At 39.1% G+C, this 72,089-nt stretch overlaps 4 protein-coding genes across 7 annotated transcripts in view; 3 read left to right on the top strand and 1 right to left on the bottom strand.

Moving 5' to 3' along the window:
• The window catches only part of kdrl (kinase insert domain receptor like), a 69,126-nt gene extending 54,023 nt beyond the window's left edge, over nt 1–15,103 (top strand). Inside the window, exons 26-30 of the mRNA XM_042492779.1 lie at nt 1,644–1,749; nt 3,798–3,922; nt 6,142–6,220; nt 7,870–7,973; nt 12,158–15,103. Of these exons, the coding sequence (XP_042348713.1) occupies nt 1,644–1,749; nt 3,798–3,922; nt 6,142–6,220; nt 7,870–7,973; nt 12,158–12,341 (598 nt within the window). The 3' untranslated portion in view covers nt 12,342–15,103. The remainder of the gene's footprint in view (nt 1–1,643; nt 1,750–3,797; nt 3,923–6,141; nt 6,221–7,869; nt 7,974–12,157) is intronic.
• A 15,914-nt stretch (nt 15,104–31,017) lies between these two features.
• cdx4 (caudal type homeobox 4) lies at nt 31,018–34,324 on the top strand. Its single transcript, XM_042493898.1, has 3 exons — nt 31,018–31,450; nt 32,811–32,956; nt 33,920–34,324. Exons 1-3 carry the CDS (start codon nt 31,018–31,020, stop codon nt 34,151–34,153), a joined length of 813 nt encoding a protein of 270 aa, XP_042349832.1. The 3' UTR covers nt 34,154–34,324.
• A 1,506-nt stretch (nt 34,325–35,830) lies between these two features.
• Nucleotides 35,831–42,810, top strand: chic1 (cysteine-rich hydrophobic domain 1). The gene is made up of 6 exons (XM_042493950.1): nt 35,831–35,976; nt 37,556–37,610; nt 38,590–38,745; nt 39,116–39,172; nt 39,679–39,738; nt 41,414–42,810. Exons 1-6 carry the CDS (start codon nt 35,831–35,833, stop codon nt 41,462–41,464), a joined length of 525 nt encoding a protein of 174 aa, XP_042349884.1. The 3' UTR covers nt 41,465–42,810.
• Nucleotides 42,811–45,535: 2,725 nt separating this feature from the next.
• On the bottom strand, nt 45,536–70,409 carry lnx2b (ligand of numb-protein X 2b). Of its 4 annotated transcripts, XM_042493301.1 has the most exons (11): nt 70,260–70,409; nt 70,117–70,159; nt 62,733–63,321; nt 58,381–58,574; nt 55,850–56,049; nt 53,401–53,826; nt 52,730–52,876; nt 50,949–51,123; nt 49,340–49,583; nt 49,096–49,254; nt 45,536–48,238 (listed from the first exon to the last, which is right to left on the bottom strand). In XM_042493301.1, the coding sequence occupies exons 3-11, from the start codon at nt 63,137–63,139 to the stop codon at nt 48,103–48,105; spliced, it is 2,088 nt and encodes a 695-aa protein (XP_042349235.1). In that variant the 5' UTR covers nt 63,140–63,321; nt 70,117–70,159; nt 70,260–70,409; the 3' UTR covers nt 45,536–48,102. The 4 variants fall into 4 exon arrangements, with proteins under 4 accessions (XP_042349235.1, XP_042349234.1, XP_042349236.1 ...); XM_042493300.1 differs by having other exon boundaries at nt 70,117–70,409; XM_042493302.1 differs by lacking the exon at nt 70,117–70,159.
• Between the last annotated feature and the right edge of the window lie 1,680 nt (nt 70,410–72,089).

Raw genomic sequence — 72,089 nt, 5'->3', positions numbered from 1 at the left:
AATCTCAGCTGCTCGGCTTCTTTCCGCCGGGTCTAATAATACTGAGTAGAGCAGAGAGTTCAGATCTCCTGCACACAAACACAGATGAAGGAGGGCGAGTCAGTAAAGCAGCAACAAACCATCTGCTTTTTCAAGTCTGCAAACTTCAGATGGACTAAATATGATGCCAAAAGAAAATCAAAATAGTTATATTTACAGAACACTTAAAGGGATAATTCAAATCTCTTGAAGTGGGGTTGTATGGAGTACTTATCCCCAAATGACGGCCGGCACACCCCCAGTTTGGAGAAGCAAGCAGGAGAACCAACACAGAAATTAAGCGATATACTGCTGTGGAGTGCTCAGCAACAAAATATTTTTTAGGTGCTGTGTTTAAAATACTTTCATTGCTTTACATTTCCATCAGACAGTGATTTCCAAGTGGAAAATGAAGCCAATATATTGCTCTGTTTAAAGCCAGACTCCACTGAGAAATACAGTGATTTAACATTGCTGAACACAGAAGCTGCTGTTCTACCGCTGCCTCACACAGTTATTTTGTCTGTGTTATTGTGTGACGTTTGTGTTTAAAAGGGTTAGTTCAGAAGTCACACAATAACACAAACGAACTAAAAGACCAAAGCAGCAGTAGACCAGCAGCTCCTGTGTTCTCACTAACTAACTGTTTTTGTCAATGGAGTCTGGTGGCTTTGAAGAGAGCATAAAAGGGCACTATAGCATAGACTTTAACTGTTATAGATTTTTTCAGGTGTGACTTTCTTAGGTGGCTAAAATCCGTTTTGCTGCAGCCTTCATTGTACAATACAGTCAGTGTTTCCCACAGAATGAAAGTGTATGTATGGCAGTGGCTCATTCTGTGTCCTCTAAAATCTGACATTTTTTTGGTCCGTGATCACAGCACAGCAGGTGCAATTTCACTTTCAATGCTCCTGACACTCTGCTGCATTGTCTCTGCCCCAAGTGCGTTCTAAGTAACCGAATAGTATATATTCATATTCCAGTAGCACTCCTAATTAACAGTCCTGCTCCAAAATCTATTCATGGTGGCAGATGATTTTGTTGTGGCAGCCAACCACAAATAAATGAATGTGTGTGAAACTCTGACATGCAGTCTGACGTCTACTGTATACAATTCACTGACTGTGGATAAGTACCCAATATGATATGACCACTCTTCAAAAATTCAGAAGTATTCCTTTAAGGTATACATATGTAGGGAAAGTGGTAGTCTCCAGAAACTGGAGAGAGATCATCACACCCATCAATCCCACTCAAGCTGTGAACGTAATTTAAACAGCAGCCGTTATGCTGTGTTTCTAAATTCGTCCACAAACTGAGACGGCACACCGGGATGGAAACTCACATTAAGGCTCGGAGTCTTGCCATATGGGCAGATCCGCTGACAGCTTGTCAGAGGCCTGAGCGAGGCTGTGTGCTATCACACCCAAGAGAGAATCAGATGCGGCCCCAGAGGTTCAGGATCACCTGAGAGTAAAAAACAGAGTATGTTTGAATATTCTTGATGATTTAGAGGTGGACCAGATGTGGTCACTCAATGCACTGAGGTTTGTTTATTACCGAACCTGAAGATAGTTATTTTCATTTTCATTTTTTATGTTCAAAGTTTCATTCTTTGCTCCTAGATATCAGACCATGTTGGACTGCTGGCAGGGAGAGCCACAGGATCGACCGACCTTCACTGAGCTGGTGGAAACACTTGGAGATCTGCTTCAGGCCAGCGTGCAACAGGTACGATAGACAAGAAAGAGTGTGTGCTGCCTGAACGGTGTGTATGATGTGTCATCGATTTGTTTCAACAGTAGCAGGATTTAACAGTTTCTGATCAGCAGCTGTTGAGTTCTGGTGTGAACAAACTAAAAGCTGATGTTGACACAAAAGAGATTTATCGAACGGTTTTCTCTACAAATAACAAATACAGGAACCGAATCTGTAAGTTCAAATTCCTTCATAATTCCAGTTCTGGACCATTCTGTGAGCCATTCTGACCTCACAGGACACTTTACAATATTAGTCACCCGCTCTGCCAAATGAGTCACAAACGCTGCAAATATTCAGGAAGCAGTGTTGCTGATCAGACTTCTGCAGCCTAAAGACGATTCGGCGTCTCGCCCAAGGGGGTGCTCAGAGTAACTGAGAGAGGAAGTAACACTCAACACAAACATTTGGCTCCCTTTGAAATGGCACCATCAGTCTTGTAAGAGGAACCACACTTCAAAACACATGGAAAAACAATGCAATTATTAGTGTGACGCAAGATAACATTGTCTGGTAGGAATGCTGTGAAATGTTGCAAACTGTTGGAAGTTTGTAGATTTTATGGGGCTGTTTAACAGCTGTTTGTTTCAATCAGATCAACACATATGAACTAGAGGAATAATCTGTATTTGACTATTATGCAAACACATTAGACTGAAAAGAAATGACACCTGTACCAACAGGCCTTTATCACAGCAGACATTTTGACTTGTCTTAGTAGGAAAAGCAGTTATTAGCAATGATACAAGATGGCACTCATTAGTCACGACATGTCATGTCAAAACATGATAGCTAGGTTTACATTTTTCGTGTGTGAGATATTTGCATTGCAGCGACTCCCAATCTGTTTTCCTCCGTCTTGAACACCTTATACTGGTGTTACAGTTCCACCTCGTTGTTGGTACAAGAAAAGAAACCTCTGATCTGCTTTTCACCATCTTTATAGAATTTTCTGTAACTGCGTAACCAACTGCTTCATGTTATAGTGGTACATTTATTACTAATTCTGAACTGGTGCTAAAACGCGGGTGTGTACAGAGATCGTTTTAGTTTTAAAACACAGTTTTAAAATGAAAATTTATCACTGTGTGTTGTCTGAAGCCGACAATGTATTAAACCACTATTAATTTCATTGATTTTCCTGTGCTTTTCAAAAAAAATCAGGCTTGGTTAGGTTTTCCACAAGTTGGTTTCAGATCAGATGGTCCCTTGAAGACCTCTACTCTATTCACATTAGTATGGATAATGTATTTAAAGCTCTCACCATCACCTCCCTAAAGCACAAATAAGTTATGATCAAAGACAGTATAACTCCATGACTCACTGAAATTTAAAAACAAAAGTGGTGAAAAAAATAAAATGTTTTGAATAAAACATGGATGGAAATTGAAGGAACTCAGAAATAACTATTGCTGATGACAGGAAACTCACCAGAGCCCTGACAAGAGATGGATTATTTTCAGTCATCAGGATCTACAAGATGCCCACAGTCATGTTTCTGCTTTCAGCCAGTAAAGAGAACAGGCTTCTCAGCCAGAATGCACATTACTGCAGACAAATAGGCGAACAAAGAACATGGGTTATATTTCATTATATATTTCCTGTATAGTCTTTTACAGGACTGTAGCTTGTACAGTAGAGAAATAAGAGATAAAGACAAGGCCTCATGACATCACATGAAAACTTCAGCATGTTGCATTTTAAATGAGTCTGTGAAAACTATCATCATGAGAAAAGTTTAGACTGGACACAGAGAACAGTGGAGGGGTTTGAATCTTATTAATAAAGCTATTGTTACAGTGCAGGAAGGCTGGTCATGGACTCTGCTGCCTCCACCAACCTCATGAACATTGTACTGGATTTATTAGGCATGACCTCAGTTTTTTTGGCTGCTCGCCACGACCCACGGACGTGTGTGTTTGTATAGCCTGCACACTGCATCGACCCACAAACCTCTCGTCTCTTCCATCATTTTCATCATGGAAGCTGCACTCTGAGATATTATGTGTGTTTGGTTTTAGGAGGGGAAGCACTACATACCCATCAACACAGCCCTGCTGGCCAAGGTGGGAGACCCGTCCACCACAGTGCCATCAGACGAGACGCCCACACGACCTGTCTCCCACCGCAACTCAGGGAGCACCTGGTGAGAACATGGATCATTTATTCACTAGCTGGTTTACATAAAACCACCATCTTAAACTCTAATGGACTTAGACAGATGTTTTTATTTTATCTTCTCTTCATAGTGTTGAGTTGTTATTTAGTCATACTAGCGATGTGACTTTGTTGTTCAGTCCACCACTTTGTTCCTGACTGAAATATTTCCAAAACTACTGGAGGGATTACCATGAAATTTAATACAGGTATTTGTAGGTTTTGGTGTATGGATCCTGCTGATCTCAGGGCTCCCCTGACTTTTCCTTTAGCACCACCGGCAGGTTGACATTTGTGGTATTGAGTGAAGTATCTCAACTATTGGATGGGCCACCATGACATTTAGTACCAACGCTCATGTGGCTCTGAATTGTAGTAACTTGCAGCTGCAGGGTTCTCACGGTCATGGAAAACCTAGAAAAGTCAAAAAATTACACAACCACATTTCTAGTCCTGGAGAAGTTGTGAAATTAGTAAAAATCATTGCAAGTTTTGGAAAAATCATGGAATTTTGTTGTTTGTAATAAAGTTGTTACAGTAATCTTCCGTCAATAACATTCTATGTAATGCAAGATAATTGCAAATTTTCAGTAGCTGACGATGTAATTTTGCTCTAACATGCATCGATGTGTGACATTTTGTTCACTATTCCATGTTACTTCATTTTCTCCCTGCATTCAATCTCCTCCATCCTGTATTCTAGCCCGCTGAAATTATATTTGAATAGTGTTCAAATCTGATATGTTTGAAAAACCCCAGGCAAGTGGAGCAAGAAAAATAAAATTATTAAAGATCCTTGAAAAGTCATGGAAAAGTTTTTAAATTTTGTCAATGAAAATATGTGGGAATCCTGGTTCTCCATCCAGCACCATATTCAGCTCAAACCTAATTTACCTAATTACCTGAATTACCTGCTGAATTAATATCATTACCATTTGCCTCAACTGTCACACACTACATAACCAATATATGTACTATCATTAAGCATACTCCTGTGTAAATAAACAGTGCAACGTATGTTTCCGAATGTACTATGCTGTAATTACCATGTCATTTCTTGAGAGCCTCCTTGCTGGCTGGAGACACCCAACCATGGTAACCTGTGCCATACATAGGCTGAACTCATTTAAAAATATAATAGGCATAGCAAAATCTTACACTCAACACTTAAAGTGAAGTGTTATTGACTATGCTGCATAGGTTGAGTGAATAGTTCAAGTTTAATTTAATTATTCTGAGAACTGTAGTGAATTGTCACATATTAATTATAGATAATATGTTAAATATCTGCTGAATATAGTGGAACAGTTCAATTGCTGAATCTCAACTAATAAGATGTTGAAATATAACAAATCCTCTATAAACTGTAGGTGGGGTATCCTAATAAATTGTTTTCTTGCATTGTCATTGTGAGCATGGAAGCATTCCAGTGTTGGCATTTTGCTCAAAGCACCCACGGTTTCCTGACAGAGCTGTTTGCATGACCGTGACGGTTCGACTAGTTGGCTCAAATCTGTTACTTTCCTCTATGAACTTGTTAAGAAGTTAAAAGAAATAAATCACTACATTGTAAAGACGTATAAACCTATCCTCGGACTGTTGAAAGCAAACAGACTCTGTTTTACAAAGGAAATGCCCAAATCATTTCCCCACTTTGCACTGAATATTATTCAAAACAATTATTGTTCCTGAGATTTAGACTAAACTCAACCAGGAGAACATTTAGGTCTGACCCAAAGACAATAGGAGACCTGATTGGCACATGATAAGAAAAGTACACACGGTAGCTTGATGGCCCAAGAGCTTTCAGTATTGTGGCTCCTGTGAGGAATTTCCCCCAAAACGATAGAGCCAGCTTCAAGATTTATGTCCACTTAAAATAATATTTGTTGAGCTCTTGGGTTTTCACAGCTCCTCCAAGTGTTTTTATTGAGTAGGTGTTGAAAAGCAGTAACGACAGTTAGCCTTTAAGCTGAATTAAGCAGGCGTTTTAGCCTCTGAGTGTTGAAATGCAAAGTAAACAAGGTGTGTTTTTAAAGTACAACGTCGTTGATGCTACATGTTGTTGATACAAGTGATTAAGTTCCTGCAGTTTTGTTGCTGAACTTTGCTTCTTGGACTCAGTAATGTCATGAAAGGATTCTTTAAACACACAGAGAACATTTTAGGGTATTTTGGAGACTTACCCTGGAAATATTTTCTTGCCAGGAACATCAAGATCCGTCCTGCTAGTGTGAAAACCTTTGACGAGGTGACCATGGAGGACGGTACTAATGAGAACCACGAGGTGAGCTATTCATTCTAGACCTAAACCAGAAACAGTCACAACATCTGTGCTCTGACAGTAAACTAGAAATTTCATCCTGGAACATATATGTTATCATTTAAAGTGGTCCAATTGAATTGTGTGAGAGTATATGGCTTTGTTTTGTTATTTAAGTTGAATTTTAAAATGGGTTCTACATACCTAAAAGAGTGTTATACCTTTGTTTCATCCCTGCCTGTCATGTGATGTGGAGTCCCACAAGGCTCTATACTTGGCCCGACTTCAACAATGTGAGAGTATTTTTATGCTATGTCTCACTCAGTCATGAAAATCTTAACAATCTGGATGGCGTCTAACTTTTTACAACCGAATACAGATAAAACTGAAGTTCTGATGATCAATACTGATAATATTTCCAACATAACTGACCCCAAACTTGGACCACTGACAGCTAACATTCAGACAGAAATCTAGGAGCTGTTTTCTAATGATACTTCAACTTCAGCCATCACACTTAAGAGTGTTCAATCGTTCTATCTACGAGAAAATACAGAAATGTTTAGTGAAAGTTAGTGATGCATTAATTGCTGCAAAATATGTCAGCAAGGATTCTGATAAACACTAGACTGCAGCCCTGACTGAAATATTTTGGCTCCATACTTGTCTTAGTTGTCTTAGAGTTTGATTTAAGATTTTGTTGATTACTCTTAAAGCCCTCAGTGGTTTGGCTTCACTACGTTTCTGATCTTTAACTCCTTTTTCTGCACCAAGACTGTTAAGAGCCCAGGGGATCTGGCTTTTACCGTTTTAGCTCCCACATTATCACCATCAGCTGGAGTCTCTGTCTCATGATAGCTTAATGGTGAAGTTATGAAATTAAAGGCAAAACTTTCCCGGAAAAGATAATCCTAAAACATAGGAGATTGTTTGACAATTTCCTGATCTTAGAGCTTTAAACAACTCATAATTGTCAACTAAATATGATTTGGCTATTCAATACAAATCTTCAACTTCTTGATTCTTTTTATGTCGTATAGAGTGAGTGAGTGGGATGTTCAGGGCGACACTGATGTTTACGAAATGAAGTAAACAAGCCAGGTTACCCTGCAAGCTTATCCATGCTAATGATGACAGATTTGAAATGTACATTTTTGCTGACACTAGATATCACACAAAAGCTAGATACTGTATTATTTTAATTTGCTGTGAGCCGTAAATTCATAATTTCTAAACAGAGGACAGAAGATACCGTTTTCTCAGAGCCTGATTGGGCAAAACCTCTTTTCCTCTTCCGGGGAAGCTGGGTCCATTTCACTCAGATTCACTCCGGGTCTGGGTCTGCAGCTTCCTGTCCTGGAGAGCAACATCCAAGCAAGGAGCGCTCATACATACACTACACACGGAAACCAAAACATCCCCAGAAGTACACTGAAGATTAGAAGAAAAACATTAAAATGACTTGACCTAAATATCTCAGTCGACTGAGGGGTTAGGATCTTAATCATCAACTCTCAGGGGCCAGCCCTACCTGAGATTCTTTTTGTATTTTATACTCTTGTATTTTTGTGCACCTGTGAAGCACTTTGTAAATCTTTATTGTTTGTTCACCTCAGACAGCAATGAAGGGGTTTTAACTATCTTCTTTCCGTCTGTGTCTTTATCATCATCAGGGCGGTCACTCAGACAGCGGGATGGGCCTGTCGTCTGACAATATGGAGACTCTAAAGCGCCTCGAATCTCTGGCAGGCAGACCTCTGAGCATCATGGCTCTGGCGTAAGTACACTACACCACACAGCACACCACACAGTAATCCTTCAACATTTCCTGAAGTGACAAATCAGCACACACAAGAAGAGGCTGCAAAATACCTGCCTGGAAACCTCCCCGCTGTGCTGGAATGTAGACGCTATAACTGTCATACACACACTCACTCACACACACACACACAAGTTTCTGCTGCCTTAAGAAGTCAGCAGCTAGTTTTCCCTTTTGTCTGGAGTAGCCATGCAGGAGGGACTGCAGCACAAAGGAGAAGCAGGAGGGAAAAAGCTTGAAGGTGAAAAACTGAAGGACTGAGCACAAAAGCAGAGTGGATGCGTCACTTGAGGTTTGGCTGTTTTAAGAGCGCACACTAAAACCTCTTTGTTTTTACTAAAAGAATCCTGAATGAGATACCTCCCAGTCTGATTTAACTTATGAGTCATGGCTATTAGGCGTCATGCAATGTTGTAATGACATTGGCCTAAAGTCTATACCCCAAAATCCTTTGGATTGTTTAATGACTTTAAGATCTGGATCCTGCCAGGACAAGTATATAAAACTGTCATAAAGGGGAAAAAAACAGAGTCAATGTGTTCTCACTTTATGGGTTATATGGGGATAAAGTCAAATCAGAGTCAAATTTCTGTACATGTTTTTTTTTTGTTATGAGGGTCTCTGAAGGTGTCTTAAGGCCAACATGTGAGGTTTACAGCAGCTCACTGGCAGGGTTAATTTACAGGGTCAAACCTCTGAACTCAGTAATTACATGTTAAACCTTGCGGTATTATTCTGCTGTCCCCTGCACAGGAGCAACTATTAATACTCCTTCAAAGTACTGCAGCCTCCAATTAAAAGATTTAAAGGAGGAAAAGTGGTAAAGTAAACTGTCACGTTTCCCAAATCTCTATTAAGCTGAAGAGGAAAGAGTGTAAATGACATTAAAGCTCTTATAAACGTATCTTAAGAGAGAGACATGTAAACAACTGCTGGGGAAGTTACTTATGAGACACAATTAGCAGAGTTAATGACACTCTCTGAAGCACTTAGATTAATTTACAGCTCACCAATCTCTCTTTTACAAACACCCACACCCATTCACAGTGACCACTTTTGCATGCACAAAATGTTCCCTTATTGCCTTTATTCCAAAAAAGACAATATTTCTACTGAGCTGTTTACATGGCTAATGAAAATGAATATACCAATTATATTACAATTTACATGCAGCTGTGCAAACTTAAACATACCCTAATGTGTTGTTTACCATGTCAACATATGGAAAAATGAAATGGCTGTCGCTTGTCCCAGGATTTTTTAAAAAGTTTTCACCGGTTGCAGACTTGTTTGACCTTGCAACATCCCTTTAACCATCTTGTTGAAAAGGTCACCATTGCAATATTTGTGCATGGCCAAAATCTATGGAAGTTTTTATATGTTTGTATTAGTTGTAACCCAAAGAAGACAATCTCCAAATGTACCATGATCCACAAATATTTCACTATCTACACACGCTTTTTATATTTGTTTTGTGTAAAGTCATATCCACAAAAATATTGAGTGACTTGCCAATATGCATAACTTACTCTGTAACAGGTTATTTAATTTTACATAGAAATGTTATAGCTTTCACAAATGCAAACCGTTTCACCACAATAAATACATGTGAGGACGTATGTACACAACACAAATATAAAAAGACAGGTTTGGGAACAGTGAGATATTTGTGGATCATGGGACACATTTGTAGATTTCTGTGTCTGCAAACCCTCTTGAGACACATATTCTGATGCCCTGTATACATGCCCAAAGAATGCCATTAAAACCTGAATGATATCAGCATATCTCACGTCTCAATCGGAAAATACTTTTTTAGGAATAAGGCCTAATTGGAAATAGCCCAACAGAATATGCTGTTTACATGTCCCTCATCAATTTCAGAATATTGTTAAATCCTGAATAATTGCAGAATATTAGGTGTCTAAATTTATTCATCTAAAAATAACACCTTTATTGGTATTAAAATGTCTTGAATCAGTCTTCAAAAGTCTTAAATATGCCAAGAAGGTGGGATTTTATCACTCGTTTTGTTTGTTTTGGGGTTTTTTAAATCATCATTTATTCATTTAACCATATAAGGAAGACAGCTATCCCCACACATGACTATTACTGTGGCACACTGTGCTTACACTGATGGCACCCAGCGTAAAGAAGACACTTCAAAATCATACATTCATGCTCAAAATAGAAGATGTGATTTGAGTGGGATACACAAAATCGCCTTAAAAAACTTGTCAACAAATGCCAGGTATTTCCTAGTTCTGCTCCCCCCCTTGTCTCCACTCCGAGACAAAAAGGTCATGTTTTATGTAACAATAAACATTTGCACAGATTTTTCCCAACCCTAAGTAATTGATTTCAGTTTATTTCAGTTTCTTCTTCAATTTTGGTTGGTGTAAAATTAATCCCACATTTTTTCCAAGTGGCTTGCTTTAAGTTGTAGGAACCCTGAATAAACCCGTGAGGCATGCAGAGAATGATGCACATTTTAGGGCAGGACTCCCTCGCTTGGCAACCGCTCAGTCACTGCCACCTTTGAACTTAGGAGGGTTTACAAGGGCCGACCCTGTTCGCTAGAGCGATGTGCTCCTTTTGTTAAGCTGGAGTCCACCTGTTGCTCCTTTGGCCTCCAGCCTGACTTCTTTTTTAACAGGAGCACACAAAACAACTTTTAACTGATTGAACTATGTTGCCAAGAGAGTAAACATTAAAATCCAAACAGCTTCAACAGTCTAAACCCCAAAGATTCATCTTTTTACTATCATAGAAGACGACTATGACAATTAATCTACTGATCATTTCAGCTCGGTGTTAAGGGGATTTTTGCCCTGACTCATTTTCCTGTTGCTTAATTGCCAGTTGTGCCCCCACCTTGGCATTGGCAAGGCAACACTGTACTGTTGTCAAGTGTTTTTGATGGCTGGTTTATCAGGTAGTTATTCATCAGGACAACATTCCAGCACAGCGGCGTCACTTTACCCCCGCTGGGCGCTGACCCTTTGGCCTCCAGAGAGGAGCTCTGGAAACCCTTAGCAACCTCCAAAGACAATAAGAGGCAATTACTCATATTCTGAGCATCAACTGAAGCAGAAAGCCTCAGGATGATTGATTACATCATATATGAATAAAGAAAGGTTTGTCTGGTCGCACTGCTTCACACAGGGGGCATTTTTTAAATCAAAAAATATCAAAATAGTCCTCTGTTGCATAATAAGTAAGTCAGTGCACATCCCCACTGACTGCTCTAATTTCCACCCCAACTGTCAAGTTTTTCCACAAATAAAAAGTTATGACATAAGAATAATTTGAAAAATGCTGTAATTATATTACAAAAATCTATGCATTGGGATTTGAATGTTTTGTGACACAAATAAGGAGAACAGCTTGGAGAAAAGTATGGGTCCTGTGTCATTTCTTGGACAGAATCAGGGATGGGTGTTTTAAGTAATTGCTATGTTACATTCATGAAATTATGAATGAGTACTACGAGTATTTAACTGCACATTCATTTCATTTATTTACATTATTGAATAAGCTGCAAATTATTGCGTTGCTCAACAGATTAATCTTTTGTTTAAAAAAATGTCGAACGTGACATTTTCAATTGTGCTGCTTTGTCCAACTAGCCCAAAGAATATTCAAATTACGAAAATTCACAGCAGGGAAATAATTAAATCCTTGTTTGCAAAGCTAAAACCTGAGAATATAAAAAATATTTTTTAAAAAAGTCTAAAATGATTAATCGATGGTCAACATAATTGCTGATAAATTTTCTGTAGATTGAATAATTGGTTTAAAGCTACAATTGGTAACTATTATATAAAATAACTTTTTGTCGTATTTGCTGAAACTGTCACTATATCCACACAGTTGTACCTGAGACAATCTGTGAAAAAAATTAAATTCCTCTTCACCTCGTAGTGCTTCTAATGGCATTTGCTAGAATCTACCGTAGCTAAACGAAAACAACCAGTCAGAGCTGAAATTAGGTTTGGGCTTGACTGTTTCCAACATGGCGTTGTTTTTTACAAACCTGCTTGTCTTAAATTATCCCTTAGAAATGATGTATTTTGAGATGAACTGAGTTGTGTTGTAGCAGCTCCAGTTTTATACTTATCTCCATATCTCTGTGTTTTCAGGATGAAGGCAGTGAGTAAGAGTAAAGAGTCTGTGCTGACTGACACAGAGAAGGAGAAGTACCCACCCACAGTTCCCCCTCTGGACTTCAGTCTGGACGACTCGGCCCTGGACGCAGATCTGGAGTGTCACAGCCCGCCGCCTGACTACAACTACGTGGTGCGCTACTCCACCCCACCTGTGTAACCTCCTGCTCCGGCCCTGGAGAATGGGACTGACAGCCTGGAGGCCTTTGCTTTGTTCTCCACTGTTTCGACTCTTATCTCTGGACTGTAGCAAAGTTTGAGGGGAAAACATATGAGATTCCCTCTTAACGTGTTTAGAAAGGACGCTCTGAAACGAAACATGAATCCACGCGACTGCATCTTCCAACTTCCAGGGCTTCTGCTGAGCAACTAAAGGAAACCTGTCGACTGTTGATTTCTTTCCGGTTTTCAGACGCAGGCTGACGTTAATGCTGCTGGTCCGTTCCACATTCACTGTGATGTCAAACAGCTGGAAACAGGCTCAGGTATTTCTTTCATCTACTGTGAAAACGAACCACAATGATTCCCACTTTATCGCAAATCTGATTAAACTACGACCTTTGACGATGAACAATAACACCCAGAAAAGAAAAGAAAGTTTTTATTGAGAGTTTTTTTTATGTGTACTAATTTTATCTAAAAAGTGAAAACTGGACAGTAATTTGTGAAAAGAAGTTAAAGGTATACTATGCAGGAATTTTTGGTTGCTATTTGGAAACGCAACATTGGCCCCTCCTCCCTACACTGCTCGTGCATGCAGTGCAAGCTACTGTACTATTGTAGGAACGTTACATTTGTTGTCATGGACAGTCAATACGTCAGCAAGCGAACTAAGCTAACTGCCAGCACCTACCTGTCCAACAGAAAACAGGTCAACTACATCCTCATCTTCATTCTCACCTTCAGTGCACACGAGCAATAATGGAGGTGGATCGTTTTGGAACGATCTTTGTCCCCTTGGCATTTCATCTTGCTATATTTGCTTTTTTTCTGCCGTGTGTTCGTGATTTTTCATAGCGTCCCCAGAATTTGTGCTGCTTACAGTCTGGCACTGGGTAGCTGCCTTTTTATAAAGTCCCGACCTCACCCGTGCACTGTGCCCAGGAACATCCCAAACACAGCAAAAAATAGAAATAAGACTATGGACCATCACTTCAGCCACAATGCAGCAATCAGCTACGTAAAATTAATGTGAGCCAGCAATGTAAAGTCGCAATGGTCCCTCCTCTATTTCCTACCCCTCTACCACCATCCACCTTGCGTAGACCACACCCATCTTCGAACTCGGCCTTCAATTCCACACACGTAAAGTTTCTTGACTACACTTTGCACGGTTGCGATGTTATCATTGTTGACATCTGTTCACAGCCAGGTAGATAAACAATATCAGCTGTCCTGATGTTGCTGCTGGTAAAAATATCTCTGCAGATATATACACCCTCACACACTTCTAGTGGGTCATAAGTGAGGATTAGGAGGGATCACTTCTGTGTGAGTCTATACATTGTTATTTAGGAAAATCCTACATAGTATACCTTTAATTAGGAGATATTTTTATAATGTGGCTACAAGCTAAGACTTGCTCAAAGCAGAAGTAAGATGGACCACAATATAACTTTTATTATGAAAAAGACTTATATTTGTGGTTTCATTGCTCCTTTAATTCCATAAAAATCAACTCAACTAACTCAGGTTGGCTCTGTTATGCAGTAGTAGATGTTTTTTAAGCTCTCCAGTTTATGGAAAATCACAGGTTAAAGGAGGTTAATGGAGGAAACAGGGTAGAGCTGAGAGACACCGAACGGCTTCAGATTTAACATCATGGCATTTGAATGAAGATTCCTCCTCCTGTGTTATTTTTCTTTGATAAAGAAAGTTTTTTTTTTCTTGTGTACAAATTGAGCTACAACAAACTTCATAGGAATTTGTTTAGAGAGCCCTAGTAAAAAAGTATTTATTTAGATTGTAAACACTGTCACTTAGTAACCAGTTCTGTTCATTGATTTAGATTCAGAATTAAGAGTTAACCAAAGGACTTTACAGCTCAGTCTTCCTCATATGTAATATCTGAACGCTTCACTCCAGACGTATATGCTGTTTGTGCTGCTGTATTCACTCATTGTAAAGCTGAGGGAAACATGTATGTGGACATTCTCCTCCGTCCTTCGTCTTGTGCTACGTGTTAGTAAAGCTTGCAGGGCAGGCTACAAAAACTCTACATGTGTATGAATCTGGTTCACTGTTGTAGTATTTGTTATCATGTAAAATCTTATTTGTAATACCAGATGTATTAAAAGTACAGTGGGCCAAACTTAGCAGACACACACCCCTGTAGAAATGTAGCTAGCTTGTGCTCGTTGACCACTAAAGAAATCAGTATTTGTCAGTGAGTAAACTGCAGTGTAAAGTGGATATTTTGAACCCCTGTGTATTTCCAAATGATGTTTTGATTGTGACCAATTTGTTGTTTTCATGTGGAGAGGAAGTGATTATGCACTGATACTTTATATCAAGTATAATTTTTGTATTCTAAAGGTATATTATTAAGAAACAGTGTTGAGGGTCACATGTTGCAAAGATTTCTGTTTTATTTTGTGTTATTATTTAACTCCTAACTCTAGTACATACTGTAGTAGGAAATTAACATTTGCAGTATTTGTTATAGTATTTCTTTCAGCCGTCAATGTCATGTAGGTTTATTCACTTCTTATAATTCTGTCATTTTAATTACTGATATCACAATAACATACAATGGATTTTATTGCATTTCTTTACACATAACCATGAGTAAGACCTCCTTGCTTATTCTGTTTTGTTCATGTAGTGTAACAAGTTAGTTTTGATGAAAGTAATGTTCCCCGACACTGTTAACTGAGCATATGAAGTAAATAAATGAATAAAGATCTATATATTTATACATGACTTGCGGCCTCGACTGGAATGCTTAAATGAGGAAAACATATTTATTATAGTACAGTAGGCTGACATCAATAATATCTAGAGGATGAATCCTCCTGATGTTCATGATCCCCTGACTGCTTTTCCTCCTGCGCCACCATGAGGTTGATATTTGCGGTTCAAAGATACATGACAGTGGCATGTATAAAAGATATGATTGTGGAACAGGGAAGTTTTAATAGCATGTTTTGCACGTGGGAGGTTTAAAGGGGACAACTGATGGATGACCTCCGTTGCAGTCATTCATGGTCATGGTAAACTTTTTATTCCCTGACTCAGTTTAAAATTTAAATGTATCCAACACCTGAGTTTATTTGTGTTACAGTTAGCATTACAACTCTCTTTGACTCTGTTTCTACAACAACATAACAAACAAAAAAGCTATTAAGACCTCTCAAATAATAAGAACATTTATATCTAATTAAAACAAATAAGGTGTAACATTTTTGATATCTAATAAAAACAAGGTGTATATGTTTTGGTTTAAATCTCTCTCATATAATATAATGTTAAGAGATTTGTGACAAAAAATGATAGTTTTTCAATGTTTTAAAATGAATTGTATGCCTGTATGGTGCACGGTATAATTTGAAAAAATGGTCAATTAAAAAAAAAAGAGCCTAACAATGCTCCTTGTATTGCGATTAAGATAAAAAATTTTAAGATTAAAATTTTAATTTAATAGAAACATTTTTGGAAAGTTGCTAAAATTCTCCTAAAATCCTCACAGACATGCACACAGCTTTTGTTTGCTTTGGATTAATGTTGTTGAATAACACTCAAGTACTGTATTATCATTTGTTTTTCGTATGCTCTTTCACTAAGATCACGCGAAACGTAGAATGGTCACTGTCCAATCCCACCTTAGCAACCATAATTGACCTCTTGCTAAGCCCCGCCCTAGAATGGCCACTGTCCAATCCCACCTTAGCAACCATAATTGACCTCTCACTAAGCCCCGCCCTAGAACGGCCACTGACCAATCCGACCGTAGCAACTATAACTACGCACGGAAGACCCATACAGGACAAATGCTAAAAACAGTGTGCGTAACCTGCAAGTTCAACAGCAGAGTTTGTCAAAGTTTAGAGAGGAGTGTCGTAAGTTTCGTTTTTCTGAAGCCCAAAAACGTAAGAGGAGAGAGTATTAAATTGCGCGGAAGACCTTACTCACAGTTGAATCCATCGAGAAAACTCTTTTTGTTTGTTTAAGGTAAGATGCTAACTAACGTCAGCTAGTTTAGCACATTAGCAAACAAAAAACGTTTAATATTATTTATGTTACTAGTGTTTTAACTTGAAGTTAGGTAGTTTTTTTTATCATTTGAGGCTGTTAGCGCTTCAAAAATGGAAAAGTTGGATGGTTTAGTCTTGTTAGTAAAAGGTAGAACATTTCCTGCTGGAAAAAAACAGCTCATGCTGGTAGCTGGTTTTACATGTTTTTTGCTGGTCTTTGATGGTTGACAGTTAGTTATGCTGATGTTACCAGTCTGTTAAGCTGTGCGCCTTTTTATCTTTATGCATAATAACACATGACAGTAGACTTAACTGATTTATGTCCTTTGCTTTTCATACTTAACCCTCAAGACACTCTTACTTCTCCATACTCAAGGACAATTGGTTTTAGTCTTATGGGAACTTCAAATCTTTAAATCAGCTGGAGTGACCATCACAAGCTGGTATGACCAGCTAAACCATCAAAAATTATGCAAAAACATGGTTAAGCTGGTCAGCCAGCTTAACCATCTTAAACTGGTCAAACTGTTTTTTTTCAGCAGGGTTGGTAATGAAAGCTACAAAGAGTGTAACTAATGTCAGCTTAATATAAAACATACTGACTGTGCAAGACCATTGTTGCTGCACAGCAGAACATGTTTGTCTTTAACTTGAGTTTTTCCTTTAACTTTAATGTCCTCTTCTTTCATAATACTCCACAAACAAGTTATATTGTAAATGTAGCTCTCAAATGCCTTCAGTGCCTTGCAAAATTATTTATTCCCTTGGTGTCACTTGCTTAGTGGTGCTGCACATTCTGGGGCCTTTTAGAATAGGTGTATATGTACTGAGATCATGTGACAGATTGACCACAGGTGGGCCCTGTCTAACAAGCTATGTGACTTTTGGTAGCACGGAGTCATTTAATGCCAACATAGTAAAGGCAGTGAAATACATATGCAAATAATTGTTATTGGGGTTTTTTTTAATTTTAAAACCATATTCAATCGTTCATTATTTAAAATAATAATAATAATGATAATAAAGAAATGCTGGAAAATTTAACAAAAAAAAAAGTTGCATTGCAAAAAGTTTTTTATTTATTTCCTGTAAATTATCTCATGACCCCAGACCCCTGACGTACAACTTACTGCTTGTTGGGATAGTAAAGATATCTTTGATCCTTGATCCAGATTTATTCCACTACCCCTTACAGGGTCCCAGCCCTCATGTTGAGAACCCCTGGCACAAACAAGTATGACTGGAGGCTTCAGACTATTTTTAACTCACACCAAGTTGATTCACAGAATCACAATCCTCTTTAATTATTCCCATTTGAATTCACAATCCTTAATGAACATGTCTGTTGCTCCTTGGACTGTAAGAGACTCACTTCCTCCTCCAGGACAAGGTGTCGACACTCTGTCTGCTCACCGGGACAATGCCCCTCCGAACAGGAAAGGAAGGAACTCTTCATCATCCTGGTCACGACCGGAGGACGCCGCACACGGCCTTCCTATGGGAGCCCAGTGCCCCTGCTTACCGGCACTGGGTGTGTCCAAGGGGACCACACGCCACTGGACAGGGTGGACCCTTGACTGTCTCCGCTTGCCCTCGTAGGATTTACTATGTTTACTCTAAGGTGAGCACCCAACATTACATCCAACATATCAACAACAACCTCTGACTATTTCCAGTATATGAGAAACAAACAAACAGGGGAAGGATGTTGGAGAGGGAGGGTCTTCTTACAGTTAGGTTTTTGTATCTGCACCTAGTATTTTTCCATGCAGGCACAAGCATGGGTGTTGCCCTTATCGTTTTCTGAAGGTATGAAGACTTCATTAAATCAAACACTACACACACTTCGAAATAAGGGCTCCAGAGGTGTTCTTCCTAAACGGCTGAAGTTCTACCCAGAACCTTTTTGCTTGAACCCATTTTGGAAAACAGGGTTCTTTAAGGCTAAAAATTTTAACTGTTTTAGAGGAAAGAGTTCTTCAAGGATTGTTGAAACCATCAGTGTTATCCTCAAGCTCAAACATTCAAATGTTTACCCAAAATGATATTTTGAAATGTGTATGTATCTGGTATCTAATTCTAATCATTCATTTTACTTGTGTTCAGCCATAGTTGATATGTTTACTAGTGTTTCGTGCCATTCAATACCTCATGGTCTGCCTTTGAAAAGAGAGAGAATTATGGGTGATGTAGTCAGTTACTATTGATCTAGCTCCCTGAGTGGGTTTCAGATGAAATCCTTCGAATATAGGTAGAGCCCTCTAGATGTTGAGATTCATGTGAGCAGTCTTAAAATGTGTAAAGCTCCTGGATAGAACCCCTTGAGAGGGTTCTAAAGGGAACATTTTTGAAGGGTTCTCTGTATAACCTTTCATAAGAGGTTCTTGGTAGTTGAGTTCTAGGTAGAATCATCCTAAAGGGTTCCGGAATGGAAACTTTATACAAGATTCTACCAGGAACCCAAAAGGGTTCTCTTATGTCGACAAGACGAAGAATGCTTCATAGTTCTGGTCAGCACGTTTATATTGTAAAGTGCAGTTTGAATATCAGTGCTGTTGTATTTTACAGATATTTTCCCTTTTAAGATTCTAAATAAATCTCTGCAGCTGTCTTTGGGTCCCTAAAAGACACAATTTAGGAGTATTATTACTAACAGCAGATGTAAAATAAGACAAACTGTACCCGTGCCTCTCGGGGAAATTATATATTTAAAAAAAAATAACAAAGGAGAATGATATGTTCAAATATTTTATGCCCATCTTAAAAACAGTACTGATGTGTCCATTTGTACATTTAAAGAGGTATTGGTCTTTGTTCTCTGTAGAAATGCGCTCTTAACTTAAAGGTTAATATGAGATTTTAACAGTCCGGGTTCAAGCAGATTTCTTCCAAATTTACACTCTTTTTAGTACGATATCTCTCTGCTTTTGCCCGCAAGGTGTTTCTCTGCTGAGCAAAGTGAATTTCATACAAAAAATTGAAAGATATCAAGTTGACTTGTCTAACTCAGACTTCTGAAGCATATGTAACATGAGAGTATTAATGAAAAAAATAACCTATCCTCTAATTGTGTCAGTGTAGTAAACAAGTCCCCAGGTGGGAAATACTCACTATTGAACGACAAAATAACAAAGGCATGACCTGGATAACTCCTCATTATTGTTCTGTGATCAGAAGTATTACTAAGGAAATGTGCCGTAGCATAAATCTGTCACCAGAACAGGATATGAGTCAAGGCTATAAAAGAAAATGTTTTGGCTCTAACAGGAATGCTACAAGACCTGAAGTGAGGTCAGTTTTTAATCGTATAGACCAAAGTCAAAAAATATGAATTTGCTTTGGTGTGCTTTACAGTGTACACAACTCTATAGACTCTTAATCTGGATAAAAACAAATGCAAAGTAACAAGAAAAAAATGGTTTAAAATAGGAGGGATCCCCTCTTCAGGATCTGATCAGGCAGTCAGCACTCTTGGTGTAAAGATATATTAATCAGAAAGGATCTGTTTGTATCAGGCACCACACCCACTGTGCAGTCTGTTTTTGTTTCCCCTGTTTAACAATTGCATGTATGAAAAAGACCCCTCCCCTCCTTGAATACTTCCCAAAGCAAACAGATCTGCAAAATACTCCATTAATCCTTAAAAAATATGTGTTAATTAATGTCAGGAACTACACCATAAGTAAAAAAAAAACATCTGTGATCCAACTGAATCAGTGCAGCTTGAAATCATATCATACACTCATTTGGGCATCACACAAACAATACAAAGGTTCCCCTTCCCTCTCATTTATAAAAGGATGCACAGTGCAGTTCCCAGACCCCTGCCCAACAAGGTGAATGGTGGGTAGGCCTCTCACTTACATGCAAAACAATGAGCCGGATACTGCCCCCTTTAGACACATAACTTCAGTCCACCTTTAACAAGCAAAGTCTAAGCCAACAGCACATACAGCTAAATACAGACTCTTCTATAATGGGCTTCAGCGCCGCTGTGGTTCAAAGAGCGAAGGGGAAAAAACAAACGGATCAGAAACAGGTTACTATACCGTCATGTGTGGAAGCTAGGTGAATGTCTGAGGCGTATCGGGAAAAGTGTGATTAAAAGACAAAACTACAACAAAAACATAAACCCAGGGTTCCCACAGATCCTTAAAAAGTCTTAAAAGGCATTGAGTTTGTTAATCTAAAAATAAGGCCTTTGTTGGCATTAAAATGCCTTTCTGTATGGGTGGTGCTTTATATATATATATATATATATATATATATAAATTATTTATGCCCTGTTACCTTGAATCTGTGAAGAAAACTTTGTTATTCTTGCAAGAACCAAGGTGTGGTGAACCAAGACTCCAAAAACAATATCAAAACATCAGTTTACAAACTCTCTCACAGCTCATGCAGTATAATCCAAGTCTCATATATCCAGTCGTATGCTCAGGACTAACAGTGATAAGATAAGTTACACTTTTGGCCTCATTCAGAAAGGTTGATGGCAAGGTAATGCAACATGTTTGGGAAAGACTGAGCATACGACTGCAACAATGAGACTAGAAATTATACTGCATGAGTTGTTAGAGTTACCAGATGTTTTGATATAGTTTTGCTGTTATTAAACCTGGTCCCTTTTTACTTCACTTGATCAACAGTGCTTTCCGTTTTTATGCCTCGGCACCAGCCACAGCTGGATGCAATATGTTTTAAGGTTTCCATTTGTCTGACCTGTTCTCCTGAATATCTGAATATCTCAACAACACCTTCAGGGAATTTCTTGAAATTTGGCACAAATGTCCTCTTTGACTTAGGAATGAACTGATGAGATTTTAGTTGTCAAAGGGCAAAGGTCAAGGTAACTGGGACCTTAATCTGTGTTGTCCTCATGAATGCAATATCTCAAGAAGGCCTTTAGGAAGTTCCTCAAATTTGGAGCAAACATTCACTCGGACTCAAGGATGAATTGATTAGATTTTGGTGGTCAAAGGTCATTGCAACTCTTACAAGACTAGTTTTTGGCCAAAACTCAAGAAGTCATAAGTATATATGACAAGTTTTTACACAAATGTCTTATAGGATAAAGTAATGATCACATTTTATATGTGATCATTATAAGGTCAAAGGTCAACTTAGCTGTGACATTATAATGTTCGAAAATACTTTTCTTGCCATTAGTGAATTGTTGACACTGATCTTGGGAGGTGTGTGTTAGGCATCTGTGTTTTCACAGACATGGGTGTCAACTGTAAATGCAACTTAAATGGTGTGCAGAAGCATACAACCATAAGGGAGTAATTCCAGTTTTGGTTCTTTGTTGAAGAAAAACAAAGTTTTCTTCATAAATTCAAGGTAACACTGCATGAAAAATGTATTTATAAATAGTCTTTTTGTGAGTGAAGTATTTTTTAAATGCCTGCCTTCCATCCCTGGTGGCAAGCCAATCCATTACAATTAGCCTTAGTAGATCAACCAGGAAAGAAAATAAAAAAAAAATTGTGAGGGGGGCAGACAAATAAATAAGGAAGGCCAATAAAAACATACAGCCAATGGGTCATCTGATAATCATTAATGTCTGCACAAAATGTATTGCAATACAACCACTACATGTTGAAATATTTCAGTCTAAACAAAAGTAGTTTACCAACACACCAGCATTGCCATCTATTGAGCTAAAAAAATATTCATGAACAACTTCAAGACATCAAGAACCAAACAAACATCTGGTGACTCCACCTGTGCACTATTATGTGGACCCGTGGTGTTGCTGAAGTTTCAAGGACTTTAAACTCACTTCAGGAATCAAAAAGTAGCATTTTTATTCTTTTTGAGCAATTCATGTGTTATGTATTAGAAAGAACAATCAACCGAAAATTAAATACTTTTTACAAGATCTCTTAAAATCTCTTTCGACGAAAACATCAGACAGCCTGTTGTGTTGGTCTGAATTAAAATTTTAAAGGCTGACATGCCAGTGGAGTAAAAAATAGAAATATTGCACAATGTAAATGTTATTCATAGCACGTGTTCCCTTTTGTCATGCCATGTTTGTTTACTGATGAGAAGAGATTTTTATCAGATAAAAGCAGAGCTGCTGATCACCTCCTGCATGCATATGATCCAGTGATTAAACGAGCTGCACAGATCCAGCAGATATCTGATAGTAAGTCAAGTCCGTTTTGTTTTTATTGGAGATCGCAAATTTGCCTCAAGGGGTTTTGAACTTCAAATAGTTTCCAGAGAACCACGACACAACTATGTCAGTCGTGCTGCACCCTCGGGAGCCTTCAGATTCATCAATGCCCATTCAAAGGCAAGCGTGCAGTGAGACCAGTTCACCCACTTGCCCCCATTGTTTACCTCTCTGGCGGGGGGTGAGGGCTGTGTAGAGAGCTCGTGCACCAAGAGGGCCTGGGAAAAAATGCTGCTCACAGTGGCATAATTAATGTGAACATGGTCGGGTTATTTTTGGGCTCCGATGCATGTTTCTTTGTGTTAATCCCTTTCTGTGACATATTTGTCTGGTTCCACTGCTGTCGGCCAGCCTGCTGCTCTGTGAAATGAAATCCCTTTCCATAAGTAGCAACGTTGGACAGCAGAACCTCCTGTTTGTGAATGTGTGGCGGCTGGCACTCTGGCATTATCCCTTCTTTGCATCTCTGCAAACAATGGCAGTGTCATTTTATAGTTTCATTTACCACAAATCACATCTAAAAGAATATGACGTCTGAGATTTGTTTTTTCTCAATATTCAGTTGGTTGTTGTGCAAAGCAGCAGTTGTGGGTATTTTGTTTTTCTTTTCTTTTGAAATGGTTTTAGGCACAAACTTGTAAATCTGTCAGTCGGTCAGTTTGACCAAAACTTTGGTCCAGCCTGAAAAATCTCAACAACTATTGGATGTATTGCTGTGAAATCTAGTGATCTCCTGACGTTTCCTCCAGTGACACCATAGACTGTACAGAAAGATGGACAATATGACAGGTCGCTCAAAGTGAAGCTCAAGCATCTCGATTGCTGCCTGGTGTCTGGCTACAGTAAAGGTCATAACCCCCGCCCCCTCATGTTAGTGAATTGGACATAGGCCAAAATTAAATCTTAAATATAATACATTTATCAGTCAAATCCGATCTTTAGTATTGGTTGAGGTCACATTTTCAAACAGCAATTGTTCAAGATTATCTGTTATTTTATCAGTCTGATTATTCACCTCATAAATCACAAAACACTGCTCTCTCCTACTTGAGCCACTTTTGATGATTAAATAGTTAGCGGTATTGGTATCTAACCTTGTATTAGACCTACTTGGTATCTGATTGAAACCAAATTTTGATACTGCCCACTCCAGCTTCCTGGATGAATATTTATATTTGTTCCTTTATTTCAAATGATTCAAATACACCCAAATTCAGCAAGATAATGTCAAAACAAAACTTAAAAAAGTTACATTCTTCGACACCTCCTACTCCCAGGATGTAGAAAATGTTCTCTCATTTAAAAAAAAAAAATTCTCAGAAACCAAAACATTTTTCACAATCTGGCCAACATCTATTTTTGTCATATCCTGCATGAATCAGTCAACACACTGGAACATGACTTGTGTTTGCAGTATCCTGCTTTACATGTGTTTTACATTAGAAACGACAAACTAAAGATCGGGCCTGTGTGTCAGCTATGCAGGCAGTTTCTCTAAAAATAGTAGCAGATGGTCCTGTTTTACCCCGCTCCCTGCAGAGAGGCGCTGTGGCCACTTTAATAACATCAATGAAGTTATGCAACAAACTGAATTCTTGGGCAGACTGTCACTGATCTACTACACGAACACTGCTGAGCTCGGGCAAAGAAGAGACGTTAGTTTTCTTAGTATCTAAAGATCATTTGATTCAACATAATTCCTTGTTCTTCATTTGTTGAACTTGGCCAATAAACGTGATTCTGATTCTGAGTGCACATCTCTTCATCACCAGCTGTTTTAGCATGCAAGTATGCAAATACAATCACTGGAGTCATTTGAACCTGAAACATAAATCACTTTGTATGAAAGGTTGTTTCGGCCACCCTAGACCAGTCAGAGAATTTATAAAATATAGGCAAGGGTAGGACCAATGGAGAATTTAGTAATAAAAATGTATACAGATATACATGTATGACATTGTGGTGTGAATTAATAGATTTTAAACCACAGCTTTTAAGACAAAATGAATGAGAAGTTCTTGATAAAATGGATATTTTAACATCAACAATGCCAACTGTAATTACAAATGGACAAATTCCTGTGAGATCAGTCTGATGTACAGCTGTTACTCTGTTCTGCTGACAAGATGTTAGCATTGGACTTCTTCAGCGCATGATCAGTTTGTCTAGCTGTCAAATCGGTTTTACAATGCAGTTTGGATTTGAACCAGAAAACTCAGCATGACCCTTCAAAACATCCTGGATCTTCTCATAGTCACCTTGTCTCTCTGTCTTTTACAACACACTCTGTGAGCGTCCAGTATATACTGAGCTGTACATCTGTGCAACTTAACAGACTCTCAGGATGAAATCTTACCTGCTGACTGCGCACATATCGGACATATTTCAGCACTGAGACACATAATCATGTGTCTCATGGGAGTTTACTGAATGTTTGATGTGTGTATGTGTTGCTCTCAGTTGCTGCGTTCTGTCCCACAGAGGACAAATAGTCTTCTGATGATTAACAGCTAATGAATTGGACTCTGCACCTCCATGAGAAGACCACTGGAAATGCATAATTAACTCAATGGCGCCATCTAGTGAACTCATGCATGATGGTTCATTGAGGGCATTTACTGTGATTCATTTAAAGGCACCATACACCTGATTTTAAAACACTGAATTAAAAAACATTATTTAATCAGCCAGTCGTCAATCCTCAGTCAGTTACTGAGAAGTGAAGCATAGCATTCAATGTACAGACGGCACATTTTAGGACCTTATGGGAAAGACTATTACAAGGAAGTAGAGCACAAGTGACACCATAACGTTTGAACCAAGTGGATCGTACATTAGCATTCTTATAAAATGAATCAAAAATAAAAACGTGTAGTGTTCTCTGTTTTCCTTTTTAGTGTGAACTGTGCAAAGCTTTGTATAGTAACATGAAAACTGACATTAATTGGATGATAAACAAAGACTGAAACAGCTGTTCAGTTAAAAAACATGTAAATTAGTGAGTTATCTGGAGAAAACCTGGTAGATAAGAAGCTCTTTGTCAAGACAATCTGTAGATATTTAATCGTTTTTGATGCGAAGAATGCATTTGAGATATAGTTTGTTTCTTTTTCCTCTGCATTTGTACATGTAAGACCGGGAGATTATGTAATTATTATCACATCGTAGTCCTGTGACATAGAGCTCAATGTGATCAATGCACAAGTCTGTTCTTGTTTAACATCAGACTGACGTGGCGTCACTGACTGGAAATGCTGTGAATCTGAATAACAAAAGAATTTACTGATACTATTTGACAGCAGCCGTGATGATACAAGAGCACATTTTGTGAATCACAGCTGTGTGCGTGCTGCCACATCATTTGAAATGTCCTCAAATAAAAGGACAGACAGTAAGTCACTCAACAAATGTCACCTCATGACATGTCAGTACTTCAGCTACAGGGTTGCATAATATAGTTTCTGCGTAAACTTCCTGTAATGATTAGCGTGTTGCAAGAAAGTTCATACTGCTGATTACTTTTCTCCGCACATTTCCAGAGTGATAGTCAAATGTCACCGCTGTCATCAGGTTAGTTCCGTTATTGAGCGTAAGTCAGGCAGTTCCCCTTTCTTTTTTAATGCTCCATTTATTTATAGTAAGTCCAGAAAAGATGCACCTGAGGATAAAACATCAATGATATAAGGATGTTTTCTCATGACAGGACTTGCGATATATGTGACTAATTGTTGTCCAATTAACTTTTAAAGAACTTTAAGAACTCAAAATGGACAGTTTGTCTGTAATCTGTCACTTAAAATAAGTGAAACAGCATATTGTAATACGTTTTATTATTACTAGTATTTCCCTTTGTCATATGTCTCTATTACTTATTTTTAACAAATGTTTAGACAGATAAAATAAATGTTTCTTGAGTCATGTAGTTAGAGTGGTGTAGTTAGTCCTTAGGGTCTTGTGTAGGTCATAATTTTGTTCGTATAGTACATACATTTTTAAAAAAATCTGCATGTTAGTAGATGCGCTTTTAAATGCTTTTAAATTTGACAAGCAGATCTCTTCAATAGTAAAGTCCAGTTTCTATCAGCTGAGGCTGGGAGCCAAAGTGAAAGCTTATCTCCCTCTCAACGTATTAGAGAGGTTGATACATGCCTTCATAACAGTTCGTCTGGACTACTGTAATTCTTTATTTGCTGGTTTGGACCAGTCGTCCATCCAGTGTCTGCAGCTGGTCCAAAATGTGGCTCCTCGCCTACTAACAGTGCTGCGTTCACTGCACTGGCTCCCTGTTCACCACAGAATTGATTTTAAGATCTTGTTGTTAACTTTTAAAGCACTTAATGCTTTGGCAAGGCTTATTTTAATGAACTGCTTCGTGTTCATGCTCCACCCAGGCTCTGAGGTCTGCTAACCAGCTGCTCCTGGATGTGCCAAAAACAAGGCTTAAAACCAGAGGAGATGGAGCATTCGCTGTAGCTGCACCAAACCTGTGGAGCAGCTTACCACTTAAAATCAGATCTGCCCCGACACTAGAGCATTTTAAATCTTTGTTGAAGACGCATCTTTTCTCCCTGGCCTTTGTTTAAGATGAAATGTTTTTATCCCAACAGATTTTACTATTTTTGTTGATATTGCCGATAATTTTGATATTGTTTTAGGTAGTGTGATGTATTCTATTTGCCTTTTTACCCTGTAAAGCACTTTGGTCAACCTGGTTGTTTTAAACGTGCAATATAGATAAAGTTGACTTAACTTGACTTGACATAGTTTAAATACCATCTGCTTAGCTCCTGGGCCTCTATTCTCAGGCTTTTGATGGTTTATCGGGGGGATGTCCCATTTCACATCTTTACTGTGTTGTATGAACTATACTTGTTTTGAAAGTAGCCTGTGTGATGCATAGTGTTATACTGTGACTTTGGTGTACAGCATGGAAGACATCCTCAAATGTTTTTGTTGGTTTAGACTGCCCTCTTGAGGTCAACAGTCCAGTGAGTGGTCAGCAGTGGTGGAAGTAGTACTCACATCTTATAGTGAAGTACCAACAGTAATACCACTCTGCAGAAATGCTTTGTTACAAGTTCTGCATGCAAAATATTACGTCAGTAAAAGTACAAACGTATTTGCAAGAAAAATACTCACAGTAACAAAAGTAAAAGCACTTGTCATGCATAATGTCCCATTTCAGAATAATGTATATTATATTATTGGATTATAATTATGGATGCAATAATGTTTATTTTAGTTTAGTTTAGTTTAGTGTAAATAATGACAGAATATTGTCACCTAGTGGTAATGGCTTTATGAATTGAATTGAATTGAACTGATCATGCAGAACACCGATCCCCACTCTCAAGAATATGTGGTCAATCTGAAAGATGAGGGCAATTCAAGTCAATTCAGTTCAATTCAATTCAATTCAATTCAACTGGCCTCCATAGACCGTATGACATTGTAGGACTACAATTCCCTTGATGTTCCAGCCAGTGAGACAGGTCTAGGAGTCAGGTGTACACATTTTGAGAGTGGAAGACGAAAAACAACTCTCACCAGTTTTACATAAACCTTTAAGTTTGCACATCATTTTATTTTATTTTTCCTCTGTGGACTCGATTTGGTTTAAGTTTGGTGAAAGCCTTTGTTCTTTGTTGAATATGTGTTTTAGTGACATTGATTTATTTTAATAATCTCACGAGCCGTTGAACCTCAAGCCGACCTGTCAAACAAAACAAATCATCACAACTGTACCGTGAGTAAAACAAGCCTTAAAAGAAAAATGTGTTCATCACTTTGGTAAAGGTAGAGCTCGTTTTAATTAACCCACTGCAAGCTTGTGCTTCCTCCATTATCCTATTTTATTTAACCCTTAATAATATGTTGATACATCATATTCTTTTTGTTGGGACATTCTTTATTAGTAATAACCCCCTGAGATGTTCAAACTTGATTTCAAGGGGGTTCTCAAAAAAAAAACCAGAAAACAATACAAGCACAACTAGACATAGCATTTAACAGAAAACAGAAGTAATGCAATAATTAAGCAATACTAAATATGACAAAAGCAAACAGAAAAAACCAAAAATAACCCAAAAATAAATAAATATCAAGTACCAAGACATACAAAATTAAATGGATCATTCAGTTATAGATTATCTAAAAGTGTTACTGTCAATGATGGCATCAAGTAATAAAAATATAAAACATAATTAGACATAATTACAGAAGTGTTATAATGGACATGTTATAGGGGCGTTTTTAACAAGTGGAAAGATGATATGGGTTGAACATTTACAGGCAGACTATTGCAAACAGAAGGAGGACTGATGATTCAGAGACTTGAGGGGAAAGTGTTTGAGTATCTTAATTGACCATCTGAATTTGAAAACAACAAAGAAAAAGTCACCAAAGTTATCCCACAGTGTTGACGGGTATAAAATGGCAGAAAATGGAAATACAATTATCTCAAATTTGTACTTGAACAGACTGCAACACATGAGTAATATGTAGGCCAATTTCTTTTTACTCTCTGGTGGTCAGACAGCTTTCAACAGTTTGATTACAACAGCTGTTGTTCTGCAGAAATCCACAAGAGGGCAGCAATGAGTAATGAATAATGAATCTACACGTTGTGGAAACTTTAGGACACACCAAAGTAATGAGAGTGAGTGAAGTGAGTGAAGTGATGTACTCTAATCTGCAGTGGATGACAGCTGAGAAAAGTAAAACAATTAAATGCAGTTTTATAATCAAAACATAAAATGCAAAATGTGAAAGCCATAAAGTAACTCAATAAGTCAGTTCTTGTGTAAAGGTGTGACCTGAACTGTTTGCTTACTCACTTGAATCTCTGTGCATGCAGACTTTTATATCATAATGAGAAGAAAAATGTTAGAAGGTATATAGATGTATTGCTCCCTTTACATACATTCATTCATGCTTCTTTGGCACATTTATAAACATGTATTTATAGTGTTGATTGTGACAGTGAGAGAGGTTAAAACATGCCAGTTTTTCTTCTCCAAAAAAGACAACCAGGATGCTGATTTATGTACAAATTGGAGAGGTGACTGACCGTGGACTGTCGCAGGCCGATCACACTGTCTCATAAATATTTTGTGGTCAATAAACAGATGCTTCAGAGACATCCATCAGGATTTGTGACTTTTAGACAAGCCAATTAGTCAGCTCTGCTAAATAGGCCCTCAGACACTTGGCACACGAATCAGAAACATACCGAGAGAATGAAAGGGTATGAGGAAAAAATATGAGAATAAGATGCAGTACTCTGACAAGAGGGACAAGAGTACAGGTCAGACTTGCACCTGAGATTGAGTTCTTGAGAGAAAGTCCATTGTAAAATTCTGCTTAAATTTGTCACTTTTTTACTCATGGAGTTTGTTGTTTCACCAATTGAATTCTTTCAAAATGCATTTCATTACCAGTTCACATTTGCAGAGAGACAGTGGCCATTTTCAAACTTCAGAGGAACTGCGTTTCTAAAATTCAGATTTTTTAATGGGGCATTTGTACCCTCTAACTCATGAGACGTGATCAAAAAAAATAAATAAATTGTGTGTACTTTCAGGAGCCGGCGGTGACTGATGTGTGGAGGGCCGCTGTTTGTCACAGAGGGGGTTGTTGGAGTTTCCTTGTAACCGGAATTAGCTGTGAAGTGCGACCTTGAGGTGTGAACACGGAATACTAAAGGTCCGGCTTGCTTCACAGAGCAAGTCTCTCATACTTTGCACCTCGTTTGCAAGTGAATCTCTTAACAAATAAAACGGGAATTACGCGTGAAGCGTGGTTGGCATTCCCATAATAACAAGGTTTTAACCCAAATGCATTTAAACAGAATGTACTGGATCAAGAAGATAAAGACTAATGTGCAAAATAAATAGCTTTAATAATCCGATGTCGTCAGATTGAATTAATATCTCCTGGAAATAAAATCATGCTAAATCCAAGATGATAAAATATATCTGCGCGCAATTACGCACAGGCCTACTTTTCTGCTCGGTGCGTTTGAGGACGAGTTTTCTCAGTTTATTGCCGCTCCGTGCTGCTGATAGGCCGCGGTGTTAATTTATTCATGGTGTGCAGAGATCCCCTGCTCAGGATAGGCCCACTGTCAGGTGATGACGCGCTACAGGACAGTCGCGAGGGGACAGCTGGGCCGGCAGCGCCGGTCACTCTCATTTGAATGCAAATCTCCAAGAGTTGAGGAGTTGGCTGACGTCAGGGAGGCCTCAGTATACCTTTAGCATCTTGTCAACAGAGACACATCATGTGAGAGTGGAGACAGACTGGAACTACGTCGCATTTCACACTGGGAACCCATTTGGACTACATAAACAGCAGAAGGATTGTTTTTAACAGTTTCGGGGCAACCATGTCGCCTTAAAATAGGCCGCATCATCGCCTTCGCTGTTCATCATCATATTTAATTGTTTCTTATCCAAATCATGTATGTGGGATACCTTCTGGATAAAGAAACCGGCATGTATCACCAAGGGCCTGTAAGAAGATCGAGCATCAATTTGCCTCCACAGAACTTTGTTTCCACGCCTCAGTACCCCGACTTTACTGGATACCATCATGTGCCAAACATGGATACGCACGCACAATCTGCGGGGAGTTGGGGGCCAACTTATGGCGCTCCACGGGAGGACTGGGGTGCATACAGTCTGGGACCACCAAATACTATTCCTACACCCATGAACAACTCCTCTCCTGCACAGGTTCCTTACTGCTCATCTGAGTACAGTCATATGCATCCTCCATCTGCGGTGTTACAGCCGCCGCCGGACAACGTTAATGTTGCACAACTTTCTCCTGATAGAGAAAGGCGCAATTCATTCCAGTGGATGAGTAAAACTGCGCAATCGTCTTCTACAGGTGAGTCTAACATTTTGTGCCAAAATGATGCTATGTGATTACCTTTGTCCTGCAGGAAAAACTTTTTTAAAATATTTTTACGCACCGAAAAGTTCGTTTCCGTTCGATTCACATGGGGGTTTACGCGCACAGTTGTCTGGCAGTTTCGTGTTATTGAAATATAGTTTACTATCGAATTTGTTAAATTAAGAAGGAGAAACGGTATTATACATTTTTTAAAATAATTGTTGAAAGTAGAAGGTGCGTAAAAACTCAAAAGAAATCTTAAGAACAGATGGAAACGTTGGTCTTTTGACACGTTTTATGTGCGTTTGGTTGAATTTGGGCAAAATACATAAAATGTTTTCATAATGTTAATAATTGTGTTTTTTGATTGAATAGATATAATATCTCTAAAAAAAAAATGACAACGAACTACATTACAATCGCACCGGAAATAACTGTTCAAATGTGTCCAATATTTATTTCTACATCTCAAAATTTCGATGGGAAAATGGACTGAAGGCCAGCAGCTCAGTCTACTGATATCTGTCTCCAAAAGAAAAATAAGGTGTGAGGAATCGGCGCCAGGCCCAGTTGTGATGTTAATGTCATTATTCCTGGAGATGTGAGGTGGACTTCCCTGTTTTGAGTGTTGTCCGTCATATCCAGGCGGTGGCCTTTGCTTTCAACACCTCTTCACTTTGATATGCACCAACCTCCCTTCCTCTCCCAGAATTATATTGCCGGAAAGAGTGACGTTTTTCACAGCCAGCGTCTCCAAAGTGCAGTAGTACAAACTGTAGGCCTTTACAGTGGCGTTAAATACAGTTTCAGATCGAATATTTGTTAATTATGAACGCCTAGAATGAGACAGATCTCCTAATGTCTATTAATAAAAAATAATTACGCTCATAGGAAATTGTGGTAATAAGGATGTCCAACATTTATTAGATTTTTTTTTTTTTATAAAATTTGTCAGATTATGGCATTCAAACGTTTATACGTAAAACGTTAAAATGCCCTCCAAAGCAGGCCTCGTCAAACAGTGCTTTGACTCCACAGTCAGATGTTTGTCTTATCTCCTCCGTCGTGTGTTTCTTTTTAACTTGTCAGCAGATAATCTGATCGCTGACCGTTTGAAACTCGCAGTACTACAGTTGTCATCAAAGCAAGATGAAAAAGTGTAATTTGCGTATCAGAGGAGAAAGCAGAGGGATGTGGATTTAAGAGGCAGCAAATAAAGATGCTGTGTGCAGATAAGCCGGTCTCGGCATGCAGCCTCCTCTGTGAATCTTCCAGTTCAACCACCTGGCAGCTAAACAGCAACAACTATAAAGAAGCACAATCTTCATGTTGTGTAATTTCGTTTTCTTCGCAGGTAAAACAAGAACGAAGGAGAAATACAGGGTAGTTTACACAGACCATCAGAGGCTGGAGCTGGAGAAGGAGTTTCATTTCAACAGATATATCACCATCAGGAGGAAGTCTGAACTGGCTGTCAACCTCGGTCTGTCGGAAAGACAGGTATGTCTAAATTAAACACTTCTGTCTGGTCTCTTTTTATCGCAGAAAGATGCAAACAATAATTTAATAAATATATGACAGGTATGTATGAGCATCTGTGGACACTACCAAAATACACGCTCGTTTTCACACGCGTAACTCACGAAATTAGGCAACGGAAAACATGTCAATATTACTGAAATGGTAGTTTAGGTTAGTCTGTAAATTAAATAACAGATAGAAATACAATGCCTTGGATATTTAAAAAAAAAATGAATCTCTGATATATTATTTAAGTCATTTTGTATTAATTATTCTGTGGTTGATTATTAAAACCTAAAATTCAAACATATCGAATTGTGGTTCTGTGCACTGATACCTTTTTTTATTCTGTTTCTGTACTTTGAGATGTGCCTGCGTCAGATATGCTCCCACAGGTACAGATTTTTATTTGAAAAGTGAAATGATCGGTCCTTTTTGAAAAGGCAGCAGTATATAATGACAAATGATGAAAATGTATTACCTACACAAGGTGCATATTTTGTAATTATTATTCATTTTGGTAAAATTTCTGTTCATAGCTAATTTATTTTTCTTAAAAGAATGGCTCGTAGATTGGGCGAGAAAATCGATTTATTATTTTTTAATTGTGTTTTATTTTTTAATCTTCTTTCTGTGTAGTTTATTTAATTTTATGTTCATTATAAATGTCTGCAGATTAAACGGGGTAATTTCAAAATATGTCTTTTATTTAAATATTTATTCTTTCTAATTATTCTGGCATTTTACGTCCAAGAGAATCTAGTTATTTCACATATTTTCAGTATAATTATTTGTATCAGTAGTTTTGGTAATATTAGTATTATTTTAAAGTTCGTTTTTTATTTGAATTGTTAATTATATAGTAACTTCATGGAGATTTATGGAGGAAGTTCAAACCCATAATATTAATTTAAAATGTATATCCCATTTTCCCCTCTTCAGGTGAAAATCTGGTTTCAAAACCGCAGAGCCAAAGAGAGGAAACTGATCAAGAAGAAGCTGGGTCAGTCTGACGGCAGCGGAGGGTCTGTGCACAGTGACCCGGGTTCAGTGAGCCCTCTGCCGGTTCCCGGGTCTCTCAGTCCCTCAGACATCCACAACTCTCTGTACCCTCCTCAGGGCATGAACACCTTGCCATCTATCAGGAATATACAACAAGTGACTGTGACTCAGTAAGAGTTCACCCTCTGGACCATCTCACCTAACTGAGCACTCCGACACGCTGACAGGACACTTGATAGGCAGCCAGAGGATCTGAACTCTCAAAGCTGCGGATACACATTTGATTTATAGCAACAAAATGCTGGAGGCTCTTCAAATATTGCTTTTTATAGAATAGTTCTAATAACGTGGGGATTTCAAAAAAACAAAAACTAAAAAATCGACGTGTTTCAAACTTCAAAGCTTTAATTTGTTTGTGAGTTAATAAGATATAAATATCCTTTTTTTTTCGTATGTGATGAAGTGTATGTGAATAAAAATGTGAATTCAGGGACATTTTAATGAAGTTTTAAAGTGGATTGTATGTAGCTGGTGGCCACGCAAACTGCTCTGACTTGACAAATCATTTACACGCGTTTTTCAGCACAATTTTATCCGCTTTAGTAAAGCAGGGACAGCTGTGAATGATACGGGTACATTGGTCGTTTGCTGGCAAAATGTAAATAAAATGTCGTTTTTTTGCAGTAAACTTGTCAATTTACTTATTCTTCCGAAAGGCTTGGATAACAATAGCATCAAGGGTTGTTGTTTTGTTTTTGTTTTTGTAATGCTGTTATTGTGTCCGTCGAGTATCGGTATTTTTCGCAAGTTACAAATTCAGGTAGACTACAAAAAACTTAAGCCTGTCAGAAATTAACATATCAAAGTAACTTTAAGCAAAATGGCTATTAAGCTTTTGCTTAGTTGAAACATACAGTACATAAATAATGCTCCTAACAAAATTCCCAAAATAATCAGCATAACACAAGAAAAAAATTGAACCTGCTTTACAAGGATTATATAGCAATAGGCATTGTGACATGCAATTTCAATGCTTCTATTTTTAATTTGGACAAGATAGTAAAGGCTCGTTTCCAAAACCTGACTATAGCCTACTGAGTCATCTTACTACAAAATAATTAGACTTTTTTAAATTTTATTTTTATATCTAACATGTGTTAGGCTACAAGCCTGGCTTTTCAGTTATTTCTGAAACTGTCACACAACCAATGACTAGAAAACCAACCATAAAACATATGGTTATGTTTCATATATGTATATATAGCAATTGAAAATATGGGGGTTAATTTTTCCTGATCAATATAAACATTTTAAGCTATTTAGCATATGTTAAAAAGCTGTATTTTTAGAAGATTCACTTTCACTTTGCATTTATTGTCAGAAGTTGTAACTTCTGCTTTTTGACACATTTCAGCCTGTCTGTTTTTAACTTCCCAGAAGTGAATCAGGTTCAGGCTTATGGGTTCAAAGTAGGTTCATGCATAATTGGTTGACATGTTTATTGTCATCTGGCTAGACTGGCTATTTTGGGAAGATGACTTTTCCTGATTTTGACCCATGTAGGCTACAATGTCTAAAGAAGTAAATTTCCTAATGCAGAATGCCGGGATATTTATTATTATAAAACATAATATAGGCTAAAGCCCATATATTTTCTAATATAATAGACCTATGTGTCATGGGTCCAATAGATTCCACTAATATCCTAATATGTAAGTCACATCTACGCAATGCCAGTTTTGGTGCTAACGTTGCTCCCTCTGAACACAGCGGGGCGATGGTCGCTATTCACAATCTCTGGCTCACCGCGCGTCCGCTCGTGCGTCCGCGCGCAGCCCCGTAGGAGACGTCATGAGCGTCTTACTACCCAACATGGCGGACTTTGATACCATTTATGAGTTGGAAGACGAAGAGGATGAGCACGTAGTGAGTGAGGAACACTTGCCCAGATACTGTCCGGAGCCCGTGGTGATGCGAGGGGCCGGACACATCACAGTGTAAGCAGAGCCGCGTGTGTCTCTCCTGTCTGTCCCGCTGTCGCTTTGTTGTTTTGGTGTCTTCATTCTTTAGCCTGGTTAGCCACTGCTAGCCTGCTAGCTAACGCCAAACACAACAACTAACAGTTAGCCATATGTTTTGGGGAGGGGGCTGTTTGGAGCACGAACGGAGCGTTATTATGACGTTATAATATAGATATATGTGATGTTATTAATCGAACGTTACGAGTTTTATGTCCCCATGGCAACCGCGGAACATGGTAGCATTCGGTCTTAACTGGTTGTCAAGTTTACATGTGATGTACCGATATCAAAAGTCTGCGCCTGTTACGTGTTTAACAGCAGACTGAAACAACACTACCAGATTTTATGAAGTTAAGTCGACGCAGTGTCACCTGGTTAATCATCGTCTCCAGCTTTTTTTTTTTTTTTTTTTGGCGAGTTATATCATTGTTTACATGGGGATGTCAGCTTCTTGCTACATTTTGATGGTGGCTGCATTTTTGTCATTAGAGCTTTAAGGAGGCGACGTCAGCTCCTTGTTATGACGTCATGGAGTAGTACAGTGGTTTTATTCAGAAAAAAAAACAAAAAGCAAAAGTTCATCACTATCGTCATTGTCACATCTCCCTTCACTGTCACCAAAACTTAAACCTGACTATCAGATGCCAAATCCTAGCTGGCAACCTTTCTGAACTAATTTTAGATTCTAATCAGAGAAAAGTTATCAGGATGCCAGTTTTATTATTCAATATCAGCTGCTTCATTTTACATGCTGGTTGTTACTATTGAGCTTCATGCATTTTTTCTGTATATCTGAACATGGATCATTTTCTGTAGAAGAAACAACTACGTCTGCCAGTAACAGCTTAAAACGCAGCTACTGAAAATATACCAAGACACAGCTATCTCGTCTCCACATTTATCTGTTTTATTCTACGCGGACATGACTGCTTTTTCTTCCTCTGGAAAGACGACACTATTAACACATCACATATATGTGAATTAGGTTTAATAATGATAATAAATAAATAAATGTGAGGATAAAATGTTCAACTGTTAATTACTGGGATCACACAATACCTATATAAATGCCAAATCAGGTCTGCAGTAATGAGCGGTCACTGCAGGAAAATAAACCATTAACAGCTTATTTTTCCATAATAATTATTCCAGTTATAATTTTTTCCTGTTTTCTGGCTTGAAGTTATTTTAGCTCTAATTTATTATACTGGTTTGTGGGTAATATGATGTGCGCTTCATCAGCTGGCCTCCTGCACGTTTACTTTCTTTACATCAAGAACTACAATAGTAATGTGCATTTCTTTTGTAAAAATGGTAACAGGGACCCAAATATATTACTGCTCTACAAAACTATTTAATATCCCTCATTGTCAGCTAAACTATATCGTTTGTTAATAAGCATTTTATGTCTCATTGTGTAATTAACAACATATTTCTACTCACTGTGGATTATTTTTGTTTTCATCATGTTCATAGTAATAGCAGATTTTGCACTTTGTATAAGATACAATTTCATTACTATATCAGTGCTTAAATTTTGTTTGTCTTCTTCCAGGTTTGGACTGAGCAACAGATTTGACACAGAGTTTCCCTCTATTCTCACGGGAAAGGTACAGTTTCTCTCTAAGTACTTTCTTGCACTTCAGTCTTGCAGGCTGCTTTCTGTTCAATTCCAAGTGGGAAGAATTAAGCAATTAAAGCCACAGTGATCCAATTGTTCTTTTGGCCCCTTTAACAGCCCCAACTTCCCCAAAACCAGCCCATTCAGACCTCTCCGCGAGGTTTTGATGTGACGGAGCTGCATTTCAACTAACGCACCACAATGTATAGAAAAGAGTCTGAATGTGCTGCTGTCCAGCTCTGTAAATGAGTAAGCCGCGCATGGGGCTCAGTTGGCGGGGACCCCAGTGTTTTTGAGGGTCCAGCGCCTGGTGATAAAATAATGAAATGAAGACTCTGCTGCAGACAAGAAAGGAAAGCTTCCTGGGTCGGACGCAGAAACACAAAAAGGCTGCAGGGGTAAGAGCAGGCCGAGGGAAGTGTGGGGCAATAAAAAGTACCTTCAGTATTGTGACCCAGGGTGACATGTGATGGATGAGGTCACAATTATGATGATTGAAGGGTGCAGATCAGGCCCTGCTGGGCTTTATTCTGAGGTCTTTGGCTGTTTGCAAAGAGACCTTTGCATCCTGTCATAAAAGATTACGACCCCAGTTTTATGGCGTACAGACTCAGCGAGGAATGAGCATCCATTCAAGTTGTTTGGCCAGCGCTGCCACAGGCACTGAGCTTATCTCTGCTTTGAGTCCCTCCTTGCCTTGAACAGTCTGGAGCTTGGTTAGCAAGTCAGAGGCAGAGCGTTTAGAGATTTCATCTCATCTCTGGACAACATCTCCAAATATCTACCTGTTGGTTTTTCTCAAGCTCTTTGATCTTTGCGCGCAGGTTTTCTTTTGAGCGATTGGGAATCTTTCATGTCAGCGCCACCGACAAACACTTGAGTTGTCTCGCTCCCTTTTGCGCTCAGTTATTTCCCCCACTGAGCTGTTTATGTTGGTATAGATCCATCTCTTCTTTTTTCTTTTCTAGGTAGCACCAGAGGAATTCAAAACCAGCATCAGCAGGGTGAACGCCTGCTTGAAGAAGAACTTGCCTGTGAATGTGAAGTGGCTTCTCTGCGGCTGCCTGTGCTGCTGCTGTACAGTAGGCTGCAGTCTGTGGCCTGTTATCTGCCTCAACAAGAGAGTAAGTCCCAGACCGCCTGTGACAAGACAGTTTAACTCTCCCTTACATCAGCGCTGATTACTCAGGGGCTGTTATAGCAATTCAGCCACATTGGTCCAAGTGTAGAGGGTAATAACAACTCGTGTTCAATTAGTGGCTCTGTGTAGAAATGACGCATTGCGCTGCAGAGCTCCTCTCCTGCCCGGCTCATGGGTGTGTCACTTAGAAGTGGTGTTACCACTCAGAATTAATGGCAACAAAGTGGAAATTACTAGCTGGTAAATTGGGTGTTCAGTCCATAAATCCCAACACTGCGGCCGTTTACTGTTACCTGTTAAACTGTTGAGTATTTTGTCGCTTGCATTAATGCGTTTGTTTTCTTTTCCAACAGACAAGACGGTCTATTCATAAGTTGTTAGAGTGGGAAAATAACCGATTATACCACAAGGTAAGAAATCGGATGAGCACCTGTGTGAAAATGCTTAATTGTCTGTGTCGGTGTAAGTCGAGTATCACCGTGATGGATAATGACCATTAATCTGTTCTGTAAACTCTAACCCGCCGCACGAGTGACTCAGAGCTGAGTCAGATCTGGTGCGTGAGGTCTGAGAGGACCGTGAGGTCAGCAGTGAAATGCCGTGTTAATTTTGTTTAGTCTCGCAGCAACAAATTACAGCTAGTAGCTGTGCAAAGGCATAAAGGAAGCTCTTCAGGGTGTCTGGCCACAGTTTGACCCCAGCAAGACCAGACAGCCCTGCTCTCAAATTCCCTCGACACTGAAGGGGAGATTTCAGACAGATTTTCCTTTGTGTGTGTGTGTGTGTGTGTGTGTGTGTGTGTGTGTGTGTGTGTGTGTGTGTGTGTTTGTGTGTGTGTTTGTGTGTGCGTGCGTGCCTTTGTCTGTTTGAGAGAGATGCTCATTCATTGTGTCTGTGTCTTTTCTTCTCTCATCAGCTGGGGCTGCACTGGAAACTCAGTAAAAGAAAATGTGAAAGCAGTAATATGATGGAATATGTAAGTAGGCTGACACAACAAACCAGCAGTGAATTTTTGGATTATTGCATACCTTTTCAAACTTTTTGATTCATTTCCATTAGAGATTCATCAGCAGATTATTTTTCTGATGAACTGATCTATCATGTTGCAAAATAACATAACACAGTAAGAAAAAAAACCCATTGTGATTTTCTAGAACCCAAGGTAAAAAAGTTTTGTTTTTTCAGTCACCTAAAACGTAATAATATTTAGTTTTCTATCATCTATGACAAAGAAAAACAACAAAGTCTAACGATGTCTTATGGTACTAATCATAGACAAAACATGTCGACTCAAACTAAACGCAAACGTAACCTCAGGAGTCTCTTCATCACTGCACAGCAGGTCAGCTGGACATTAAAAAATGTGAAATGTTTTTCAGACAAACATAAAAGTCGTTGTTGATGCATACAAACAAAAAAGCCTCCAGTGAATAAATATTTACCTGGATGTAAACGTTTTGTCAGTGTTTCTCAGTAGTTGATTTCCAGAGGAAATATCACTGGAAACCAGCAACTGTTTGTAAACGCAATTTATGTTAAATTAACATATTTGCTGTTGCAAATTACTGCTATATAAACTATATTTCTAAGAGAATAATACTATCATACTATGCAGGAATTGTTGGCTACCATTTGCAAACAATATCGCCGGAGAAAGAGAAAGTGAAAGCCACATCCAGCTGTGTCTGCTGGGGTTTTGCCTCGCTATATTTGTTTTTTTGCGGTGATTATTTTGTCATAGCTTCCTCTTTGATGCGTGCTGCGTACCTTTTTATGAAGTCCCGACCTCACCTGTGTGGAGTGCCCAGGAACGTCCTGAATATGGCAAAATAAGACAATGCAGACAAAGGGCAGATTCTCTGCAGAAAAAAACAGCGCCGCATAATTCTAGGTATAGTGGTCGTAAGTGATGACAAAGAGGGATTACTTTAGAATGAGAAAATCCTACGTAGTATATCTTTAAAATGAAACTTCACAGTCCCTGCCGACAATTTGGGACTGAATAATTTACAGGTCTTAGCCCACTAAGAACTTTAAATTACTAATGACCATATTCCAGGTTTTTAAATCGACTTTCAACCTCAAGACAGCCTTTGGATTCAGTTGGTTTCAGCTGATAATAAAGTGTTTGGAAAGCAGAGACTTGACGCTTTCAGCTCAGTGAGCACAAAGTCTGCTAATTTATTTTCTCAAAAAGTAATAACTGTTTGGTCAAACATTTGAAAAGAACTACCCTTGTATAGTTTAGTTTATTTGTTTCACATAATACAAAGCACAATGGGGTTAAAACATATAAAAAGTACATGTTAGGGTTTGGTAGAAACCTAGACTGGCTTATATGAAAACCACACCAAGAAAACATATGAATAGTAAAACACAAGCAGTCAAAAAATCAATACATTTAGTTGCTAAAAATTCAAATTCTCACAGTATTAGTATAGTTTAAAAAAAAGAGTGCAAATAATCATTTTGAACGTGTGAACATCAGTTCATACAGGGATCATAATATATATAAGAAATGTGAGGACCTGAAAAAACAAGTGTTTTTATTGATTTTTTTAGTCAATTTGTTCACAAAATTGCTGCAGCTCTTCTGAAAACAATTACATTGCAGTTGTCTTCAATAATCATTTATGTTCTTCTCTCCACAGGTGATTCTTATAGAATTCTTACCCAAATATCCTATATTCCGACCGGACTGAGGAAGCTGTTAACTGACTGGACGTGTGGCCCTTGAATCTTATCCTTAGTGCCTTGTATATACAGTATGTTGGAATAAGGGTCTGCGCCGTTGTCTTTCGTGACGACCCTGTACATCTCCCAGTACCTTGTACATTAGAATTTGCAACACTGTCACTTTGCTTTAGAGCAGATTTTGCACATTTTCCCCGACAGAACTAGACATGTCCCCTCTGTTGCACTCGGATGTGTTTTTTTGTTATATGTGACAAACTCTCGAAAAGTGCATTTACCCCAAAGAACGGTCAACTTATCCCATCTATTATATCAGTAATCCCTTGCAAAGAATGTGATGCCTCCACCTTCCTTAACTATCCTTGCCTTATGTATTATTAAAAAAAAAAAAAAACTACATGTGAGAGGAGGAGGACGGCACCGGGTAATTCAACAAGTCTGTCGATTTAAATGCTGTTTGTTGGGTTTCCTCTCCTCTAATCCAGTTCTTTGCAAGTAGATGGGATGGTTGAAATTGCCTAACGTACAGTGTACGTCACCACCCTGTGTTATTTCTTTACATTTGACCCTCTGTACTTGGGAACTAGCTAGTAAAAGAACTTGACCTGTAAATACCATGTTAGGATAAGCTGTACAGTGGTATACCATTGTTTACATACTTAGCTCTTTAGTTTTTTTGCCAATATATTGCTGTACCATAGTTTTGATTAATGAAAGATGTCTATGTACCTTTCTAGTTTGTATGGACCTGTTTACCTTGTAAGCCATATAGTTACATGATGCCAGAGTTAGGACTGATTATTGCACTTGAGCCCAGTAGGAAGTCAGGATTTTAATCGATCCTGAAGATTCATCCGCAGACAACAGTGCACGTTGTGGTTTTTGCCAATAAAGATGACATTCAACGAGTCATCATCCATTAAAACTGGAGATGGTTGCATCGCTGATGTGCAGTCGGAAGTTAACGATTCGAACTCTGCTCTTCCACTCATCTATTTTTTATCATTTGATCCCAACTTTGCATTAATTTTTATAGTTTTGTACTTTCCCCTGTGCAGTGTTTGCTCCTCCACACACACGTCTATATCGAGCAGATGGTTCCTTTGTTTCAGTCGTTCTGTCCAGTGTTATTTTCCTGAATCTTAGTCAAGAGATTGCTGCGTTGCGTCGTATTAGAGTGCCTCTGGAGTAGTCGGTGAACCACAGAGAAGTACAGATTGAAATCTGTTCTCTTATTCAAAGGAGATTTAAAATCCTCCTCCCAGTATTGTCCCTGTTACAATTCTTGTAAATGTTCGTCATGGTGACCTAATCCCTACGGAGAGAGAAAATAAATGGGTGATTTTGAATTTTCCTTGCTTCGTTTATTTCATTTGTTATTTCCCGTCACGGTTAATGATGTGTCATGTTCTTAAAAACAGAATTGTGTCTATTTGTAATGTTTAACAAGGTGTTGAAACGTTAAAGTTAACAAGATGGACTTCAATTATCCGACACATTTGTGAATGCCGTTACCATAACCTGCTGCTACTTTCTAATGTTATGGATGAGTCGTCAGAGAAAAATGGACCGTGTCTTTATCTCACCACAACCCCCGAACTCTGAGGTGGTGGGCTTCACTTAAGTCTGGTTGGTTTTATGGTCCTTTGTTTTTTTGTTTTCACATTCACAGTCTTTCCCCGTGTAGCCACGAGTCTCAGTAACCACTTACTGCACCAGGGCTCCAGTGGTTTAAAGCTGCCACCACTAGTTTTACCTCATGTGGAGCAGAATTTTTAATGTTAGTACAATAATGGTATATAATGAAATGTGTCCACAAGATACAGCCAATGTATTATTTAATTCACTTAAGAATCCATTTAAAAAATTTAAAATATCACTTACCCCTACTTGTACACGAGTTACACTGGTGCATTTTCATTTGTGGAGCTTTACTTTTTACTCCATTATAGTTACTTAGATTTATGGGAGAATGATAACGATATCATTTGTCCAGTAACAATAAGGGTGCTTTTGCTTTGGGTATTTTTTCAGTTTTGCCGAAAGTGCTTGTTTGCTTTTACTTTAAGGGACAGTTCACCCCAAAATAAAAAATACATATTATTCTGCTTACCTTTAGTGCTATTTATCTATATTGATTGTTTTGGTGTCACAAAACTTAACAGCAATATCTCTTTCCAGAAATAATGACTTGGTTACTTAAGATAATCCACAGAACTTGCTGTGAGCAGTTTCACGTAGGAACTATTTTCTTTCTTCTGAACTACACGGACCAACAATTATTGTAGTTCTTCCATGAAACTGCTCACAGAAAGGTCTGTTGATAATCCTTGTTTTTTTTTTTTTTTTGTGCTATCTAGTGCCATTATATTGGAGAGAAGGCAGACATCTCTATTGTCGATATCTCCAAAACTCAGCTCAAACTGTTAAATAGCACTATATGTAAGAGGAAAAATATGTATTTTTGGTTTTTGTGTGAACTTAAGTAGGCCTTTAATATAGGACTGGCGCATGTAGCAGAGTTTTGCATAAGGTGATATTGCTGCTTTTACTTTAGTAAAGGATCTTAGTCCCTCTGCCATCGCTTGCAATTGAAGCTATATGAAACTAAAGTTTCTGTGTGACTTTCATATGTGCCAAACGTGTTTTCCTCTCCATGGTGGTGCTGCTGCAGACTCTGGTAACAGGTAACAGATACTGAGATCACGTGACACTGTGACCGCACACAGGTGGACTTCATTAAACTCATTACGCGACTTGTGGCGGTTCGTGGTAGCCCCGCATCTTATTCCGGGGCTTCACAGCAAAGGAGGTGAGTACATTTTTTCCCCATTTCCCCTCACAAATGTCGATTACATTAAATCCAAATAAAAACACTTAAATTATAGCATGAAATGCAACAAAATGAGACTAAACGCCAGGGGGGTGAATACTTTCACACGGCGCTGTAAGGCGCGTTTTGCATTTGCAGCAGGTTGTTCTGGTCTGACTGTCTCGAGTGTTTGCGTGCACAAACAAAAGTGTCTGGGTGTGTGTTTGATAGAGCGGGAGAGGTCTTAAATGTGTGGTGTGTGTGTGTTTGCACATGCAGATATTTACAAACTTGAACTGTACATTCAGGCATTCTGAACCACCCACATCTTGTGTTTCGACTTTGTAGAAAAAATGAGTTTAGTCATCTTTTTGAGTGCATGCATGTACATATGACTGATGAGCTTAGGCTTAATTTCAGAAAAACAACTATAAATGGAAATCATAAATAAGTCTAAATTAAGTGAGGTACCTGAGTCACTTCTTTATTCTTTACAGTTTCTGTCCTCTAGGGGTCAGACTGAGCCATGAACAGACTACACAGTTTGACTGGACATTTTTGACCACTGAGGTGACTGATTTAAGTCCCATCTATCTGTCTATCTGTCTATCATATAGACAATGGGCCACCTGGTCATCTACATCCTGGCTAAATAGGTGATTACATGGTAAATAGAAATCATACAAAACAACATGACAACCACAAATACATTTTTAGATCCTCATAACTTTATTTTTACCTTTTTTTTTTTTTTAAACCACCACCAAACTGAATACTACCTACTCTGACAGATTGATACAGAATCATTTTAAAAATATTTGAAATGGAAAAGTTGACTTTCTTTTTTAGGATTCAACAAAACAAATTTTATTGAATCTGGAATAATTTATCAAATTTATAACCTCATCATGAGCAGTCTTTTTATGAATCAGCTACCGTTTCATCTTCCTCTCTCCTTTTCAGTAGCATCAATAGAAATTTAAGCTCCCTTAGATCTAATTCATATAGTCAAGTATATCTACAGAGTGTGGGACAGACAGAAGAAAATATAGTTTTAATTATTGTTGTTTTAAGAATTAAACAATATAATTAAATAATACCAGGGAACATGGCACAACAACAAAACCTCTCTGATCTCTCTGGCCATTATGAGATTGTAACCAATAGCAACATGTGAAGGCCAACTACATTCATACATTCACACACACACACACACACACACTGAATGCAGTTCTGCACCAGTATGAACAGGAGAACAACCTTGATTCGTTATGATTTTATTGAACATGATAAAACAGCGGACGGGATATAATACACACATTATCTACTGTATATATACTGTATATATCACAGACTCAAAAACAAACTCTTAAATGATATTCTAAATTGTTCAGTAGGTTTTGTCTCAATTAAGACACGAGAAAGGCCTCCGGGAATGTGTTGACTCAAAGAAAACAAGGTAACAAGTTTATCTGAAAATGGTCATTCTCGTCATTCTCGTCATTCTCATTTGAAATCCCTATAAACAGTTTATAATAAAAGTAAATAATGAGGGGAAAACACATTTTCGTTCAGTGGAAATTTAAGGCAAGTAACGTTATACATTCTGGTTTGTCCTTCAATGTCTACAAGGCACCTGCTCATCAAGGTCATTCAGCGTGAGATCATTTTAAAATAAATACAGAGCACTGGTTCATGGAAATGTCTGCTGAATGTTTTATTTATAGATTAACGACACTTTTGATTAAGACCAAACATTCATCGCAAAGTTATTTGCTTCTATAGACCAGCTCACAGTTTTAAACAATATAAAAGTTTATGTCCTGCTGCAGATATTTTCAATTTCTAGAGCAAACAGAAAAAAAAAAACCTGGACCCAAGCTGTTTCTGACCTATGCAATTGTGATTAAATGTTCTGTGCAGGTTTGCTATTATGTTTAGGAGGGATCGTACATTTAGATTTTACTGATTACTTTTATGGCTCAGATAGGACTGGGCTTCAGGTATTTCAAACTCTTTAAGCTCCTTTAAAGTGAACATTTCTGTCTGTGTCGGCAATGAAAGTGTCCAATCAAAAATGACCGCACGGCTTTTCTTTGACTTTTCAACAACTTTCCTGTTAAAACCAAAGTCGCTTCTTGTTGATTTGATCGTTAGAGGGTAACTTTTGTAAATATGAACCTTGTTTTTGTCATGATGTTTCTCTGTAGGTCCTGACACACCTTGCAGTCTGTGGTACGTCGGTTAACGTTGTGCCGTTGGTGATCATCTGTCACTCCAGTCGCTGCAGTGTGTCCCACAACTTTGTCCCTCGTCGGCCTTTGCGTGTTGAATCAATCTCAGCAGCAGAGCCCTCAGTGAATGAAATCACTCTGATTCAGCTCAGCGCACGAGAAGAGGACCAAAAGTGAGGAAAGAAAACAACTTAAGTCGAGAGGAACTGAGGTTGAAGCAAACATGTTACATAAGGTAAGACTGTTTTCCTTTAGCCATTGAACTCTCAGGCAGAAACGTTCCTTGACGGTTTGTGCTTTTGTTCACTACTGCACGGTAAATAAGCGTTGCTCTTTCAACATCGTACAGTGTTGTTAATGAGCTGAGTAGCAAACTAGCATCTTCTATTTCCCTTTTCACTGATGATTACAGACGACCACCGTCTGCTGGTAGTTATTTCTTCTCATGCAGGCACAGAACATTGTTCATGTGCAACTTTTTGGCCAAGACACTGGCGACATGAGGTGATGCAACCATCAGCTTCGTCACCACTAGTTTTCTTTGACGTCACTTTGGTGTGTCTGAGCCTGAAGTGACTAATGAAGACAATCATTTTTAAAATTGGTCTTGTATCGAGCGAGAGTGTTTTAGCTGGCAGCTGCCAAACAGGCTGCAATGTAAACACTCTGAGCATCTACGTTTTTGAAAAGCTCAATGACTATTTTAAGTGTTTGACAACATTATGGAAATGATCTCTACAGGAATAAATCTTTTTGTTTTCAACATTGTTGTCAGACACTTGAAATAATAATCTGAGCCTATCGGTGGCAAACACGAGCACTTTAATTGGACATAAAGTGAATGTTACATTGCAGCCTGTTCAGCCATTGCCAGCTGCAGCGGTCTCACTCAGTACTGGCCCATTTTCAAAATGTGTCTCCATAAGTTACGTGAACACAAAACATAAGAAAATAGGCTCCAGGTTTAAAAACATAGAGGCTACCCTTTAACATGATGCACGATTTTTAAGGTGAAATGTGAATAAAATTGATAAAATCACACATCTGTTACAAAAGCTACAGGACAGGGAGTTTTTTTTCTGTCTTTGGCATGAGTCTATATGATCAGCAGCCATTGTGTTATATGTAGTCATCTATAGTTCTTCATCACAACTGTCTACATATATACTAAGCACTACGTTTCATCTTTGGGTGAAGACATGTTTACCAACTGAGGACAGGAAAAAAAAAATCAGAAAAAATATCGAAAAGATGTTCCAAAAATAAAACATCCCTCCAGTTTGTCCTTAGGATATAATTCACTGATTGTCATCATTTTTTTCACCCTGATTAAAGCCATGTCGTTCAATCATGTGTGAGAGAGTACGAGAGGACACTGAAACTTAACAGGCGCCAGCCGAGACCACGCTCAGGAAGGTCACATGTTCAGTATTACATAAGTGATCAAACAAGTGAACGATGTAACCGAGCGGTGAGTTACATGTGGAAGGGACAGTGAGTGACCCAGTCAGGAATGCAGCTGAGCAGCGTGAGGATCTGTGTGTGCTGATCAAAGAGCGTGATAGAAAGAGCGGAGAGTGAATGTGCAGGTGCGTTCAGTTTACACAAGACTCCCGGGCCACGACACCACCGTCAGCGTGACTTTATTCTTCTGCAGCTTCAGCATCGGGATGAGAGAGGAGTTGTTCATTCCCACTGTTGTGGCTCCGTTCACCGCCACGATCTCATCACCGCACCTGGAGAACACCACAGACCGTTAATGTGGAGAGTCATGAAAGGATGCAAGCGCTTATCACGTCACGTAGGTGTCAATTGGGCTTAAAGGGACATTTTACCCCCATAAATTAAAAAAAAAAAAGTTCTTGCCTGTAGTGTTTTTTATCCATCTGGATTATTTTGGTGTGGGTTGCTGAGTGTTAAGAGGTATCGGCCATAGAGATGTCTGCCTTCTCTCCAATATCATAGCACTAGCACCTTTGAGCTAACTAAAGTTACAGCTCAGCTGAGGATGATGCCATTGATGTTTAAAGATTTTTTTTAGCCTTTGATTTTTCTTGACAGCACAGTGTGTGAGCATGAAAACGAGAGAGAGCGGATGATATGCAGCAGAGGGCTACCGGGGCTAGAAGCGAACCCGCGGCCGCTCTGGCCATGGACACTTCTTTTGTACATGGGGCTCCCGAGGCACCTCGAGGACACCATTAATGTTTACATCTTGCTCTTTCACAAGCATGAGTCTGACGTCCATGAGAAGATGCATGCTTCCCTCTGCACAGTGATGCATTTGACGGGTGTAGTTTGGTAGAAAGAAAGTAGTTCCTACAAGAAATTGCTCACAACAAGGTCTGTCGATTATTTTTTTATGTAATCAGGTCATTGCTGTTGAGTTTTTCCGACATGCTTTTTTTGATGCTTTGAGCACCACAAGTCGAGTGCCATCTACTTCCATTACATTTAAGAGAAGACGGACATGTCTATGGCCGTTATCGCCAACACTTTGCAGCTCACACCAAAACAATACTGATGAAAAGCGCTACAGTAAAGAGGAAAATGTGTATTTTTGATTTTGGGTTGAACTGTCCCTTTAACTTACTTGAGGCGTCCGTCAAAGTGAGCGGGTGTCCCAGGCACAATGGTTTTGATGAAGAAAGGCTGCTGGCCGTGGCTCTCCTCGTAGCCACCGACGATGCTGAAGCCCCAGCTCTCGTTGTTGGTCTTCTGCAGGACGATGTCCCGACACCAGTGCATGGGACTGAAACGACAAACATCGGAGCTGACTCTTTAACATCAAAATAACCAGAGCACGCTTAAAGTGGAAAACAGGATTCAGGCTCTACCTCGGTAATCCCAGCCAACGAATCCACAGCGGCGTCCAGTTGAGGGCATCGTCTCGTGGGTCGTCCACAGTGTCCAGCTCGTCGTTGTTGGCAGCCTCTGCGTCCTCCTCGGATTCCTCGGAGAGGGTCTGGATGACACGGAGCACCACCTGGGACTGAGCTGTTTGAGTCTTCAGCACAGAAACGGCTTCATTGTAGGTCAGCTGGGTCAAATCCACACCGTTGATGCTAAGCAGGACGTCCCCTGAGGAGACACAGCTGATGTTGTTAACATGAAAGGACATTTTAATAAGAGCATCTCTGTGCTCAACATGAGGGAAAGTTCTTCATTTTAATTTCTTTAATTTGGGGATAAATTGTAATTCAGCCAGATGGATGAGACTGGATGAAACCTATGACTATATTTTATCATCAGGTCATCTATCTGCAGTTTTCATATGAAAACAATTTTAAAAAACAGAGGAGAAATTCTGAAACAGGGAGAAAAAGCATGCATTACAAAATTTAAACGACTCGTAAAGGACGTAGTCCGAGGCAGACAATATTTAGAGACTGCACCTCTTTCAAAGAAGTCAGCATTTATTTAAACACACACCTTCTCTGTTTGAGTGCCCTTGAGCAACACATTGCACCCTTGAATAAAGCAAGTGAAAAGAGAATTGCTCTTTTCCTATTCAAACATCTGTCACATGGTAATGGATTTCCTGTGAATAGTTTCTTTCTGATGCTTTGTTCACTGTATTTATCCAAATATTTCTACACAGTTAAAGGAGTTCTGACTGTTTGCATCAACTACTCACCCGGGGTTATGCTGGATTCATAAAGAAAATTATTTTTCTCTGTGACGCTGTGTCTACAGAAGTGTTTTATATTAAATTTTGTGAAAATGCATGTGTTTGGGAAGCACTGAGCGTTCGACTGGATAAATGATACTTGGGTTATATTGCAAAAGTAATGTGAGAGTTCGTAAACTGATGTATTTACACAGTTTTGTTCTTGTCTTCAGGATTTTTTTTCAACTTTGGATTCACTGTGGAGGCGTGCAAGAAAAACACACTTCCTGAATTCAGTGCAACACTGGGTGAGTAATTAATACACAAATGGGTCATTTGAAGAGTGAATGATTTTTTTTATGTTTCTGGTTCAAATTTTGAATTAACGGACATGACCCCACTCTTAATATGCTCACAATAACACCTGCCACACATTTTCATTTAATCACAACTAGAGCTCTGATGATTAGTCAGTTGACAGAAGATTAATCAGCACATATTTTGATATGTGCGTTATCATTTTTGTCATTATGTGAGGATTTGAAGATGTTGTTTGTTGTACTTCATGGTAAACTGAAGATTTTTGGATTTTGGAGTTTTGATCAAACATAAGACATCTGAAGATGTCAAATTGTGAGGAGGGAAAGAAAACTGGGTATATTTGACAACTTACTGATATTTTATAGACAAATGATAACATCAAAAAACTAATCAGATTAATGGATATTGCAAAATAATAGTTGCAGCCCGAGCCGCAGTGAAGAACTGTTGCAAAACTTCCAGCACAAAGTTCCTATTCAATTTAAAATCACACGTCAGCAGATGTTGCTTTGTACCTCTTTTGATGGTGCCATCTCGGTGAAGACAGCCGACAGGCTGGACACTCGTGATGTAAACGGGCAGACGGCTGCGACAGTCCCTCCCCCCAGCGATGGTGATGCCCAGGGAGAGCCGAGGCTCCTTCTTCAGGCTCACAGTTTTCTCCTGGCTGGAAAACCCACCTGGAGGATCCTACATGGACAATTGGACAAATGAAGATCAAGCATTACAGACTGATTTTTAAAGTAATATTGGCCTCAATCAGGATCCCACGTGTCACAAATTCTCCACAAGAATTATTGTTTTATGCTATTTCGTTTGACATGGACACACTTCAGCCTCTCCAGGATCCTTTGACTTAATTGATCCCTGTTACAAAACTGCTTGTAGAAACAAATGTGAAACATTTGAGAAGGAGCTGAGAGCTAAGGGTAGAGGTAACGTGTGAGGATCAACACTGAGCTCTCGTAGTGGAAAAGATGTGTGGAAAGTGACGGCTTCAACAGGCCTCCTTGTTTCTCTCTGGAGTCTGTAAACCATCAGAAGGGAAGCTGGGGGGAGGTGGGGCTCTTCCTCCCCCCAGCAGGGAGCCCATCCCCCCCCCAGCAAGACGAAAAGGCTCGACTCTGCAGGCGAAAGCTAACTGTTACAAGCTTTGATCCTCCGCCACCCAAAGAAACAACCAAAAAACAACAAGACAGTGGTCTTGTAGCAGTAGAGTGAGCAGCACCCCAGGCCTTTTGATCAGGACAGAGGGAGGCCCCGGAGAAGAGCTTTCATCTCCGCTCACCGACGCAGGTGTCTGCGCTCAAAGCTTCTCACCCCCAACTGGGGAGGGGGGGTGCTATTTTTTCTATTGACAGTATATGATACAGCTGAGTGTGACTGACAAAGGAGCGATCATCACAATTACACTGTGTAACACAAGTATGTCAGGTTTGTAACATACTGAGAACAACACTGTGGTTAGTGGTGTCGAAGAAGTTAGAAACCCAGAGGTCTCCCGTCGTCAGAACTTTCTCCACAGCGCTGCGACAGCACTAGAGTCGGATCTGGAGGCACACATTGTCATTCTGCTGCAGACGGATAAAACACTCTAGCTTGTTTGTATGAAATCACAATTATCTTAGGCGGAGCTAAGCTCAGGATGCAGCGACGGTGATTTTGCAAAATAATGTCAGGAGGGAACTTGTTTTGGTTAGAGCCGCCCCTTGAAAGTCAGAGATTCGAATAGTCAGTCGGAGCCCCTCAGTCAACTGAGATTGCTTCACGTCGAGCAGTTGGTTTTCCTGTGCAGTGAACTTGTGACGTTGTTAATGTCACTGCAAGCCGCTGCTGGGATAAAAAGATGTAGCAAATCAGTCTGACTGGTTGTGTCATAAAAGCTGATCAACATCAGGCATGAGAGTCCTGCAAGACTGAGTCTGGGTTTTTACGATGTGCATTCACAAGTTGTTTTATTTGCTGTACATCTTTGCAAAAATTCACCAAAACAACAAAGCAGACACAAAGCATTCCACTATACAGATTTCAGCAAAACATGCCATTTTTCGCATTTAGGCTGTTGGCTTTGAGGTTATGGCTGTTTCTTGTAGTGAAGGGGATTTTTAAATGTACAGTGAGCGAAAGGGGATGTGTATGTCGGCTTAAAAAGCCAGCGAGTATATAGCCACAGTATATATATATATCCTGTGATTTAGACTGTAAGTATTTAACGGCTGGCAAGGCCCTGAGTAAGTGTGGATAAAAAATACTTTATTCAAAAAACAGTCTGAGTGTTAGTTTGTGAGGGAATTACCTTCATGTAGGTGGACTGGCGCCTGAAGTACTGCGGCTCAGGTGCCCTCCTGGCTGCTCGGCTGTGTTGCCCCTCTCTGCTGCTTACTGCCTCCTCCTGAGTCTCTGCAGGTCTCATCACCACAAAGTTCACACGCACCTCACTCGCCTACATAAACACAGTAAAAAGCGATTAACACCAATACAAATATATATACATCTTACCATTACTGCTGCTGCATTTCTTATTCCTCTCCACACTGCATAACGTTGGCCCTGACTTTGTGCTTTGCAACAGTTTTTGGAGCTCCTAACAATAGCCCCAGATCAGAGGCAAATCAGCGTTGGCTTGGTTCTCACAAATCAGAATTCGAGCACAATGTGTGAGCTGTTCAAAGTTGTGAGCTCAGAGATTTAATGATGAATTGTAGACACTTCCCTGATATCTATCATGCTAAAAATCTGGAGCTGTTGAAGACTTTGTTGGTGTTGGCACCTCTTTCCAAGGTGTGTGTGTGTGTGTGTTTGAAGATAGGGAAGAAATAGTGACAAATGGGAAGAGAAGGTGGAAGGTGGACTATTGCACACTGTGTTTTTTATCAGTTATTAGCTTAATAACTCGCTGCCTTGTCACTTTTTGACTTTATTTTCTACTAAAATGTAGAAAATCCTATCATATGTCCTTTAGTATACCTGTATGATCTGTGCGGCGCTCTCAGGTGTACCGTGCCTCAGGTCGTGTCCGTTGATGGCCAACACTTTGTCATTGTTCTTCAGTTTTCCATCTTTGGCTGCCAAACCTCCTGACAGCAGGTCCAGGATGAAAACCCCACTTTCGTCCGATTTCCGGATGAGTTTGATGCCGAGCGGCTCGCTGCGCTGGCTCTTCATTAGTGTCACCTGCAGGACAGTGCCCGGGTTGTGATTGGAGGTAGTGTTGCCATGGGGACTGTGAGAGGGCTGAGAGGCAGTGGTGCCGGAGGACGGGTGGTGATCAGAGCGAGGATCCCTTGTTTTGAAGCCTTTCTCCTGCATAACAGTGAGCCTGAGGAGGGACGGCTGTCGCAGCACTGCGATGGCCCGGGCGTGGGGGACTGAAGCCAGACTGACATCATTCACCTGGAGACACAACGCCACGGAGAGAAGAAACAACAGTCGGTGATGCAGCAGCCTGACACAGACATCCATGCTGCCACAACAGTGCGTTTTTTGCTGAGCAGGAAAGCGTGATGAATTGAAAATGTTACTTTTCCTCCAAGATAATTTTTATATCATACCTATATTTCCTGCATTAGAATCAAAACAAATACTAGCTGCAAGTTACCATCAGCTCACCTCTCCTGTTTAAAATAAGAGCCTGCCAGGGAGATATTTACCTCACAAATCTGATGTGAAATCAGGCTGTCACAAAAATCAATGCATTGATTCAAGGGGAAGACAAAGATTGAGTTTCAAGATCTTAATGACGAAATCTTCGCTCGCCTTCATCGGATCTCTTTACACCCAACCAGCTTTACACAAAGCCAAAAACACTGCAGCTAATGTTTCACATCCTGAAGGCAGCCTTTTTTTTCGATGGCAGGGTTTTGTTTTCGTTTCCACGTTTGTGATTGGTTGGCTTTGGAGGAAAAGCTAGATTTTGGAGGACACACTGAAGCAGAGTTGCCAGAGCCGAAGCTGAAATAGTCTACGAGCTCGGCTTACAGTGGTGCAACGTTCCCAGAGAACCGGAGGGAAGAAATACAAGGAGGACGACATTCTTGGAAGAGAGGAAACCACAACTTATTAAAATCTTTACTTATATTCTGCACTTCGGTTCTCTTCTGAGCAAATATGTACTGCAGAAAAATCAATACTTAAAATGAGTTCATGAATACATAGAAAATTAACACTAACCTATTATATTTAGATCATAAAACATCTCTTGTTCAGACAAAACAAGACATTTGATGACGACACATTGAGCTCTGTGACAGGCCTATTTAATTGGGACCCTGCGGGTCACATCTGGCCCCGACTGAACCTCGGACTGGCCCACCATACAGTGCATAAATCTGATATTCTGCTATGATAAAAATATGTAAACTACATTTAATGTCTGGAAGTGGCTCACAGGGGAACCATCTCATCCTTTCTCTTATCTCTTGGGTTACACATGGGAAGTACCGTTCAGACAGGATGTACGGAGCAGCGCAGCATCACCGCCAATCATATCTTTTACAAATCAGTGTTTTTCTCATGATCATGCTTAAATGCTTTTCAAAACCTCTGGCTACGGTCAAATGGTCAAAAACACGTCCTTAGTCATTTAGTCACACTTTTCTTTGACGTCTGTGAGGTGAAGTAAGTGTGTGTGTGTGTGTGTGTGTGTGTGTGTAAATACGGGACACAGTGTGTTAATGGTTACCCTTGACATGTTTCTTTGTATCGATAGCTCTTTTTATTGTGTTTCTGCATTTTCTTATGTGCCTGGGTCAGATATGTGACCAAAAATAGATTTTTTTGTTTTTCCTTAGTGTAAAGATAAACATTGCATTTTTTTTCCATACATAACCAAAAGCTAAAAAAAATGGTTTTAAAGAGGCTGCTGACATTGTCTGGCCCATCTACATTTCCTGTTTTTTAATTGAATTTGTAACTGAACAGCACTACCCTTTGATACTGTTGTCTTATGTTTCATAGCCAACACAACTGATCCATAAATTGAGAACATTATAAGATAAGATTAATTGATCATGAAAATAATTGTGGCGCAGTTCATAATTACTACAAATTGAAAACTCACCTCATTGTTTCATAATAACTGTGGTTCTTTATCTAAATTTTAGTCCCCTTCATGTCTGAACACTTCTCAGACCTCTCAAGTAGCAAGTCAATCAGTGACACCAACAACAGCCAGGTTAAAGGCGTTCACACTGACATGTTTGGCAAGGAGAAAATAACCACGCCTTGTTTCCATGGAGATCAAACTTGTCTATCTTGAAGATCAGCTTTCCCATTCCTCGCTGCAAAGCACTTTGTTTACAATATGATAACAACTCAGCAACAAAGTGTTTAGGCAAAAATATGCTGAAAAGAAACGCCACGCCACCGGGACACGGCTGAATTCCCTCGCTGAGGAAGAAATGAATACTTGTCTCACCTCTAAGATGTGGTCCCCAGGGGCCAGTCTGCCATCACGAGCTGCCAGCGAGTCCCGGACAATCTCCTGGATGACTATGTTCCCCAACGGTGTGTCTTTCCCCCCCACGATGCGAAGGCCCAGCTCCTCCTCGGGCTCCTCTCTGAACAGCTCCACCACGTTGGCCTCGGCCACCAGACTGGACCGCAGCGGGGTGTTATCTGGAGGAAGAGAAGCAGAAAACCAAGTGGAATTAATGTGGCTGTTTTCCCATGTTTACGGAGAAAATACTCCCACTCCTTAGCTCTTGTTGGCTGACCGTACCTTGTAAAACAGCTGATAAACATTGCTCGCCAGCAGAAGTGAAAGTAACCCCAGATCCACTGTCATTTGGTCTTTCACCTCCTTATTTTTGAAGGTTTTTTTGTGCTGTCCCTCTTTGATGCCTGCTGCTTAAGGCCTGAAACCTGAATCTTTTTATAAAGCCCCGACTTCCTTCCTACCTACTCCTAATATCTGGCAGTACAATGTCATTAAAAAAATAGTCCTGCAGAATAATAAACATGAGCACTCAGGCAATCGTTCAGGTTTTAAACAAACTCCCAGACTGGCTAAACATTTGTGTAAGAGACAGTAAAATCATAACTTAAATTCTCAACATCCATCACAGTTTATAAAACAACTTCCTGATTCAGCTTTGTCCAAACACACTTGTTGTTGTTGTACGAGGACACAGCTGCAAGGACGGATTATTTCAGACATTTTCAGCACTTTCACTTTCACCAGCTAAATAGAGAGGTTTAGATCATCTGACCTCTGTTGGCTTGTTTACAGCTTCCCTGATGATCAGACCGCTTGTGTTTCTTGCTCCAACTGACGTCTTTGCAGTGACGTCACCGTGTTCCCAATCTCGACAAATTACTTTAAGTAAACGTAACTATAACTTGCAGAAATGGTGGCTAGAGCTATAAAAATACCACCCATGTTTTAATGAAATTATCTTTCAAAACAGCACCAGGGAGACAATGCTTGGCAGAACAAGTTGTGATTAATATGTAATGCTTAACAAAAAAGGTGGTTCAGGTCTTCATTAATTATATCCCTCACAGATAATACGTCTCATAGGAAAACTGATGCACTGAAACAGATATTGATCTTCTCATCTACCTGCCAGGAACACACACAGCACAAAGCTTTGATATCTATTCATCTAAAGTACACCTTCACCAGTAGAGACATGCATACAATTATATAACACTGTGACAACCAATAACCAGTTTTTGAACTTAAGGTGACTTTTGTTTTTACAGCTCACACTGAGCACCAGCTTTAGATAAGAAACAGAGAAAAGCACAGCAGACAGCAGCTTGTAATCGTCCCAATAAAATAGCTCTAACGCACTGAAGTGAACCGAATGTCTCAATCTTGGAGCTGATGTGTGCGAACGGACAGACAACACAAGTATTTACATGCTACAGATAACTCCTCAGCAGTGTTGCTTATCTTTTTAGTCCCACAGTTATCAGGAGGGCATGAATAACCTTATAACCTGGATGAGTCAACATGCTGACACTTTTATGCAAAAATGTGAAGAATTAATAAATAAAAAACTTGGCACCAGCTCATTGTATTTCACTTAGGCTTGAGCACACGGTGTTATTTCATTAAAATATAGATTATAATGGTAACTATGCAAACTTCTCTGTGGACACTGGTTACCAGTTGCCTGGCAACTATGTTTTAGTGGAATTTGGTCCCTGAGTACTGGCAGGCAGGTTGTTTAGAGGGTTTTTTCCCAGTGATGAGACTGTCTGGTTACCTCATCTGTGAGCTGGTGCACATTCAACAACTTGGCTGATGATTCACCTGTAACAGACTCCTTAAAACCTCGAGGCTAAAAAACATCACTGTTTCCCAACAACCAACTTCCCCAACTAACCCTAACCCCATAGCAGGGAAACCATTAAGATTCAGGCTAGAACAGATGAGTCGAGTTCAGAGCTTTTATTGTCTTTCAAGGGGAAATTTGATCTGCAGTTGGTGGTACAAAAAAATTAAAAATAGGTTTACTCAGCTTCCTTTGGCCAGGGGCCACCTTTGCAAAATGACAGTAAGGCAGGGGCCAGTTAATAAACAAACATTAATAATTAATATAGCCTAAAAATAATAATAATAAAAATGATTCAGTTTTATAAGATTAGACCTACTTGATATTAAGGCATGTGTATTTCTGCTGTAATGTTTGGCATTTTAACATCAGAGTCAATGAGGATTTACTCTCTTTTGCCTCAAATGGCAATTGAGGAACTGCAGTTTTTGGCACTTTCTCATTGGCTTAATTTTTTTTGGCCCCAGAGGTCGCCGCTCAGGTCAGCCTAGATACAGTAACTAAGGGTGGCTGGACATTGGACTGCTCAATTTCCATGTTTGTGTGTTTGCAGGTGCAAAGATAACAGAAAAGTCCCTGTACTCTGCTGTTTGGACAGAAAACAGACCGTTTGGATTTAATCAGTAATATAATGGTGGCTGTTACTTATAAAATGACGCCATACCTTCCTCACTTTCTTCATAGGCAGGATTGATGAGCCCGGGCTCAGGCTGATCTCTGGTGGGATTTCGGGACAGTGTTGTTGAGTGTTTGGCATCACCAGATGACTCCCCGTCCCCCTTACGCCCCTTTAGCTCATTCCACGAGGGCCTCTTCCTCTTCTCTGCCTCCTCCCTCAGTCTTCTGAACACAGGACATCTGAGGACAGACAGGAGTTAAAGAGACGATTGACCATGAGTTTTACTCTTTTGAAGACAACACAAACTAGATAGATAAATGAGTGGGAGAGATAGATGAACAGAAATAGAAAGAAAATGGATTCACTTTAAAAAGTAAAATTCAGCGGACCTATCGCCATAACCAAATTATGTGCACGGTTGCAGGTTAAAGATTCTAATTCACTGATTTTTATAATCTTTTCAAGTTGCAGACATTATTTGATGAGTTGTGTTGATGTAATAATGTTGATAATTACATCAACTCTATACTGTGCGCAGTTTAAACACAAATTTCTGCTCAAATTGATTTAAAAAAATAATTCAAGTTGTCGTGACTTAATGTGATTGGTTTAATAAATTAACTCTTCACCACCATGAGTTCAGGATTTTAAGTAACCTCCCCTGACCCCGTACTACGACAGTTTAAACTGTGTGTCAGGGACTTGTAGGCCAAAAAAGTAGGACTACTATAATTTGTAGGCCATTTTTGTTGTTTATGTTGTTGCCCCCCTGCCCCCTTCAGGTTTTAATATTGTGAGTTGAAATACACAACTAAAGTTCAAAGTAAAATTGTCTAACTGAATTAATATCTGACATGACCAAACAGATCAAAAAGCTAAAAACTACAGAAGAAAATGTAATTGTAGCAATATAATTTTTTCAACCTTGTCAAATCAAAAACTTGTTAATATTGTTATAATGTTAATATTGAGAGTAATTAAGCACATAACACTAAAGATTCCTCTTAAATATTATAATACTTATTTTCATGAGTCATTAACTTAAAAATGTGTGTTTGAGTGCTGCTTAAAAGTATCTTTGATGGTAAAAGAAAAGCGAACTCAAACTCAATATAGTGCGTTCTTTGCTCATGATTTTATTAGAAGCTGTCATAACTCAGAAAAGACTGTTTAGACTGTTGTTTTAGAGGAAACAATGAGAGAGTATTTCTGCACAGGGTTCAGAGCAGGAGCACTATGCAGATGAGTAGACAGTTTCACTGCATTGCAGAGTGAGACAGGTTGAGTGTGATGAAGCCAGAGTGCTGGGACTGCTGCTTGCTCCTCATGCCTGAACTTTGTCTCCTCATTGTTTGCACAGAGAGGCTGCAGCAGGACTGTGAGCCGGCCACAATTGACTGCGTCACAGCCGAAGATAAGCGCCACTCTGGCCATGTGAAAAACACATCGACTGACCTGCACCTCGAGCCTTGAGCTCAATAATTACAAGTTTGAGTGTTCAAAAACAGACTGAGCTAACGGGAATGAATGGTTCGGCTCAAAAAAGGAGGAAACAGCCTATTAAAGGGCACATAGAGGAGAGACTATCAGTTTTGATGACAGTTATTTTAAATTCCTGCAAAGAAGTCAGAATTCTTTTGTCATGACTTAAACTTCAGATCTTATGATTACCTTCAGGTGCAGATGTGTGCGCGCAGTAGGCTATATGTATATGGGAGTACCAGACATTTACTGTAAATATGCCATAAAATATCCACTATAATGGAATAGTTTGACATTTATAGGCTACTTGTTAGCTTTTTTTTCTTTCTTTTCTCTCATGACTGTACAAGCAAACCGTAATAGTAATTTTCACACTTATACCGACAGATAGTTTTGTAAATTAGTGTGTATTACTCACTTGGGAATATTGGGCATCAAAGTATTCATAGTGGCAGCGATGCAAATTTGCAACAACTCATGAGACCCTAGTGACCTTAAGTAGCCTCCGGGAGTCAGTCTGAGTTAAGCTGTTGTCTTGCCTAAGCTGCTGTGTGCTGTTTTAATACGTTTCTTTTTAGAGAAATGGTTTGAGTCAATTTGAGTTCTGTCTGGTAAACAGTTATGCAGTGTATATGTCTACGGCTTTTATTGTGAAAAGTAAGAATGGAAGGAGTAGATTTGGTATGCACTGATTTTGTTGAGGATGAAAGTGTTGTTTATAACCCTTTTAAGTATAGGCACTACGTGATCGAGTGACACCTTTATGTGGTCGTTTGATGACTGTATTCAGCGTGCGAAATCTTTGAAAACTCAACCTCCTTATGAAAACAAAAAAGTATGCTTTTTCGCCACGAAACATTTGCTTTCTGTGTGTGTGTGTATATATATATATATATATATAAATATATATATATATATATATATATATATAATTTCAGGAGCTACCTGCCCTTTGAGCCTCTGCCTCTTTCAAAGCCCCCTTTTCCCTGTGTTTTGTTATACTGGTTGATAGATTATAACACTGAAAGACGTAGCGGTTGGCGGTTCAAACAAAAAACTAAATGAACTACTGCCACTAACCTTTGCATGTAAACCATTAAATAAAAATGTATACAGTTCTTCTGAGAATATAGTTATAGTTTTACAAAACATAATATCATGATACTCAATGGTGTCAATATTTTCTTACACCCTTAGAAGGAATATCTCATTGTCACATTTTCTTTTTACAGCGTTATCTTGCTATTTATTATTATCCACTGTTCGCTGTTTTGGTTACATGCCCAACACCTCGTTATGTAATAGCCTACTTACTGTAATATACAACTCTGCAGTTGTAATCCTGGGTTCTCCCTGATATGCCTTGGCCTTTATTTGAACCCATGCCTCAAATCCCTTGATTTCCTGCTAAAAGCTTTTCTGTGCTTCTTGACAAATTGATGAAATCCAGGATGTCTCCCCCTCTCATCATCCGTGCATTAACCCTCAAATCTGTGAAACAGTCTGTTGTTGGTGAGATCGTCTGCACTGTACTATGTGAGGGTTTCCCCTGCTGCAGCATAACGAACGAAGGCAAAGTTAGATTTTACAGCAACCTGTAAGAGGTGACTGAAGGTTCAAAGCATATTTACAAAATCATTGAACAGGATTAGTATGGCTGCTCATGATGTTGCAAACACCCTCTTAAAGACAGGCAATATATTTTTTGCATTGTATTGGATTTTTGCTGATTTACACTATTCTGATATTTTCAAAACTAATTCTTGCCGATGCCTATATTTACATGTGTTTTTCCACCTAATTGCAGAGAACATTAAGTCTCTCCTGTAGTGGAATTAACAGGTAATGTCTGCTGTTATCACGATGGGTGGCAGTTGCAGACATGAAATATAGTGCTTGTCAAAATGTACATATTCACTGGGCAAAGAAATAAACTACTTTAACCTAAGTTACATGTAAAACATATTGCCATATTTATTTTTATGTGACAAATGTTAAATGAAACTGTAAAATTCATCACACTTTAACAGTCTTGGATGATGCTCTCCCTGAAGCATTCCTGACAATCTCAAAATGAACAGAATTTGACCTATTTCAATGGATTTAAGTCACTTAGTTGAAGCTTCATCTTACCACCTGTCATATCAGCACAAATGTTCACTTCTGGCTGATGCCTATATTCATCTTAAAGCTGTTTTTCGCAGATATCATTGACTTGCCGATATTAATGTGCATTCCTAGTATTTTTTGTAGGGTTGTTAGAGTTAATCACAAAGTGATCTCTATTTTTTTAGAGCGTTAATCATTGGCCAACATTTCTGTCTTTAAGAGGCTGTACTGGGCTGAGTTTTAAAGCTAAAGTGATGATACTGGTATCATATGAAACTTAAAGACCCGAGGAATCCAGTGGTGCCATGTCTCGCTTCTCAGGAAGGGGCAAGGTATCGCTCCAAAGTTAGGCTGAGTTTTGGCAATGGGAAAATGGCATGGCTTTTTATTTCACAGGAGTCCCTTAACCTCTGACCTCAACATATCTGATCAAAAATGGGGTCTGTTGGTACCCATGAGTCTCACCTTTACAGACAAGCCCATTTTATTCTAGTCCCATACAGTTTAATTGCCATTTGATTCCTAATCAAGACAGTCTGGTAGGAATTCCTTTACCTGTCAATATAGACTTCCTAACTGTTTTGTAAGGCTAATAATGATATTGAAAACATGTGATTAAAAAATACAATTAATCGTGATTAACTTTTGAAATTCTGCAATTAAAAACAGTAATCATTTAACAATTTTTACAGTTTTTAGCATTCTCTAAAATAACACAAACTGTGACCAGTCATTTTAAGTAAAGGTTTAATAATATGCACTAAAACTGCTGTCATAACCTGCCAGCATCCCGTACGGCATCTTACCTGTTGTGCAGGTGAGGCTGCAGCTCACAGCGCTGCATCTGCTGCTGACACTCTGCAGAGTGAGGACACATCACCATCAGCTTGTCCAGCAGGTTCCTGACCAGCAGACTGGAGGGACGGCACTGATGCAGCTGCAGCCGCAGACGGTCCACGGGGCAGAAGTCCTGCTCTTTCAAGAAGTTGCTCAGACAATGAAAACAATATGTGTGGCCACAAGGGGTGTCCATGGGTCTGAGGAGGGGCTGCAGGCAGATGTGGCAAACCAGTTCATCGTCCACCTCGTCCTGGTACTCGTACAGGTGGCTGTCCATGCCATCGTGCTGCTGGCCACACTCCTTACAAACCCGAGCCCACGACAGACCCGCAGTGCTACCGCTGCCAGCAGTTTTGGTTTCTGTTGTAGCCATTGGCTGAAGAAGATCAGTCCAAACTTCTCTGGAAATGATCCGTGTCCTCTTATCTCCTTAAAAACTGTGTCTGGTGCATAAGTCTTCGTCTGCACATCTGGAGCTAAAATCCAGTCAAACTGTGGAAGTGATACGATGATCCAGAGTGACAAATGTTATCTCCACGTCTTCATTTTGATTTTCTGTTGAGAGAGAAAACACAGTGAGGTCTCCTGCAGAAGTTGGACTGTTCCTACTCATACCGGCCAGCTCCACAGGAAATGACAAATCCACAGAGCAGCAGCAATATGGCAACAAGCCGCAGCTGCTTCCTCCCAGCCAGTTTCCTGAGGGACAAAAGGAATTCTCATCTCAGCTAAAAGTCCCCGTGCTTCACTCTGAAGGGGCTAAACTCTGTGAAATGAGGCGAGAGAAAACTGACTAAAGTCAAACCCTCGCTAATGGGAGGGAACAAAGGCATGGCACAACACGGGAGTAAGAATTTTGAATGAAATGGGCAGAAATGCAACCCCCCATCACTAATGACCCCTTACGCCCAATCGGCAGTGGTCTCCATCCCTTTGTGCAGCTCCTAATCTCCTTAATTCTCTCATAAGGAGAGTGCTGATTAGGATCGCATTCTTTGCAGAAACTTTTGGCCGCTCAGTTCACGTATGAACAAATATATCAAATAAATGGACATATCATAAATAACAAAAAATGCATTGAGTTAGATCTCATAAAACAAGTTTGTGAAATAAATTGCATCCATTCAACAGTGCATGTATGGATTTAATTACCCATTAAAGTTAGGAGCAAACAGGTCCAGTGTGTAGGATTTAGAGGGTTATATTAGTAGAAATGGAATATTACATAATAAGTCTGTCTTCAAACAAAAACCCAAAAGTAGAAAAGAGAAGATAAAATAAAAAGTCACAAAGGAGAGAAATTTTTTTTTATTTAAAGTAAATAAACTAAGACCAAAAAAGAAAAAAAGGAGAAATGAAAATTTAAAAAAGGAAAAATGAATTTAAAAAATAAGAGAAAAATTGGGTGTTGAGGGGAAGACTTGTTAGGGAGCCAAACATTGTTATTTAGTGGAGTAAATTGAGTAAATTGAAATTGAGTAAATTCATCGAGTTGAATGAGCTGTTTTTATCTACAGGTCCTCATCTATGGAGTCCGCCATGTTTCTACAGACCAAACACTCGCTTTAGACAGAGCCATTCATGTTTTCATGTTGGCCACAAAAGTTAGTGAACAGCATTGAAAAAACACAGAATTTTAAAACGAAACTGCTTTACTTAGTGTTTTTGCTGATTTAATTCACCGGGTCTGTTTGTTTTGGAGAGAAAGAGACCTCTTTGGATAATTCTGCTAAAACCTCCTGACTGTCTGGATTTTAAGTTATCAAATAAAAAAGGTGAGAACACCTTAAGTTTTCAGAAAAGCTTCAGTTTCAGCTGGTTGTAGTCTGCAATCTTCACTGCTAAATGCCACTAAATCAGACACATTGCTCTTGTAAGTTGCAGTAAATGCCTTTTGTAACAAGTTTTAAGCCAAAAAAAAAAATTCACAGGCACCACTTGAGAGGACTTCATGCTGTCTGAGAGTCTGAAGTGGGTCAGAAATAAATAAAACCACCACCTTAAGGTGCATGACTTTTGCCTCAAATACACAAAAGAAAAATGTTACAATGTGTGAAAAAAGAGACAAATAAGCCACCACAATGAGCTCACTACCTTCAGTTTCCTCCTCTATATTTCCAAGATTTCAGGCACAAAAAAATGTGCTTTACCTTCGCTGTTATTGCCTCGGAGCGACTCACCCGAACCGATATCTTTGTTGTCAAGCCCCCTGAAGCCACTGCACGCAAACACGAGACTCTAACCCCACAGTTGCCTGAGGCTGAATGAAACCAGAGCCCTGCCTCTCCAGCAGCACACCGTCACAATACTGCCTGTGTGCGTGCGTGTGTGTGTGTGTGTGTGTGTGTGTGTGAGGACACATATTTGTGTGCATGAGTGTGGATGTGTATGAGCTCTGACTGCACCGGTGTGAGGAATGCAGTGGGGAATTGGTGTAACTAGGCAGAGTGAGAGGAAGGTGCCTCTGTAAATGCCTGTGAATGTGTGTGCGTGTGTGTGTGTGTGTGTGTGTGTGTGTGTGTGTGTGTGAGTGTGTGAGGGGTGGGGGCTCAGACTGCTGATGTTGCACTACCACAGGTAAAGTACTCTTAGCTGATCGACTGATTGCAAACACACAGGTCCCCATTACATTTATGTGTGCACACATTTTTCCACGTACATGCAAACTAGCTGAGGTCGCAGAGGCCGTCTTTCTCGCTTTGTCTTTACTGTGTACAGGTGATACCTCGTCCTGTAATGGATAGGGGTCATGGATCTTGCAGCGCAGAGAGGGAAACACAATTGAAACCAGGCTGTGCTCCATTTATTTGGAAAGCATGTGACATGGTGCAAGAAAGTGACACAAAAGATAAACAATACATTTACGTTAAATGCAAACTGCTGCCCTGCAGTAAAGGGTACAGCTGATCCTCTTATCAATAAAACATTCATATCACTCTGTACCTAAGGTGTATTATTTGCTTTGTGATAAGGTGACTAGCTGAGAGTCACAGCTGACTACAGAGAGCACCTGATGTGTTTCACTGAGGGTGAAGCATGTCTTCATCAGAGCAGAGGTCATCCTCGCAGGAAGACTTACAGCGACCCTCGAGGTTGCTGGTTCCCTCCTGTTGATTTTGTCTGAAGGCAGCCGGCTCTGTAGCCATCTTTCACTGTCCACTATCACCACACTGACACAGCAGCATATATCTCCACGTTTCTCAAGGATACAGCATGACAGCAGTTTAAGGTGCTCATATTGGGTTCCTCCATGTGAAATGGAGATTCTGTAATGCAGAAACGATTACTCGATTGATTGGTGAATGAACTGACTATTTCAGTTCACTACAGACAGACTTTACAGCGTAAGATTTTACTTTTCTATGTTTGATATCATTATAAAGTGAATATCCTTGGATGTTGGACTGTAAGTCATACAAAAAATGCCATTTGGAAACATCACCTCTGAAAAACTGTGATAATCATTTTCCATTATTTTCAGAAATGTTTTGGGCCAATGAGAAGACGATGAACTGACCATTCGCCGAGGAGAGCGGTACCAGAGACTTTAACATCAGGCTTTCCCGATCCAGAGGGGAGTCAGGACGTCCCGGATAGATCCAAGGTGCAGGTAACTTTGACTGTATAGATGCTTTGAATACTACTTGGTGCTGGGCTATTCTGGTTATACTAGGGCTGCTACTGGTTTCAAGGTATACCGTGGTTCAACTGTTGATGGTAATCATTTTGAGTACATTTGCTTATGTATGGTATTGAAAAAAATGCAACTTGACAGCAAATCTCACCTTTATTTTAATTGAGGGAGAATTTTTACACCTACTTCTATTAAAAAATGGGTTTGAGTTCCAGTTATGGTAATCAAACATTTGTTCAACCAAACAAAAAACTTTCTGTTTTCATTCCTCTGACGGTCATTGTTACTGATAATGATAATAATTCTGTAATACTGTGACATTTCTGAGACGATCTCGTATCGTTACTTGATACTTTAAAGGTATCAAGTACTGATATCCAGCCCTTTATGCAGTACTAGAAAAAGTAAGTGTCATTTTTTCATTTCAATCATTTACTCTTTCAAGGTAACGTCCTCAGTTTTAAGTTTCTTTGAGAAAGTTTGTAGAATTGGACACAGATCTCGCGAGAAAAAAAAACCTCACAATATATTGATTGTGGTGAATTTCTATGATCAGCATAATCATGAATATGATGTCCAGCAGCACTCAAAAAAACTCCAACAGACCGCATATGCACTGTCCTCAAAAACCATAAAAGATCCCAATCATTCATCGGCATATTTCATACTGAAAGATATAATGACATTTCAAAAAGTTTAATAAGCTACTGCCAAACATAGATATTAATTCTGTGGGAAACTCTGTGAACTCGGATGATTATTGGAATAATATCGTGAATCACAATTGCTTTGGCCAAGATAATCATGTTATGAATGCCTGTTTGTTTCATTAATATATCCGTCTTAACGTCACAAATACAATTTAACAGATATGTATAAATCCACTACATTAGAGCATGAAAATCACAGGAATCCCAAACTTAAATAGACATTTTAGACCAGAGTTAAAGTCTGTGTTTGTGAAACCAACACAACAAGACAGTTTTGCAATAGACGGATATAATATGTTATTAAAGGTTTACAGCCGAGCAAAGCATATCTGCTCAATACGACCTGCCTCAGTGAGGGAACGCCTTTATCCAAATCAAATGCCTTGTAATCATGTGACAGTCTAAGCTTTAGAGGGAAATACGGTGTACTCCAGTCTCCCACAGGATTACTGGAGGTGGCGTTCCTTCAAAGCCGAGCAGAATCACTCGCTTTGATGGTCGATGTGAGTGAATCACATGTGCTGCCACACCCTCAGTGAACGCAGGTGAAGCCCTGTTAGACAAATAATTTCCTCATGAGTCCACAAGACCGGAGGTGTGTCACGTCTACGTCTACCTTACATCAACGTCTGGTGCTTCTAATATAAATGAATGCTGCACATGAAGAATAAATTACTACCCAGAGATGAATGACTCTTTATCATCACTGTCTGAATGGGACATAATCAAGTGAAAAGCTCCAACATGTCCAAGATTACACTTTTATGGCTGCACAAATTACTTATCATTGGAGTTGCACGGATATTTGAAGTCTCGTTTCCTTTATCACTGAATCATGACCACAGTTTAAACATCATGTAATTGCTATAGCAACAACATGCAAAGTCAAAATGCTGCTTTAAATACAATGACAAATATTTGCATTGCATACCTGTACGCAGAAAAATAATCAACAGCACAGTCCATCTGACAGCCATAAAAACCATCATTCCCCAGACTGTTTTCCACCCAAATTTCCTCCCAGTTTCTACTTTCACACAACCAGTTGGGCTCTCAGCCTCGCTGCAGACTCCCTCGTGGTGTGGCACCAGTGTTTCGCCGACATGTCACACACGGAGGTTAAGCTTATGTTCGTTGGGCTGCTGAGCCTCCCACTGTACAATAGCCTGCCTGCACATACCAAACAAACACCAGTCATGGCTTTAACTTATCATCAGCCACGGATGTTGCCTTTGTGTTCAGCATGAAGGGCAGAAGGTAACTCCTAAACAAAAAGCCCTCTGCACTTCTTATTACAGTAAAAGTCACGTAATCAACCAACACAAACAGAAATGAGTGTTATTACTTAGCTGTTGACTGATTTTGTGTAAAAAAGATAAAACCCCACTAATCACATCACACTGGCAGTTCCTTGAAAAAGTGTCTTTAATAGCTCTTGTGTTGCTTCTATTTTTACCTCTAGTCTTATTTTAGCTTTATATCCCTTGAACTATTTATGTTTTACTCTCTCGAGGCTATTTATTTCCATCCTTTGTGATGCTGCAACAACCCAATTTCTACTCTGCAGATCAAATACAAGTTTATAAAATTAAAAAAAAAAAAGATTATATACCCATGCTTTTATTTTCTCAAAACGGACATCTGTAACACCCTGCCTCCTGGTCTCCCAAAGACATCAGTTAGTGAACTTCACTCATACAAAATACAGCAGCTAGAGTAGTAACAAAAACAAGACAAGGAGGACATATTAATCCCATACTCGTCTCTCTTCAGGCAGCCTGTATCATACAGGATTGATATAAATTAGTTGGTTTTTGGTTTTTAAAGGTCTTAATGATAACGTTACCTTCATACATAGCAAGCTGCCTCCCATGTGACACTCCTAATCGTGCACTATGGTCATCGGCCTTTGGACTATTAACAGTCTCAGGGACTCACAAAAAAAGTGGCAGAAGCAGCCTTCAGTGCTTATACTCCCAAATTATGAAAGACAATTCCACTGCATATTCGACAGTAGGCTCAAAACATACCTTTTCACTCTGGCCTTCCCTTAGATCAGAAATCTTATTACACTGTTTTACCCCTTTATGCCACTGTTTTTTTTTCAATTGTGAGATGATGTTGATTAATCAGTCATTTATCAATCTGTTGTCTCTGATATTGGAACTGTTAATATTGTAGTGCTTATGTATGTTGTATTTTACCCTCTGATTCTTCTCATTTGTATATTTTATTGCTATTTTATTCTTTATCCCTTCATGCATCTCTTTTTTTTTAATCTCTGTAAAGCACAGCTGCTTTCCACGTATCAAAGGCGCTATATAAATACGTTTTTTTAACTTATTTAATGCTTTTTATGTAATTTTTGAATCAGTTACTGGCAATCAGATTACAATAGCGAAGCAAAAAGTGTAATATTTCCCTTCAAAATGTGGCATGATAAAGAAATACACTCATTGCAGTTAAATATAGTTCATTTCCACCACTGATATTAACCTTCAAATCAATACACACATGTACCAAAACCAGTGAGCATTTACACATGAAAAAAGCTGCTGAAACACAGTAACACGGACGTGCGTACTGACTTTTCTCCCTGGATGTGAGTGTTGTCACTGGGACCATAAATAACTCACTGCCCCTCTCCTGTCAGCTCATGACTGCTGCTTCGGTCCTAATCACCACAGCTCGATGTGACACATCACAATGACAGAGGAGGTAATAAAAGTTCACCTTGATGTGTGTCTCTCACTCACATGGACGATATCACGGCTGATAAATCTGCCATGGCTTCACCTTCAGCTCATAACCTGCTGAAAAAAGCGCTAACTGCCACACACCTTCAGCTCAGAAACTCACTTTTATGACAGAATACGATGCATCTATATTTAACCATTAAACGCGAGCTTTAAACGACCCCAGAAGCGTAAAACAGCTTAGTTTGATGATGTTTTTTTCCACATAATCGGGCAGATTAGCTCAAGTGGAGACCGAAACTCGCCTTACCTGTGTGAAGGTTGTTTTCCGGAAGCAGCTAACGTGTCGCGAGCTAAAACAAAGAGATCCCTATTTACTGAATAATGAATATAAACTATATCAATGTAAAAGAAATCACCGGACAGCTTCTACACCGCCGACATTGTTCTTACCGCAATGCTGCTGAGTTATCCAGTCTGCTGTCCCAGGTGTAGTCCAACCTACAGGCGAGGACTGGGCGACTTTCCCAGTTTCGACCAAACACAGTTGAAGCCAGAAGCAGTTCAGCTCAGGAGGAAGTCCATGCAGGTGAACACAACACTGCTCTGTAACTGAAGGTATCCTTAAATGCAGGAATGACTTTTTATATTCAGCCACTTAACCCTTTAAAACCTGGATCAGCATCAGTGTTCTCGTGCTGCGTTCAGATGCCTTTTTTTTTTTTTTTTTTTTTTTTTTAAAGCTGTATAATCCTTTGAAACCTGAGCAAATTGGTTTGATTTCTTTCGAAAACATGAAGGGAGTAAACAACTTGGTAAGAAATGCCCCCAAAATTGCAAGAAAGTAATAAAAGGTGACAAGAAAATGAGTTGAGAATTAGCTTTTAGGAGAAAGGGGGGAAGAACTAGGAAAATGTCCATAAAACTATATTCATAATTGTTTCATTATTAACTAAAAATAAGGGGAAAAAGTGTAACGGTAAGAAATTAGTTAAAATATCAAAACAATTACCTGAAAATGAGCACAAATAGAAAATTGAGTAAAAAAAATTAAAAGAAAAAGAAAAAGTCCCCAAATAAAAAAGATAAAAAACAATAAACAATAAAATAAAACAATGCATATAAACATACATGTATATATTTGGGGGCATTTTCTTTCTTGTAATATTTACTAAGTTGCTCATTGCCTTCTCCTCATGTTTTTATAAGAAATCAAACCAATTTGCTCCGGTTTTAAAGGTTAATAGAAACTCCTCACCAGTCTGCAACAAAATAACCACAAAATATTAATATCCTGCATGCAGAGAAGAATAATAACTAAAAAAAAGAGACAGTGGTGGGACATTATTTAAGTAAATTTACATCAGTGATCCCGGCTATCAATTTTTGGTTTTAAAGACATTCTGAGAATAGTACAAAGCAACCAATGTAATGTTTTAATAACATTTTCAGCTGCAAGTTTTTTTTGTCCCCATAACAATCTGTAATCTCAGTCCTCAGTAACATGTTCTGAATATTGCTTTGAAAATGTTCTTACTTTGTTCTCATGCTGAGGTACGTTACTTCTACTTGACTTATTATTTCAATTTTATGCTACTACATAAGCCTACTTCTACTCCACTACATTCGGTGAAGCCAGGAAACCAGGGACATCAAGTAAAATGACACAATTAATTTTTGTTTTTTTCTCTTTTTGTCCTCAATAAGTAATTAAGGTTTGAAAACCTGCATTAATGTACAATAATACAGTTACATTGTTTATTTATGCAATAATATAGAATTATTTGTTTATTTAGTAATATTTATTAAATAATAGTGAGTCTTGTTTATGGGACTTCTCTGTTAGTAACCCTCGTCCTCACCTTTGGCGTACTTAAAACAAAATGAGTAAAATTTCTGCTCTTCAGTGATTTTTTTCAGTGCTTGCTAAACAATAATAAATCATTACAATATGAAATAAAGAAATTATCATCTTACTTTATTAACTGCAGCAATTATGTAACTCACAATGACTTGTGCATGTATAAATGTAGGCTTTAGATTTTAGTGTAAACCAAGTAAGATTTTATTAATTTATATAAAAAAAAACGGTCAGGACAGCATTACAAAAATGCTGCTCCTGAAACAAAAAGTAGATATTGGCCAGATTAGCCAGCTAGTAGGCCACAGGGCTAAAAATGAGCTCTCAGGCCCATATTAAAGGGACACTTCACCCCAAAATCCAAATTACGTATTTTTCCTCTTACCTGTAGTTTTATTTATTAGTCCGGACTCTTTAATGTG

This window comes from Plectropomus leopardus, chromosome 9 (assembly GCF_008729295.1).
Source record: "Plectropomus leopardus isolate mb chromosome 9, YSFRI_Pleo_2.0, whole genome shotgun sequence".
Taxonomy (NCBI): domain Eukaryota; kingdom Metazoa; phylum Chordata; class Actinopteri; order Perciformes; family Serranidae; genus Plectropomus; species Plectropomus leopardus.
Note: the sequence above shows the minus strand (reverse complement) of the source record. Positions and strands in the feature narration are given on the sequence as shown.

Bases quoted from the DNA above. Each gene is read 5' to 3' on its own strand.
- cdx4 (XM_042493898.1), top strand. From the start codon at position 31,018: ATGTATGTGGGATACCTTCTGGATAAAGAAACCGGCATGTATCACCAA. The intron at 31,451-32,810 runs GTGAGTCTAACA...TTTTCTTCGCAG, and splicing joins TGCGCAATCGTCTTCTACAG to GTAAAACAAGAACGAAGGAG. The intron at 32,957-33,919 runs GTATGTCTAAAT...TCCCCTCTTCAG, and splicing joins TCGGTCTGTCGGAAAGACAG to GTGAAAATCTGGTTTCAAAA.
- chic1 (XM_042493950.1), top strand. From the start codon at position 35,831: ATGAGCGTCTTACTACCCAACATGGCGGACTTTGATACCATTTATGAG. The intron at 37,611-38,589 runs GTACAGTTTCTC...TTTCTTTTCTAG, and splicing joins CCTCTATTCTCACGGGAAAG to GTAGCACCAGAGGAATTCAA. The intron at 38,746-39,115 runs GTAAGTCCCAGA...CTTTTCCAACAG, and splicing joins TTATCTGCCTCAACAAGAGA to ACAAGACGGTCTATTCATAA.
- lnx2b (XM_042493300.1), bottom strand. From the start codon at position 63,139: ATGGCTACAACAGAAACCAAAACTGCTGGCAGCGGTAGCACTGCGGGT. The intron at 49,584-50,948 runs GTACAAAGCAAC...GTGTCTCCTCAG, and splicing joins AGATGGCACCATCAAAAGAG to GGGACGTCCTGCTTAGCATC. The intron at 49,255-49,339 runs GTAGAGCCTGAA...TTGTCGTTTCAG, and splicing joins CGTTGGCTGGGATTACCGAG to TCCCATGCACTGGTGTCGGG.